At 46.5% G+C, this 62382-nt stretch overlaps 1 protein-coding gene across 6 annotated transcripts; it reads left to right on the forward strand.

The window, feature by feature from the left end:
* The first annotated feature begins 11428 nt into the window (after positions 1-11428).
* Positions 11429-56326, forward strand: LOC134346899 (uncharacterized). 6 transcript variants are annotated; one of them, XM_063048724.1, is made up of 11 exons: positions 11429-12284; positions 17357-17419; positions 23652-23781; positions 28763-28850; positions 34938-35022; positions 38158-40115; positions 40796-40931; positions 48558-48670; positions 49725-49784; positions 51127-51285; positions 55994-56326. In XM_063048724.1, the coding sequence occupies exons 1-11, from the start codon at positions 12218-12220 to the stop codon at positions 56030-56032; spliced, it is 2898 nt and encodes a 965-aa protein (XP_062904794.1). In that variant the 5' UTR covers positions 11429-12217; the 3' UTR covers positions 56033-56326. The 6 variants fall into 6 exon arrangements, with proteins under 6 accessions (XP_062904794.1, XP_062904796.1, XP_062904795.1 ...); XM_063048726.1 differs by having other exon boundaries at positions 34941-35022; XM_063048725.1 differs by lacking the exon at positions 55994-56326 and adding an exon at positions 52406-52997.
* Positions 56327-62382: the final 6056 nt, after the last annotated feature.

Below are 62382 nucleotides of genomic sequence, written 5' to 3' on the forward strand. Positions count from 1 at the left end.
GAGCCTCAGAAGGGTAGGGTGAAGTCAGGTGGAGCAATGGTCATCGGGGACTCCATAGCTGGCAGGATAGAAAGGAGAATCTGCGGCAGCAAAAGAAACGCCAGGATAATGTGTTGCCTCCCGGTGCTAGGGTCCAGGATTACTCTGAGCGGTTGCAGAATATTGTTGAATTGGAGGGTGAGCAGCCAGAGGTCGTGATACATGTTGGTACCAATGACGTAGGCAGGAGAGGGGTGGAGGTCCTGCTCAGTAAGTTTAGGGAGTTAGGAAGGAGGCTGTAGAGCAGGGTCTCCAAGGTGGTAATCTCTGGATTACACCCAGTGCCATGAGCTAGTGAAGGTCAGAACAGGAAGCTTGCACAGACAAATGATTGGCTGAGGATATGGTGCAGGGACAGGGTTTCAAGTTCTTGTATCATTGGAACTTTTTCTGGGGAAGGGGGTGACCTGTACAATTGGGATGGGTTGCTCTTGAACTGGAGAGGAACTGATATCCTGGGAGGGAGGTTTGTTAAAGCTATTGGGGCGGGTTTAAACTAGATTTGCAGGGAGTGGGAAGCGAAGTGAAGAGGCAGAGGATGGGGTGGAGACAGCTTGTAGGGAGTTGTGAGGAAGGATAGGCAGATGATAGCGCAGAGAAGCACTCAGCCAGATGGTTGAGATGTGTCTATTTTAATGCAAGGAGCATCATAAACACAGCGGGTGAAGTTAGAGCATGGATCAATATGTGGAAATGTGACGTTGTGGCCATTACAGAGACTTGGATGTCTCAGGAGCAGGAATGTCTGCTAAGTGTGCTGGGCTTCACATGTTTCAAAAAGGACAGGGAGAAAGGCAAGAGAGGTGGGGGCATGGCACTGCTAATCAGGGATAGTGTCACGGCTGCAGAAAAGGAGGAAGTCATGGAGGGTTTGTCTACTGAGTCAATGTGGGTGGAAGTCAGAAACAGGAAGGCGGCAATATCTCTACTGAGTGACTTTTATAGACCCCTCCTCCCCCAATAGTAACAGGGACATTGAGGAGCAGATGGGCAGATGGGGAGGCAGATTCTGGAATGGTGCAATAAAAATGGGGTTGTTGTAATGGGAGATTTTAACTTTCCTAATATTGACTGGCATCTCCCTAAGAGCAAGGGGCTTAGATGGGGTGGAGTTTGTTAGGTGTGTTCGGGAAGGTTTCCAGTGGTTCATTTTGGTAGGTCAGATTTGAAGACTGAATATAATATTAATGGTAAGACCCTTAGCAGTGTGGAGGATCTGAGAGATCTTGGATCTGTGTCCCTAGGACACTCAAAGCTGCTGCACAGGTTGGCAGTGATGTTAAGAAGGTGTATGGTGTGTTAGCATCCATCAACCATGGGATTAAGTTCAAGACTCGTGAGGTAATGTTACAGCTATACAAGACCTTAGTTAGACCCCATTTGGAGTATTGTGTTCAATTCTGGTCACCTCACTACAGGAAGGGGGAAGGGTATGGATACAATAGAGAGAGTGCAGAGAAGATTTACAAGGATGTTGCCTAGATAGGGGAGCATGCCTTATGAGAATAGTTTGAGTGAACCCAGCCTTTTCTCCTTGGAGTGATGGAGGATGAGAGGTGACTTGATAGAGGTGTATATAGATGATGAGAGGCATTGATTGTGTGGATAGTCAGAGGCTTTTTCCCAGAGCTGAAATGGCTAACACGAGGGGGCATGGTTTTAAGGTGCTTGGAAATAGATAACGTGAGGAGGTCAGAGGTAAGTTTTTCACACAGGGAGTGGTGGGTGTGTGGAATGCACTGCCAATGACAGTGGTAGAGGCGGATTAAATTGGGTCTTTTGAATTAAGACTCTTAGATAGGTACATGGAGCCTAGAAAAATAAGACAAGAGGAGTAGATTTGACTTTCCAATCTGAAACAGGCACAATGCCATTGTTTCTGTCAGGGTTAATTGTATTGTGTCTCCATCTTCCCCTTGAGCCACTGGGTTAACCCTTTCTGTACTTGTTCCAGGAGGAGAATCACAGTGCCTTTGGATCGCATTGGAGGCTTCTACATATCCCAAAGGACAGGCTGGTTGGTGAGTCACAGGGAGACTAGCTGCTCCATTACCTGCCTGTCTGACCTAGCAATATCAGTCACTGGCTTCTCATGTACTGAGGGGGGTCACATTGTGGGAGGGGTGGTACTCAGGGAGGGTCGCACTGTGGGAGGGTCACACTGTGGGAGGGTCACACTGTGGGAGGGGTGGTACTGAGGGAGAGTCACAGTGTGGAGGGATAGTACTGAGAGAGGGTCACACTGTGGGAGGGGTGGTCACACTGTGGGAGGGGTGGTACTGATGGAGGGTCACTGTGGGAGGGGTGGTACTGATGGAGGGTCACTGTGGGAGGGGTGGTACTGAGGGAGAGTCACAGTGTGGAGGGATGGTACTGAGGGAGAGTCACTGTGGGAGGGGTGGTACTGAGGGAGGGTCACACTGTGGGGGCGGTGGTACTGAGGGAGGGTCACACTGTGGGAGGGGTGGTACTGAGGGAGGGTCCCACTGTGGGAGGGGTGGTACTGAGGGAGAGTCATACTGTGGGAGGGGTGATACTGAGGGAGGGTCACACTGTGGGAGGGGTGGTACTGAGGGAGGGTCCCCTGTGGGAGGGGTGGTACTGAGAGAGGGGTGATACTGAGGGAGGGTCACACTGTGGGAGGGGTGGTACTGAGGGAGGGTCCCACTGTGGGAGGGGTGGTACTGAGGGAGAGTCATACTGTGGGAGGAGTGATACTGAGGGAGGGTCACACTGTGGGAGGGGTGGTACTGAGGGAGGGTCCCACTGTGGGAGGGGTGGTGCTGAGGGAGGGTCCCACTGTGGGGGCGGTGGTACTGAGAGAGGGGTGATACTGAGGGAGAGTCACTGTGGGAGGGGTGGTACTGAGGGAGAGTCACACTGTGGGGGCGGTGGTACTGAGAGAGGGGTGATACTGAGGGAGGGTCACACTGTGGGAGGGGTGGTACTGAGGGAGGGTCCCACTGTGGGAGGGGTGGTACTGAGGGAGAGTCATACTGTGGGAGGGGTGATACTGAGGGAGGCTCACACTGTGGGAGGGGTGGTACTGAGGGAGGGTCCCACTGTGGGAGGGGTGGTGCTGAGGGAGGGTCACACTGTGGGAGGGGTGGTACCGAGGGAGGGTCACACTGTGGGAGGGGTGATACTGAGAGAGGGTCACACTGTGGGAGGGGTGGTACTGAGAGAGGGTCCCACTGTGGGAGGGGTGGTACTGAGGGAGGGTCACACTGGGAGGGGTGGGACTGAGGGAGGGTCACTGTGGGAGGGTCACACTGTGAAGGGGCGGTACTGAGGGAGGGTCACACTGTGGGAGGGGTGGTACTGATGGAGGGTCACTGTGGGAGGGGTGGTACTGAGGGAGGGTCACACTGTGGGGGCGGTGGTACTGAGGGAGGGGTGATACTGAGGGAGGGTCACACTGGGAGGGGTGTTACTGAGGGAGGGTCTCATTGTGGGAGGAGTGGTACTGAGGGAGGGTCACACTGTGGGAGGTGTGGTACTGAGGGAGGGTCACACTGTGGGAGGGGTGATACTGAGGGAGGGACACACTGTGGGAGGGGTGGTACTGAGGGAGGGTCCCACTGTGGGAGGGGTGGCGCTGAGGGAGGGTCACACTGTGGGAGGGGTGGTACCGAGGGAGGGTCACACTGTGGGAGGGGTGATACTGAGAGAGGGTCACACTGTGGGAGGGGTGGTACTGAGAGAGGGTCCCACTGTGGGAGGGGTGGTACTGAGGGAGGGTCACACTGGGAGGGGTGGGACTGAGGGAGGGTCGCACTGTGGGAGGGATGGTACTGTGGGAGGGTCACACTGTGAAGGGGCGGTACTGAGGGAGGGTCACACTGTGGGAGGGGTGGTACTGATGGAGGGTCACAGTGGGAGGGGTGGTACTGAGGGAGGGTCACACTGTGGGGGCGGTGGTACTGAGGGAGGGGTGATACTGAGGGAGGGTCACACTGTGGGAGGGGTGGTACTGAGGGAGGGTCACACTGGGAGGGGTGTTACTGAGGGAGGGTCTCATTGTGGGAGGAGTGGTACTGAGGGAGGGTCACACTGTGGGAGGTGTGGTACTGAGGGAGGGTCACACTGTGGGAGGGGTGATACTGAGGGCGGGACACACTGTGGGAGGGGTGGTACTGAGGGAGGGTCCCACTGTGGGAGGGGTGGTGCTCTGGGAGGGTCCCACTGTGGGAGGGATGGTGCTGAGGGATGGTCGCACTGTGGGTGGGGTGGTGCTGAGGGAGGGTCACATTGTGGGAGGGGTGGTACGGAGGGAGGGTCACACTGTGGGAGGGGTGGTTCTGAGAGAGGGTCCCACTGTGGGAGGGGTGGTACTGAGGGAGGGTCACAGTGGGAGGGGTGGTACTGAGGGAGGGTCGCACTGTGGGAGGGGCGGTACTGAGGGAGGGTCACACTGGGAGGGGTGGTACTGAGGGAGGGTCACACTGTGGGAGGGGTGGTACTGAGGGAGAGTCACACTGTGGGAGGGGTGGTACTGAGGGAGGGTCGCACTGTGGGAGGGGTGGTACTGAGGGAGGGTCACACTGTGGGAGGGGTGGTACTGGGGGAGGGTCCCACTGTGGGAGGGGCGGTACTGAGGGAGGGTCACACTGTGGGAGGGGTGGTACTGAGGGAGGGTCACACTGTGGGAGGGGTGGTACTGAGGGATGAGGTGTCTGGAGCTTGTGTTGGCATTTCTGTAGCACTAGGATTTCACAGGATGGATTTACTAGGCGAAAGCCCAACCTTCCTCCTTTCACTTTGAGCTGGGCTTGGTGGGGGGTTTACTATGCTACTGCACCACTCAGTGACTCTGAATCTCTCCCTCTCTTAATCAGGATTATCCCAAGGCAGACAGGGATTTTTATGAAGATGATTTGACTTATTCACGGATGGAAGCTACGCAGCAACTGATTGGAGATCAGTAATCCAGAGGCAGCAGGCTTGGATTCATAGTGCCCTCAGTAACACACACTTTTTAAGAGAAACGCTACTGGTGATTATTCCGTATAATGATGAAAGCTGCGATTCACTGATGTGAGCTGGAGTTGTGGGGGGTGGGGTGCGGGGAAGAGTGACGTGATGGTGAGTGGCCAGCCTCTCTCTGTATCTCAACACGAAGCTCTCCAGAAAGCCAAGTGTTAACTTAATCACACCTAACCAGTCACTGGTAATTTTTAGTCACACATATAAAGGCTGAAGCACTGGATTTATTTTCTGATTCCTGTTCAGTTTCCCACTAATAAAAAAATCATTGATTTAAAATGGGTGATTATGTGTTTGTTGCCTGAATATTATCATTCTCTGCCAGTATCAGAGTCACCCAGCCCAGACACAGGCCCTCCATCCCTAGTCGTCCATGCTGAATGCGTTGTCCAGCGGGTTCATCCCATCTGCCCTCACTTGACCCATAAACCTCTCCTATCCACGCACCACAGCTGAGGGGTCTGTCTCACTCTGCGTTTTTAATCCACCTGCAACCATTTGAAAATATTCATCGCTTTACAAATCAAAATCAAGTTTTAAAAATAGAAACTAATACCTATTGCAGACTGGAAGTGCAAAGTGGTACATAGCTCCCTTACACTGGTCCAGCACCTTCATTCCGTCGCCACAACAGGCGAGATTTCCTGGTGGCCACCCACTTTACTTCCACTTCCCATTCCTATTCCAACAAGTCAGTCCATGGCTTCCTCTACTGCCGCACTCATGTTGGAGGAGCAACACCTTATATTCCATTGGGGTAGCCTCCAACCTGATGGCATGAACATCGATTTCTCAAACTTCTGGTAATTTCTTCCTCCCTCCTTCTTCTCTCTTCTTCATTTCCCTCTTTTCACTCCCCTCTTACCCCTTCTCTTCCCTCTCATCTTCCATCTCCTTCCCTTTCTTCCACAGCCCACTGTCCTCTCCTATCAGATTCCTTCTTCTTCAGCCCTTTACCTCTTCCACCTATCACCACCCAGCTTCTTACTTCATCCCTCCTCCATTCACCCACCTTCCCCCTCACCTGGTCTCACCCATCACCTGCCTGCTTGTTCTCCTCCCCCTCCTTCCACCTTCTCAATGTGTCTTCTGCCCCCTTCCTTTCCAGTCCTAATGAAGGATCCCAGCCCAACACATCAACTGTCTGTTCCTCTCCACAGATGTTGTTCCTCCAGCATTTTTTGTGTGTTATTATGTTCACGTACTATAGTAACACAAGATAGGAGTATTGTGTGCTACAAGGGGACTACAATGGGGTTTCCATACAGAAGACAGAAGCAATGGGAAGGCTATTTGGCCCCTCACACCTGTTTGACCATTCAATAAGCTCCTATCTGTTCTTTGACCTTTCCTCATCTCTTGATTTATCAGCCTTATTTGTCACATGTACATCAAAACGTTGTAACATACGGTGAGGTGTGTCATTTGCATCAACAACCAACACGTCCGAGGGTGTGCTGGCTGCAGCCTGCAGGTGTTGCCATGCTTCCAGTGCCAACAGCTTACTAGCACTAACCCCTTTGTCTCTGGAATGTGGGAGGAAACTGGAGCACCTGGAAGAAACTCGCGAGGTCATGGGGAGAATGTAAAACTCCTTACAGACAGCCAAGGTTCAAAGTAACTTTCTTATCAAAGTACCTATTCTACCCTGAGATTCATTCACAGTAGAACAAATATACACAACCACAAATGGACAGATGCACAACCGAAGAGAGACAGTGCAATTGTAAAGCAAACACAAATAATAATAAAAACATAAATACATAGTAAATAATATTGAGAACAAAAGTTGTAGAGTCCTTGAAAATGAGTCCATGGGTTGTGGAATACAGTGGATTCCAGTTAACTGGGACACATCAGGACCAGCGCATTTTGGCCCAATTATGTGGCTGCTCCAATTAACTGAAGTTCCATGGCAATAGTTAAAAAGTATATTAATAAAAGACAAAGTTTCATTTAACTGAGTAACAAATTATGTATTTAAATGAAATACAAATGAGAACACTATCAATCCTACTATCGTAGGATAAAACTGTACATTAGTTCCTCATAGTTATCGACAGAGGAATTCATCCACTGTATGCTGCTGCATTCATTTGATTGACTGTAAATCACAGCAGACACCTAGTGCAGATAATGAACAGTCTTCAGACAATATTTTCAACAATTGCATCCTTCAAATCTTCATTTCCATTGTAACTTTGAAGATGATTGTCGATACCTTCAAATTCTTCGTGGTGCCTAACTTGTTGAGGTAGTGAAATTGCTTCATTTTCTACATAACCCTCCATATTTTTTTATCATCCATGTGCCTATCCAGGAGTTTTGTAGATGTCCCTAATGTACCTGCATCTACCACCATTCCTGGCAGTGTGTTCAATGCTCCCACCTCTCTCTGGGTAAAAAATAAACCTACCTCTATCATTCCCCCTACACTTTCAAAACACATTAAAATGATGCCCTTTCTATTAGCCATTTCCACCCTGGGGGAAAGTCTCTGGATGTCCACTCTATCAATGCCTCTTAACATCTTGTACACCTCTATCAAGGCGTCTCTCATCCTCCTTCTCTCCAGGGAGAAAAGTCCTAGCTCACTCAGTCTATGCTCATCAGACATGCTCTCTAATCCAGGCAGCATCCTGGAAAATCTCCTTTACACCCTCCCTCAAGCTTCCATATCCCTCCTATAATGAGACAACCAGAACTGAACACCATAAACTTGAACCTGAAGACACAGTAGCATAGAGGGTAGTGCGAGCCATTACAGCTGGGAGAGTCGAAGTTCAATTCTGGCACCGGCTGTATGGAGTTTGCGCGTTCTCTCGGTGAGCACCTGGGTCCCCCCACGTTCCAGAGACGTATGATTAGTCGGTTTATCGGTCATTCTGAATTGTCCTGTGATTAGGCTCGGGTTGCTGGACTCGTTGGACTGGAAAAGCCTGTTCTACACTGTTTCTCTAAACACCTCTGGAGGCAGAGTGATAAAAACGTAGAGTGTAGTAATGTTTCCTGACCATCTCAAACTCCCAGTCCAGATGCCAGCATCTCCCCTATCCGTCCCTCCCAGTATCTCGCATGTCCCAATGGGAGCAGGCCAACCATAATCTCTCTGCACAGGGCAGATTCCTCTTCCTGGAAATCCCTAACTTCAAGGTCAGACATGGACACAGACTAAGAGAGGTCAAATACAAAAGTATACACAGACATTAGCATGAGAAGATTTCAATAGGTCAGAAGTCGATTTTAGTGTCACATGCACAAGTGTACCTCCTCCAAGAGGAGCACAACCTTGCCGAGGTTTGGAGGCCTGCCTCAATGACCCGGAGAGCTATGTTGACTGCAGTCAGGTCTTTGTGCTTTTACTCTTGGTAGGGTCTCTCATGCCAAACAGGTCAAAGGGTTGAGGCCAGACTAAGAGTGGTCCACCAGTCTTCCAGGTTCGAGAGTTCAGCTCAAGGCTAACAACCCCGAGTGGTCAAAAAGATTTCTACGGAGGCAGAAATAAAGATTCCTCTTACATCCAAGTGTGACGGTATTCCTGAGTGCCCATGCAAGAGTTGCATGGCTGACAGTAGTGAAAAATGAGGAGCTACTGACATGATGAAGGAAGTCCTGACCACCAGCAGGGGTGGAGGAGCTTCATTGCTGCCCTGAACGCCAGCGGTGTAACGGGCAGTAAGTACGCACAGACATGTACGTACAGGATGTACAGGTGCAAGGAAACCCCAACCTGCAGCAGCATCACAGTTTAATGATGCCATGTGCTTTGTGCCTTCGATAGAGCATTAAACACAGAACAGTACTGTGCTGGACGGGCTGTTCCATCACGGGCATGTACAGTAGCATCAGTGAAGGGTCTAAGCATTCTTCAAGAGAGTGAATCCACAGAAGGTGTCTGATCCGGACAGTAAGCCAGGCCGAGTACTAAAGGACCAACTAACTGGCTGAGGTATTTACAGATACAGCGGATCCTGCTAACTGGGACACACCGAGACCAGTACATTTTGGCTCTGTTAAGTGGCTGCCCCAATTAGCCAAAGTTTCACAGAGATAGTTAAAAAGTTTTATTTTTTTAAAAAAACTTTAACTGAGTAACAAATTATGTACTTAAATGAAATACTGATTAGAACGCGAGCAATACTACCACAGTATTATAAACCTGAGTATTAGTTCCTAATAGTTGTCGACTGAGGATTTCATCCAGTGAATACCGCTGTGTTCTTTCGACTAACTGTAAATGAACAAAATCAGGGACTGCCTTCAGCTCTTCTTTGCAATAGGCTTATCTTCCGAAATGAAGACACCAAGGGGACATATTTTCAGACCTGAAATGATAACGAGTTTCATGTTCCTGACCCTCTGCCTCCGCTGCGGAGGGAGTTGAGTCTCGAAGGGTAATCATTGGCGCTGTAAAGCGATTGCAGTAACTGCCACGCTACCGTGCCTACTGGATGTACTCACCTGTTGCCTGATACTCTCAGTAAATCATCCCCTCTCAACAAACCGTTCATTCCCGTCAAATGCCCTCCCCATTCTACCCCTCACTCGGCCCGTTATCCCACTGATTGCGCACATGGTTTGGAATGTGGGAAGTGGGAGTTAACTCCAGACACAGACACACAGTGTCGGACGTCGGGATTGAACCCATAACTCTGGGGCTGTGGGACAACGGCTTTACCCACTCCTTACCACCCCTCCCCCCCAAGCGCCTCCTGGCTCTTCCACCATCCATCAGGGAATTCGGATGCGAATGTTGAGCGTGGAGTGAGTGTGTGTGTGTGGGGGGGGGGCGCTAATTCTGCTCCTGTGGCCTCTGGAAATTGCCCTGCCCTGCTCTGGGCCGAGACACTATGCAGAGAGCGATAGATACTGCCCAGTCACTTCTTTCCGCGAAGCACATCTTCACGGGGCGGTGCATCAGGAAGGAGCATAGTGTTGTCACCACCTTGGCCATTCTCTCCTCTCTCTTCTGAGAGAAGGCATGGGAGTTTGAAAGCCCAGGTGACCAGATTAAAGAACAGCTTCTTCCCCACAGCTGTCAGAATCCTGAAGCAGTCACCTCTTTCACATCCCCTTCCCGGCCAAGTCCGTTCCTGTCACATTGGCATTTCTTCATGTCCTACGTCAGATTGCTGCACTGTTCTGTTGCTGTGTGCTCATCGCTGTGTACTACCACCGCGCCTGCTTCTTTCTCGGAAAGCTTCACGGGGAAAAATGACCTAACGGATTTGACAATGAACTCATTTGAATCTATCATTCCCTCGAATACAGCCCAGTCCATCACAGGCAAAGCCTTCCTTGTCATTCAGCACATTTACGAGGAGAACTGCCACAAGAAAGCAACATCCATCATCAGGAACCCCCACCATCTCGGCCAGGCCCTCATCGAGCAGGAGGTACAGAGCCTTAGGTCCGTAAGGTTCCTGAACCAGTGTGGATAACTCTGGTAAACCATATATATATGTTGTAACTGGGTTACCTGTCTGGACGCGCCCCTCTGCTGACTGCTCCTGTGGCTCCTCCCACAGACCCTGAATAAAGGCGATTGGGCCACTCTCAGTCCAGGGGCAGATACTCAGCATGGTCGAGGTCACATTTTACTGCTAATAAAAGCCTTTCAGTATTTACTCTACTTCCAGACTTTTGGAGTAATTGATAGTGCATCAATAACTTCACGCCGTAAATCCGAACTAACTCTACGACTTACAAACTCACTTTCAAGGACTCTTTACAACTCTTCTCAACATTATATCATTTTGTAATTTGCCCAATTTGCCTTATTTTGCCCATGTTAGGATATGGTGACACGTATGTACTTTGAAAATAAATTTTACTTTGACCTTGAATCGGAGTGTTGGGATCCAGATTGCAATTATAATGTTTGTTTGTTTGTTTATTTATTTATTTAGACATGATACAGTGGCAGAATAGGCCTTTTCAAGTCGCGCCGCCCAGCAATACAACCTAAGTGAATTAACCTACCAACACACATCAAAGTTGCTGGCGAACGCAGCAGGCCAAGCAGCATCTATAGGATGCTGCTTGGCCTGCTGTGTTCGCCAGCAACTTTGATGTGTGTTGCTTGAATTTCCAGCATCTGCAGAATTCCTGTTGTTTGAATTAACCTACCAACCGGTTTTGCACAGAATTGAAGTTTTATTTAAAAAAAACACTAGGTAGCAATTATAGTAATATTTAGGCATTAAATATTAATTGAGGATTGCAGATACAGTATTGTTTGACTGTATTAACCAAGATCGCGTTTTCAGATGTTCCCGCTGGTTATCAGCAGGGGCGATGACAGGTGTCAATCAGAAGGATATCCCGCCCCCTACCTCCTATTGGCCCGTCTCGCCCATTTGTTTGGGCTGTACTGCGCACCGTAGGACAGGTAGGCCGCGGCACCAGGTGAGGCGGCGGTTCTGGGAGCGGAGCCAGGGCCTGGGGATAGGTTTAGCTCGCCCCGGGGATAGACCCGAACAGGCCGGAGACCCGAATCCGCGGGCGAAGCCCCGGAACCATTTCCTGAACTTTCAACTAGTAAATCTGACCTTTTAACTCATTGTCATTGATCATTGAAAGGTATTTCACTAATTAAACAACCCTAACTAATCAGTAACCCAAGGGAACCGAATTCAGTCAAATAACTAATCATTTAAACTATTGAAATGGATTATAGTAGCTGATAACTGGGGTATCTGGCCGATGAAAGTGCGACAACTAAATTATTGGGGCGGATTAATTGTTAGGGTTAATTTAAAACTAAACTAGTTAAACAACCGAGACTAGTTACTAAATGTTGGTTGTGAGGTGATGATCATTTCTGACAGCTACAAGAACAAGGCTTAAATGTGCGGCTAACCTGTACCTGAGGTAAATCATTGACTAACCAAACTATCGTAACTATTAAAATCCTGCCTCTTGGTCAGGAAGTTGCAGATCAACTCAACCGATTAACCCATTAAGTGAGGAAGTGGCAGAGAGACAGAGCTTTATTTAACTTGGCATGAAGCAATGAAAGTGTTTCTGGTTGGTGGAAAGAGTTGCCTGGTGGCCCTAGGATACAATTGACAAGTAGACTAGCTACCAGAATCTAGGAGGAGAAGACTAAATTACTGAGGACCACCTCATGAAGCTGCAAGAGTGCATTGAGCACTAGAAGACATGCCAACTTGGTGGAGGCTACCAGGAGATGACTGAGGTCAGATATCAGAGGGAAGTGGCGGATGGAGAGGCGGGACCAAATCAAGTAAAGCAAGGTAAGATGACATTGAGGTCATAGGTTAAGGGTGACAGGTGAAATACTTAGGGGAACCTGAGTGGGAACTCCTTTGGTCAGAGGGTGGTACGAGTGTGGAACGAGCTGCCAGTGGAAGTAGTGGATTGCAACCTTAAAAAGAAGTTTGGATAGGTACAGCACATGGATGGGAGGGGTATCGAGGGCTTCTCACACACAGCCGTGGGAATTGAAGCCCTGTCACTGAGCGCGACGCTACGGTGCCACCTTCTGTGCTATTGTTTCCAATTCCAGCTCTATTCTGAGAGAGAACTGTCGACGACTAAACCTCAGGGTAAACTTTAGTTACGCTCATACACAGGCTGTGGTCAATGTCAGTGTTAGATATGTGGGTTATGACCGAAGAGAAAAAAAAAGTGGCTGGAATTGCTTAGCAGTTTTGTACAAGGGAGTGTATTAGGTGTGTCAAAAATCAACTTACAAAAATTGGCGAAAATAGCAAAAAGAAAGCTACAAAAAATTATCTATCAGAAAACACAACAATAACTCCAAACTATACTTGGCCAATGTAAACTCCTGGCAGCCTCCACTGCTCTCTCAGGGTGATGAGCCCTATGTTATGAGGCACCAAGACATACCCACAAAGTTAACTTAAGACTTTACCCTGATTCTACAGTACACGTGTTTAGTCGCCTCGTATTTTCATCAGGTCATATATGTCACCATATACAACCCTTAAGATTCATTTTCTTGTGGGCATACTCAATAAGTCCATAATAGAATAATAGCCATAATAGAATGAATGAAAGACCGCGTTCAATCAATGCGTAAACAACAACAAACTCTGCAACCACAAAACAAAAGGAAAATAATAAATAAATATCAAGAACATGAGATCAAGTCCTAGAAAGTGAGTCCTTTGGTTGCGTGAACAGTTCAATGACAGGGCAAGCAAAGTTGAGTGAAGTTATCCTCTTTGGTTCAAGATCTTGATGTTTGAGGGGTAGTAACTGTTCCTGAACCTGGTGGTGTGAGTCCTGAGGCTCCTGTACATTCTACCTGATGGCAGCAGTGAGAAGAGAGCCTGGCCTGGGTGGTGGGGGTCCCTGATTATGGATGCTGCTTTCCTATGACAGTGCTCCACGGAGCTGTGCTCGGGAGTGGGGGAGGTTTTACCGTGATGGACTGGGCTGTATCCAATACTTTCTGTAGGATTTTCCATTCAAGGGCTTTGGTGTTTCCACACCAGACTGTGATGCAGTCAGTTAATGTTCTCTCCACTGCACAAATGTAGAAGTTTTTCAGAGTTTCAGGTGTAATGCTGAGTCTCTGCAAACTGCTAAGGGAGTAGAGGCACTGGTGAGTTCTCTTTGTAATTGCACGTGTGCTGGGCCCAGGACAGTTGCTGACTTGAATGGGCTCTTGTTCACTGAGTATGAACTTTCGATCTCCCAATCACCTTGTTGTGAGCCTTGCACATAATTTATCTGACTACACTGTACTTTGTAACTGCAACACTATAGTTCTGTATTCTGATTTTCTTTTTGCTGTTACATCAGTGGTGGGCAAACGATTGGAGAGGATTCCTACAGACACGATTTATGAGCATTTGGGCAAAGTTCAAAGTAAATTTTATTATCAAAGTCACCATGTACAAAATATTCATTTTCCTGCAAACATACTCAGCAAACTATAGCAACTCAGTGACTATAACAAGATCTACCAGAAGACAACAAACTGTGCAAATGCAAATATAAATAATTAGCAATAAATAACGAGAGCATGAGATAATGAGATAAAGTCGTTAAGGTGCGATCATTGGTTGTGGGGGCATCCCAACAGATGAATGCAGTTATACTCTTTTGTTCAAGACCCTAATGGTGGAGGGATAGTAACTGTTCTTGAACCTGAGGCCCTTGTACCTTCTACCTGATGGCAGCAACGAGAAGAGAGCCTGTCCTGGGTGGTGGGGATCTCTGTTGGTGGATACTGCTTTCCTATGACAGCGTTTCATGTAGATGTGCTCAGTGGTTGGGAGGGTTTTCCCTTTGGTGTTTCCATACCAGGCCAAGCATAGTCTGATTATGGATAGTCAGCAAGGCTTTGTGATGGGCAAGCCGTGCCTCCATGAGCCTGATGAATTCTTTGAGGATGTGACAAAGCACGTTGATGATGACAGAGCAGAGTCAGAATCAGGTTTAATATCTCTGGCATATGTTGTGAAATGTGTTGTTATGCAGCAGCAGTACAATGCAATACATAATAAAAAAACTAATTTACAATAATATATTTTTTAACTTAAGGCATCCGTTAGCCTTGCGAGACCATGGATCTGCGCCTGGAAAGTCTTCACTCTCCAGGGCGCAGGCCTGGGCAAGGTTGTATGGAAGACCAGCTGTTGCCCACGCTGCAAGTCTGCCCTCTCCACGTCACCAATGTTGTCCAAGGGAAGGGCATTAGGACCCATACAGCTTGGGACCAGTGTCGTCGCAGAGCAATGTGTGATTAAGTGTCTTGCTCAAGGACACAATACTCTACCTCGGCTGGGGCTCGAACTCACGACCTTCAGGTAGCTAGTCCAATGCCTTAACCACTTAGCCACATACCCACACACAATAATATATATAAAATAAGTATCTATAATGTGGGCACGTGGCCAAGTGGTTAAGGCATTCAACTAGCGACCTGAAGGTCGTGAGATCAAGCCCCAGCCAAGGCAGCATGTTGTGTCCTTGAGCAAGACACTTAACCACACAGCGCTCTGCGACGACACTGGTGCCAAGCTGTATCGGCCCTTGCCCTTCCCTTGGACATCATCGGTGTCGTGGAGAAGGGAGACTTGCAGCATGGGCAACTGCTGGTCTTCCATACAACCTTTCCCAGGCCTGCGCCCTGGAGAGTGAAGACTTTCTTGTGAGATGCAAGACTAACGGATGCCTTTAATATAAAATAAGTTAAATTAGATAAGTACTGCAAAATGGGAAAAGAAGTAGTGAGGCAAACACGAGGAAATCTGCAGATGCTGGAAATCGAAGCAACACACACAAAATGCTGGTGAACGCAGCAGGCCAGGCAGCATCTATGGGAAGAACTACAGACGACGTTTCAGGAACAGTCTCGGCCCGAAACGTCGACTGTACTTCTTCCTGTAGATGCTGCCTGGCCTGCTGCGTTCCACCAGCAAAGAAGTAGTGAGGTAGTGTTCATAGGTTCAATGTCCATTCACAAATCTGCTGGTGGGGGGAAGAAGCTGCTGCTGAATCATTGAGTGTTTGTCTTCAGGTTCTGGTATCTCCTCCCATATGGTTGCAAGGCATCACCTGGGTGATGGGGGTCGTTAATGATGGACGCTGCCTTTTTGAGGTATTGCTCCTTGAAGATGTCCTGGATGTTATGGAGGCCAGTGCCCATGATTGTGACGACTGAGTTCACAACTTTCTGCAGCTTATTTCGATTCTGTGCAGAGGCCAAACCCACCTCCCCCACCCCCCCCCCCCAATACCAGACAGCGATGCAGCAGTGGAAGTGATGTATATGGATCTTAGTATAGCATTTGACAAGATTCCCCGTGGTGGGCTCATTCTGAAAGTCAGAAGGCATAGGATCCAGGGAAACTTGGCTGCATGGATTCAGAATTGTCTTGCCCACACTTAAAGACAGAGGTTGTAGATGGAGAGTATTCTGCCTGGAGGTCAGTGACCAGAGGCATTCCGCAGGGATTTGTTCTGGGACTCCTGCTCTTTGTGATTTTATGACTTGGATGAGGAACTGGAAGGGTTAGTTAGTAAGTTTGCAGATGACACGAAGGTTGGTGGAGTTGTGGATAGTGTAGAAGGTTGTCATAGGTTACAATGGGACATTGCTAGGATACAGAACAGGGCTGAGAAGTGGCAGATGGAGCTTAATCCAGAAAAGTGTGAAGTGATTCACTTTGGAAGGTCAAACTGACAGCAGAGCACAGGGTTAACGGCAGAATTCTCAGTAGTGTGGAGGAACAGAGGGAGCTTGGGATTCAAGTCCATAGACCTCTCAAAGTTGCTGTGCCAGTTGATAGGGTGGTTAAGAAGTATGTGGCCTTCATTAGTTGAGTTTAAGAGCCATGAGGTAATATTGCAGCTCTATAAAACCCCGGTTAGACTATGCTTGGAATATTGTATTCGATTCTGGTCGCCTCTTAATAAGAATCATTGGAGAGGATGCAGAGGAAATGTACCAGTATTCTGTCTAGATTAGAGAGCATGTTTTATGAGGATAGGTTGAGAAAGCTAGGGCTTTTTTCTTTGGAGTACAGGAGGATGAGAAGCGACTTAAGATGATAAAATAGGTCGAGTGGACAGCCAGAGACTCTTAACCAGGGTGCAAATGGCTAATACGAGGGGGCATCATTTTAAGGTGATTGGAGGAAAGTATTTGGGGGGGGGGATGTTAGTGGTAGGAGTGGTAGGTTGTTTATGCGGAGAGTGGCAGGTGCCTAGAACACACTGCTGGAGGTGGTTGTAGAGGCAGATACATTAGGGACATTTAGATATGCACATGGACAAACGAAAAATGTAGGATTTTATTGGAAAGAAGGGTTCGATGGATCTGGAGTATCTTAAAACAGCAGAACAACATTGTGGAGCAAAGGGCCTGTACTGTGCTGTAATATGGTCTATCTGACTCGATGGCACATGAACAAAAGCTATTCACAGTATCTCAGTACGTGTTCTATCAAGTTATGGCTGTCCCAGTAGTGGATAATACTGGGCTGTGAAGCCAGAATTGAGGGAAAGCCGAGACCTCGGAGGGTTGGAGGAGGTCACAGAGGAAGAGCGGGAAAGAGCTGGAGAGAATCTATGATAAAATATCTCTCACTCATTACAAGGACGGATGCCATCCAGAACTGTATTTGGATATCAGGTACTCACTCTCTATGAGTTAGCAGAATAGCGGGTTGTGTGGTGATCCGGGGAGAGAGCATGTGTATTGACTGAGAGATGTTGCCTGGGGCTGGAATGGTTGTTTCCAGTGCAACCCTTCTTAGAGATATTTCCTGACTCTCTCTCTCTCAGTCTCTCTCTCTCACACTCTCTCTCCCCCATATCTTCTCTGCAGTTTGTCAGAAGTTCCAGATTCTGGAAGACCAGACGGTTGCGCACGTTTTACAGGAGCAGGAAGGTGAGTATTGTGAGTGTGTGTGTGTTTCTGCGCGCATGCACCCATGTGTTCTCGCATTCTCATGAGGCTGCACATATAATGCTGAGGTCAGAGGTTTGGGAGGTACTGTCAAAGTTGAGTGAGGCTAGAACTCAAGGTCATAGGTTAAGGATGAAAGTTGAAGTATTTGTGGGGAATCTGAAGGGGAGCTTCTTCACTCACAGCGTGGTGTGAATGTGGCATGAAGTGGTGGATGAAGGTTTGTTTGTGAGATTGAAGAGAAGTTTGCGTAGGTAACTGTGTGGGGAGGGTGTGGAGGGATATGGTCTGGGTGCAGGTCGTTGGGACTAGGCGGAGTAACAGCTCAGCACAGGCTAGGTGGGACGAAGGGCTTTTTCCTGTTCTGTGTTGTTCAATGACTCTAAACTGTAGTGATTAGTGTTGTGCCAATTGATTCAAGGACTGATTGGTGTAAGGAAAATAGCTGTTCTTGAACCTGGTGGTGTAGAACTTCAGGCTTTGGCACTTCCTGCCTGATGGTAGCTGTGAGAAGATGGCACAACTGCATGGTGGGAATCTTTAGATATTGCTTTCTTGATGCAACACCTCCTGCAGATACCACCGTTGGTGGGGAGGGTTGTGCCCGTGATGGTATTGTTAGTTAGTTACTGCCTGTAATGCTGCTGTGGTTTAGAGCAGCCATGAAGGTCCTCCATCTCTATCTGTCCTTGGCCATCTTCTCTATTGTGCCCCAGGTGTGGTTCAGGGTCCTCATTTCTGCCTCTGTGTTAGGGTGCCAATTTGTCTTTCATCTCCCATGTTTCCTTTGCCCTTCAGGGGTCCAATGAAGTGCTGTCTTGTTGATAGAGTGGGCCTCTCTTTTCATTATGTGCCCAATCCATCTCCAAGGTTTCCTCATGATGATTGTGGCCATGTCCTCTTGGTGACACAGAAATAGTAGGGAATGGTTGGAGATCTTTATTGTTCCAGAGGCTCATGGTGTGGAACGACAACAGCTTGGCAAGGTGGCTCTCTGTCATGTGCCAGCATTCTGACCCGTAGAAGAGTGTGGACAGAACACAGCTCTGCTACAGCTTCACCTTGGTGTGGACACCGTACTTGGTTGATCCTCATAGTTGCTCATTGATCTGAAGATGTTTCTAGTTGTGATGTTATTGGGCTGAATCCATAAGACCATGAGACAATAAGCTATAGGAGCAGAATTAGGTCATTTGGCCCATCAAGTCTGCTTCACCATTGCATCATGGCTGATCCAATTTTCCTCTCAGCCCCAATCTCCTGCCTTCTCTCCATATCCCTGCATGCCCTGACCGATCGAGAATCTATCAACCTCTTCCTTAAATATACATAAAGACTTGGACTCCACGGCTGCCTGTATGCAAGGATATCACGGATTCACCACTCTCTGGCTAATGAAATTCCACCTCATTTCTGTTCTAAAAGGACTCCACTCTATTCTGAGGCTGTGTCCAATCAATTCTGGCCATCTTCTCTCTCATGTCTCTGTAATGCCCTTTACTCCACTGTGACACTGATAACATCTGACTTTAGCTGCTTCTTCTCAAATTTCAGAGTAAATTGCTCTCATCAATTCTGGTTCATTGCACAATGCCCAATGCAGAATAGGTGAACCCCTAGTGAACACAGCCACGAGCTGCTCTAAAAAGCCATCTCGTAGGCACTCTAGAAATTTCACCTCCAGGAATCCAGCATCAATCTGATTTCCTCAATCTACCTGTATATCAAAGTTCTCCGTGACTATTGTAACATTGCCTGTTTGACATGCATTTTCTATGCCCTGTTGTAATTTGTAGGCCATATCCTTACTATTGTTTGGGGGTCTGTATAAAACTCCCATCAGGGTCTTTTTACCCTTGCAGTTGCTTAGTTTTATCCACAAAGATTCAACACCTTCCTAATGATTTGATTTCAGTTTTTTTGCCAACAGAGCAATGCCAAACCCTTCTGCCTTCCTGCCTCTCCTTCTGATACATTGTGTACCCTTGGACATCGAGCTCCCAGTTCTGTTCTTCTTTCAGTCATGACTCAATGATGCCTACAACATCATACCCGCCAATCTGCAACTGTGCTGCAAGTTCATCTACCTTATTCCGTATACATCAGTATATGGAATAAGGTAGATGAATATATTTGAAGGCGCATTCAAATATAACACCTCCAGTTCTGTATTCACCCTTTTCAGTTTTGTCAGTCTTTTACATTGCAGCTCATGTTGTTGACTGCAATTGAGTCCAAAGCTCCTGCAGCTTCTTGTGTTCCTGCACATTCAAATTGATGGGAGGCGTATGGAGGGCTATGGTCCAGGTTCAGGTCGATGGGACTAAGCAAAATAACAGTTTGGTGTGGTCTAGATGGGCCAAAGGGCCTGTTTCTATACTGTAGTGCTCTATAAGCACACGTTTGTGCCTTAGACTGTGAAAGCTAGAGATTGAATGTACAGGGAATTCCACTTAATTGGGCCTTTGGTTAAAAGGAGCAGCTGCTTATTTGGGACAACTCTTAAACATCAAAAGCTAATGGAGAAAATAGCTGGGCTTCCCTTAGTTTATTTGTGACACAACGTTGCTTAATTGGGACAGGAGACTTGCTGACAGTTACTAACTAGCGTCAGTCACATCCACATGCATGGCTGTTTGACACTACACTGAGCTTAGAGCAAGCAGTCTTAAAATAACGTCATTTGTGCATTTTGTTTTCAGAAAGCAGTGATTTTTGTTGCTGATCGTTGGTGAGTAATAAGCAGTAAGACAATTTAGAGCTGTTTTGCTCACTGTGGCTTCAAGCATTCAGGCTTGGAGATGCCAGACATAGCCAGGAGTGAAAATGAAAGAATTTCACTATTTCAAGTTAGGAGCTATGAAGAATTTGAAGGAGTTGACAATCATCTTTGAATGTTACAATGAAAATGAAGATTTGGAGGATGCAGTAGTTGAATGCATTGTATGAAGGCAGTCCGTTATCTGCACTAGGTGTCTGTGCTGACTTTGTTCATCTACAATCAATCAAAATAACATGGCAGCATACACTGGATAAATTCCTCCGTCGATAACTATTAGGAATTCATATAATTTTATAGTATGGTAGTAGTATTGGTAGTGTTCTAATTGTTTTTCATTTAAATACATGATTTGTTACTCAGTTAAAGTTTTTTTAAAAAATAAAACTTTTTAACTATCTCTGTGAAACTTTGGCTAATTGGGGCAGCCACTTAACAGAGCCAAAATGTACTGGTCTCGGTGTGTCCCAGTTAGCAGGATCCGCTGTATCTGTAAATACCTCAGCCAGTTAGTTGGTCCTTTAGTACTCGGCCTGGCTTACTGTCCGGATCAGACACCTTCTGTGGATTCACTCTCTTGAAGAATGCTTAGACCCTTCACTGATGCTACTGTACATGCCCGTGATGGAACAGCCCGTCCAGCACAGTACTGTTCTGTGTTTAATGCTCTATCGAAGGCACAAAGCACATGGCATCATTAAACTGTGATGCTGCTGCAGGTTGGGGTTTCCTTGCACCTGTACATCCTGTACGTACATGTCTGTGCGTACTTACTGCCCGTTACACCGCTGGCGTTCAGGGCAGCAATGAAGCTCCTCCACCCCTGCTGGTGGTCAGGACTTCCTTCATCATGTCAGTAGCTCCTCATTTTTCACTACTGTCAGCCATGCAACTCTTGCATGGGCACTCAGGAATACCGTCACACTTGGATGTAAGAGGAATCTTTATTTCTGCCTCCGTAGAAATCTTTTTGACCACTCGGGGTTGTTAGCCTTGAGCTGAACTCTCGAACCTGGAAGACTGGTGGACCACTCTTAGTCTGGCCTCAACCCTTTGACCTGTTTGGCATGAGAGACCCTACCAAGAGTAAAAGCACAAAGACCTGACTGCAGTCAACATAGCTCTCCGGGTCATTGAGGCAGGCCTCCAAACCTCGGCAAGGTTGTGCTCCTCTTGGAGGAGGTACACTTGTGCATGTGACACTAAAATCGACTTCTGACCTATTGAAATCTTCTCATGCTAATGTCTGTGTATACTTTTGTATTTGACCTCTCTTAGTCTGTGTCCATGTCTGACCTTGAAATTAGGGATTTCCAGGAAGAGGAATCTGCCCTGTGCAGAGAGATTATGGTTGGCCTGCTCCCATTGGGACATGCGAGATACTGGGAGGGACGGATAGGGGAGATGCTGGCATCTGGACTGGGAGTTTGAGATGGTCAGGAAACATTACTACACTCTACGTTTTTATCACTCTGCCTCCAGAGGTGTTTAGAGAAACAGTGTAGAACAGGCTTTTCCAGTCCAACGAGTCCAGCAACCCGAGCCTAATCACAGGACAATTCAGAATGACCGATAAACCGACTAATCATACGTCTCTGGAACGTGGGGGGACCCAGGTGCTCACCGAGAGAACGTGCAAACTCCATACAGCCGGTGCCAGAATTGAACTCCGACTCTCCCAGCTGTAATGGCTCGCACTACCCTCTATGCTACCGTGTCTTCAGGTTCAAGTTTATGGTGTTTAGTTCTGGTTGTCTCATTATAGGAGGGATGTGGAAGCTTGAGGGAGGGTGTAAAGGAGATTTTCCAGGATGCTGCCTGGATTAGAGAGCATGTCTGATGAGCATAGACTGAGCGAGCTCTGGAGAGGAGGATGACAGGTGGTTTGAAAGAGGTGTACAAGATGATAAGAGGCATAGATCAAGTGGATATTTACAGACTTTTTCCCAGGGCAGAAATGGCTAATACATCATCATCATCCTTATGTGTGGAATGAGGTGGGTGATCATGGTCTATGACCACGATTGTTCTTTCCGTTGCCGCCTTCTGGCAGTGTCTTTACAAGACAGGTGAACCCAGCCATTATTGATACTCTTCAGAGACTGTCTCCCTGGTGTCAGTGGTCGCATAACCAGGACTTGTGATCTGCATCGGCTGCTCGTACCACCATCCATCTCCTACTCCCATGGCTTCACCTGACCCTGATCAGGGGTAAATCAGGTGCTACATTTTGCCTAGTGGTGACCTGCAGGCTAGTGGAGGAAAGGAGTGCCTTACACCTCCTTTAGTAGTGACGTATCTCCACCCTGCCACTTAAGGGTAATACAAGAGGATACCTTTTAAGGTGTTTGGAGGTAAATAGAGGGGGATTGTCAGAGGTAAGTTTTTTTTACACAGAGTGGTGGGAGCATAGAATGCCCTTCCAGGGCTGGGGGAGGCAAATATGTTAGGGACATTTAAGAAACTCTTAGGTAGGCATATGGGTGTTAGAAAAATGGGGGTCTATGTAGAAAGGTTTGGTCCTGGAGTAGGTTAGAATGTCGGCACAAGCCTGTGCTGTGTCATGTTCTGTATTTATTATCACAAGCACACATACCCATGGTACGAGGTGGTTGTCCATCGTGTCCGACGATGACGGAACCTGCCATTGCGCTGCGGCAGTTCCACTCTCTCAACCTTGGAAGTCTGGATCCAGTGGTACGAAGAAGCGTCATAAACTGGGGTCTTCCTTGGTTGCAGGGCATCTTCTGTGCCTTGTCATGCCCTTCGCTCTCCATGGGACGCTGCAGAACCACCTTCCTGGCTGTTGGATCTCACCGCAGATCTCATCCGCCCAGTCCGCTGGAGCTGGCGCTGAGTGCTGGGACAGGCATGTCCCTATCTCAGCGGGGTACGAGGGTGTTGGCTACCCTCACCTGATCGAGGCTGCCACATGCAGTCAGCAACTTGGAGCCACAGGTGAGAGCTGAGTGTTCATTAGAGACCAAAGGTGAGTGAGCTGCCCCAGATTGGACATGACAAGCCCCTTCACCAAAGGTGCTACCCCTCCCTGGACATCCCATACAACCTGCCACCCCTCCACATGGTATATTTGCCATGAAAATGTAGAACTTTCAATATTTGAGGTGCTCCTCTCCCCATTCTTCTAAACTCAGAGTACAGACTCGTATGTTCCTCGTATTAACCCTTTCATTCCCAGGATCATTCTTGTGAACCACCTCTGAACCCTCTCCAATGCCAGCACATCCTCTCTTACAGAAGGTGCCCAAAACTGCTCGCAATACTCCAAGTGCGGTCTCACCAGTGCCTTATAAAGTCTGAACACTACCTTCTTGGTTTTATGTTGTAGTCCTGTAGAATATAAATGCAAGGATGTAATGCTGAGGCTTGATAAATCCATGTTCATTTAATCAGCTCCTGTGCTTATTGTTGCAGTTGAGGAGCACCTTGCAGCCAACAGGCTGAAGGCCCAGCAAGTGCGGGTGAACCTTACGGTGGCGAGGCGGCTGCAGGAGGAGGAAGATGAGCAGAGCCAGAGGCTCGACCGGAAACTCTGCCGACAAAGGTGAGATCCAGCCTTCGTCCTGCAGCTAACATATTTAAAAATTTGCCCATTGTTCTTATCTGATCCAGCAGCAACTATCCGCAAACAAAGCAGGCACTACATATGTGTTAGAGGTTACAAGGAATTACTGTTTTACAGTTATCATCATCATCATTATGTACCACATACTATGTCGTATGATGCAGGTCTCCATGACTGTGATTGTGTCTGGTGAATTTTTACTGAGGTAGCCGGCTATTGCATTTTTCTGGGCATTGTCTTTGTAAGACAGGTGATCAGAATCAGATTTAATATCACTAGTGTATGTCATGAATTTGTTGTCTTTGTGGCAGCAGTACATCGCAATACATAATAGAAAAAAATTATGAATTACAGTAAATTACATATATTGTGTACATGAAATATTTAAATAAGTAGTTCAGAAATAGAAATTAAAAAGTAGCGTGGTTGTGTTCATGGGTTTAATGTCCATTCAGAAATCTGATGGCAGAGGGGAAGAAGCTGTTCTTGAATCATTGAGTGCGTGTCTTCAGGCTGCTGTGCCTCCTTCCTGATGGTAACAACGAAAAGAGGGCATGTCCTGGATGATGGGAGTCCTTAATGATTGACGCCGCCTTTTTGAGACACTGCTCCTTGAAGATGTCCTGGTTACTATGGAGGCTAGTGCCCATGATGGAACTGACTAAGTTTATGACTCTCTGCAGCTTATTTTGATCCTGCGCAGTAGCCCCCACCCCGCCACCGATACCAGACAAATGACACAGCCAGCTAGAATGCTCTCCACTGTACACCTGTAGAAATTTGAGAGTGTTTTAGGTAACAAACCAAATCTCAAACTCCTAATGAAACATAGCCGCTGTCTTGCCTTCTTTGTTGCTGCATCGATAGGTTGGGTCCAGGTAAGATCCTCAGAGAAACTGACACCCAGGGACTTGAAATTGCTCACTGTTTCCACTTCTGATCCCTCTGAGGACTGGTGTGTACTCTCTGATCTTACCTTTTCTGAAGTCCACAATCAGCTTTTTGGTCTTACTGATGTTGAGTGCAAGATTGTTGCTGCAATACCACTCAACTAGCTGATCTATCTCACTCACGTACAACTTCTTGTCACCATCAGAAATTCTACCAACAATAGTGAATCGTCAGCAAATTTATAGGTGGCATTTAAGTTGTGCATAGCCACACAGTCATAGGTATAGAGAGAGGAGAGCAGTGGGCTAAGCACACACCCCTGAGGTGTGTCAGTGTTGATTGTCAGCGAGGTGGAGATGTTATTTCCGATCTGCACAGGTTATGGTCTTCTGGTTAGGAAGCGAGGATCCATTTGCAGAGGGAGCTACAGAGGCCCAAGTTCTGGATCTTTTCGATCAGACCTATAGGAATGAATATGTTAAACACTGAGCTATAGTCAGCATCCCAGCCATTGTCAATCCATCAGAGACTGTCTGCCTGTCATCAGTGGTCACATAACCAGGACCTGTGATCTGCAACAGCTGTTCGTACGGCCATCCACCACCTGCTCCCATGGCTTCACATGACCCTGATCAGGGGGCTAAGCAGGTGCTATACCTTGCCCGAGGGTGACCTGCAGGCTAGCGGAGGGGAGGAGTGCATTAGACCTTTTTTGGTAGAGATGTATCTCCACCACCCTAATTACAGTTATATAAAATATAAAAAACAGTAGAAACATGATTACTAATGTAGTAAAAGAGTTAAATACTTATCAACCAATCACTAAGCCACACCAGACAATAAACTGCTGGAGGGAAGCACAGCAGCCTTCCCTTCTCTCTCTGTCTCGTTGCGGCCCAGCCTAAGTGAAGCTTCCAACTTACACAAAGAAATTGCCCCTTTTTATACCCTTCGGGGCTATTTACCTTAGGACTGTAAGCAGCAGGTAGTATTTGCACCTGCAGAATCATCTTCAGACAAACATGTTTTTCACCATTACCTACTCTCCAGACTGTTGTCCGGTACTCACACTAAGTTTTCAAAACGTTGCTTTGGACTGCAACACACACACAACACTGGAGGAGCTCAGCAGGTCAGGCAGCATCTATGGAAATGAATAAACAGTCGACGTTTCAGGCTGAGACCCTTCTTCAGGACTGAGAAGGAAGGGGGAAGATGCCAGAATAAAAAGGAGGGAGAGGGGAAGGAGGCTAGCTGGAAGGTGATGGGTGAAGCCAGATGGGTGGGGAAGGTCAAGGGCTGACGATTAAGGAATCTGATAGGAGAGGAGAGTGGATCATTGGAGAAAGGGAAGGAGGAGGGGACCCAGGGGGAAGTAATAGGCAGGTGAAAAGAGGTAAAGGGTCAGAGTGGGGAATAGAGGAAGAGGTGTTGAAATTTGTTTCCCAGAAGGAGAAAATTATATTCATGCTATCAGGTTGGAGGCTATGCAGACGTGTTGCTCCTCCACCTTGGAAAGCATTCTTTATCGGTATCTAATCTCAGGGGTCATGCACATCTCTAGATGTGTCACCACATCTCACGATGACACCATCTTGTTCTACAGGTTTCCATTTTGGGTTACATATTTTAGGTATTTTTAGCTTGCAATAATAAAATATATAAGCTTGTAAACACGCCAGGATAGCGCAGTAATGTAGGGTTAATGTAATTCTTTATAGTGCCAGCAACTTTCTCTTCACCATTTACACCTCGGACTTCAACTACTGCACAGAGTCTTGTCACCTTCAGAAGTTTTCGGATGACTCTGCCATAGTTGGATGCATCAGCAAGGGAGATGAGGCTGAGTACAGGGCTACGGTAGGAAACTTTGTCACATGGTGTGAGCAGAATTATCTGCAGCTTATTGTGAAAAAGGCTAAGGAGCTGCTGGAAGACCTGAGGAGAGCTAAGGTACCGGTGACCCCAGAGTGTGGACGTGGTGGAGGATTACAAATACCTGGGGATACGAATTGACAATAAACTGGACTGGTCAAGGAATACTGAGACTGAGTACAAGAAGGGTCAGAGCCGTCTCTATTTCCTGAGGAGACTGAGGTCCTTTAACATCTGCCAGACGATGCTGAGGATGTTCTACGAGTCTATGGTGGCCAGTGCTGTAAGTTTGCTGTTGTGTGCTGGGGCAGCAGGCTGAGGGTAGCAGACACCAACAGAATCAACAAACTCATCCGTAAGGCCAGTGATGTAGTGGGGATGGAACTGGACTCTCTGACGGTGGTGTCTGAAAAGAGGATGCTGTCCAAGTTGCATGCCATCTTGGACAATGTCTCCCATCCACTACATAATGGACTGGTTGGGCACAGAAGTACATTCAGCCAGAGACTCATTCCTCCAAGATGCAGCACTGAGCGTCATAGGAAGTCATTCCTGCCTGTGGCCATCAAACTTTACAACTCCTCCCTTGGAGGGTCAGACACCCTGAGCCGATAGGCTGGTCCTGGACTTATTTCATAATTTACTGGCATAATTTACATACTACCATTTAACTATTTATGGTTCTATTACTATTTATTATTTATGGTGCAACTGTAACGAAAACCAATTTCCCCCAGGATCAATAAAGTATGACTATGACTATTTCTTGCCACTGTCTGTAAGGAGTTTGTACGTTCTCCCTGTGATTGCATGGATTTCCGTTGCGTGCTCAGGTTTCCCCCTACAATCCAAAAAGACGTATGGGTTAGGGTTAGTGAGTCGTGGGCACGCCATGTCAACACTAGAAGCGTGACAACACTTGCGGACTGCCCCCTGCACATCCTCGGACTGTGTTGGACATTACCACATTTCACCGTATGTTTTGATGTACGTGTGACGAATAAAACTAATCTTTAATCTTTTGAAACTCCTGCAGAAAAATAGCTTTGGTGTTACAGGTCTGAAACTCTCTAGCCCTGGGGTTCCCAAGCTGAGGTCCATGGATCCTTCAGTTTATAGTAGGGTTCCATGGCATAAAAAAAGTTGGGAACCCCTGCTCTAGCCTCAAATTCCCTTTTTCCTCATTGACAGTGTTGTTTTTATGACGTGATTCTTTCTAACAGGAGGCACACACAAAATGCTGGAGGAGCTCAGCAGGTCAGGCAGCATCTGTGGAAACGAACGAACAGTCAGTGTTTCAGGCCAAGACTTTTCTTCAGGACTGGAAAGAAAGTTTCTTAGGACCATAACAGTTGGATTAAAGTAGGACCACCTGTATGAAGAGGTGGATGCCCTGTGAAGGGGGAGGAAGGGGCAACTCAGGTGGGAGACGGAGAGGGGGTGGTGTGTGAGCTGGACTGCCACTCTGAACGCTTGACATTTCTGTCTCTGCCAGTCGGGTCCTTCCTGTGTGCCCAGACCATCATCCCTGCAGCAGGATGACTGTAATGGGGACAAGACAACTGCTTACCTTTTTGTCAACTGTGGGTTGGCGAAGAGAGTGAGGAGAAAGATGCAAGGGCCTGTGTCACAGTTCATCTTGAGCAGCAGCATGTCTGACGACCTTATGATGGACAGGCTGTTGCCATGGACGGGCGCACGCACACACACACACAAGACACAAAACACACAGAGACAGACGGACATCAAGTGCTGGTGGCAGAGCATCAATTCAGTGAAGGACGCCCTCTGGTCTGCTGGCACATCAAAGATGTCCACAGAGGAATGCTGCCAGCTGGCCCATTCCATGCCACAGGAGTATGTGCTGAGGGACGCACTGAAGCTTGGTGCAAGGTGGAGAAGGACCACAGTGTGGGCTTCTGCATTTGTACTGGGAGAGACTGGGTTGGGTGAGGAAGCCCCTCCATAGTTATAGTAGTGAACCTCCCCAGGGAGGCACAGGAGTGGCAACAGTCCTCCTTTGTTTCAAGGAAGGTAGTAGAACACTCCCGAAAGCATTGACTATAGATGTAAGAATGAAAGAGATTTATTCTTATAAATTATTTTGTATTATGAATAAAGTTTATTTTAATATAGAGAAAAATTCGACTTCTGCATTTTCTAACTGGTTCCTTCCTTCTCTCCCCCGCCCAAGCAAAATGGACTTGGAAAACCATTGTAAACAGACATCAGAGGAAGAGTTTCCCCAGTGGGATGAGACTAGACAGCGATCACACACAGAGGTGAGAGACTTTAGAACTAATTTGTCATTGATGGTAGGCAGCTATCAATCCCAGGGGCAGGAAGATGTGAAGAACCGGCTGCTGCCCAGCCAGCGGGTTCCCCCTCTCCACATCACTGATGTAGTCCAAGGGAAGGGCAAGTGCTGATACAGCTTGGCACCAGTGTCGTCGCAGAGATTGCCAGAGTGAAGTTGCCCAGCTCCGGATTTCTTCCTTGGGGTTTACTCCCGAAGCCTTTCCCATGGGTGGGTATGGCCACAAGGCAGTGGAAGTTTAAAATCAGAGTTTTCCTTCTCCGAGGCGGGCTGCCGTCCAAAGCTGACGAGCCCCTCCTGCCTGAATGAACTGGATTTGAGGTGCCAATGGTCTACCTTGGCCCCTTCTCTTGTCTGTAGAAGCAGTTCCACCATTCCTAGTAGTTAAGCCACACGTGAAGGCCAGGAGTTGGACTTAGTTGTCAGAGGCTGTGAGAGATGCACACCATTTGGAGCACTTTATAGGTAAATTTTACCACTGCTCCATTTCCCTTCTCTGAGATTTAAAAAAAAATCCAGTATTTAAATTTAATTACAGATGTTGAAAGTTGCTGAAATCAGTGGAATGGGAATCCAGTGGCTTCTGGTTAACTGGGACACATTGGGACCAGTACATTTTTGCCCAATTAAGCAGGTCCCCAATGAGCAGGTTTCATTGAAATAGTTAAAAAGATAGAAAAAAGACAAACTGTTATTTAACTGAGTAACAAATTATGTATTTAAAGGAAATACACAACAAATTAGAACACTACTAATACTACTACAGTACTGTAAAACTGTGTCCTAGTTCTTAATAGTTATCGACAGAGGAATTCATCCAGTGATCTCTGCCGCATTGTAAATGAACAAAATCAGCACAGACACCAAGTGCAGATAATGGACTGGCTTCAAAGAGTGGTTTTCATGATGGCATTGAAATCTTCATTTGCATTGTAACATTCAAGAGGATTATTGATGCCTTCAATTTCTTCATAGTACCTAACTTTTGTTGAAGTAGCAAAATCATTTCATTTTCACTCCCAGCCATTCCTGGCATCTCCAAGCCAGGATGCTTGAAACCGCAGTACGCAAAACGGCTCTGAATTATCTTGGTGCTTATTTCTCGCCAACTATCAGTGACAAAAATCACTGTTTTTTGAACACCAACACATGCACTGATGCTATTTCAAAACTGCTTCATGCATGGTGTAGTGTCTAACAGTCACACAGTGCATGCGGCTGACCCTAGTTGAAACTTTTCAGCCAAGATCTGCTGTCCCAATTAAGTGGCATAGTGTCCCAAATCAGCGAAAGGAATCCCAGGTATTTTCTCAATTAGTTTTAGTTCTTTAAAAGTTGCCCAAATAAGTAGGTGTCCTGATTAACGGATGGCCCAATTAACCAGAATCTACTGTACTTGCTAGTCCATTGAATTAACTCTTACATAACCACGGTATTCTGTAGTTAACCTCAAGGTACAGGTAGAGTTGTCCAAATTAAACATAGCTACCTAACTAAGTACCTTTACTTTCCTTGCAGATTTTCCAAAAATGAAAAGATTCAGGTTTATTATCATGTATGTTGTGAAATTTGTTGTTTGGTGGCAGCGGTATAGAAAAAAATTCACTATAAGATGCAATAACTTGGGCGCCAGTTAGCAGTTGGGGCAACACTGTTGCAGCTTGGGTGTTCTGGAGTTCAAAGTTCAATTCCGATGCTGTCTTTAAGAAGTTTGCATGTTCTCCCTGTGAACTGTGTAGGTTTCCTCCGGGTGCTCTGGTTTCCTCTCACAGTCCAAATATGTACCAGCTAGCAGTTAATCAGTCATTGTGAATTGTCCTGTGATTAGGCTAGGGTTAAAAGGTGAGTTTGGGCGGTGCAGTTCATTGGAACAGAAGGTGCTTTATCTCTTAAGTAAAGCAATAAAATATGTAATGAAAATATTTTTAAAAAATTGGTGCAAAGAAAGAGAGCAAAATAGTGAGGTAGTGTTCGTGGACTGCTCAAAAATCTGGTGGTGGAGGGGAAGAGGCTGTTCTTAAGACATTGAGTGTGTGTCTTTGGGCTCCTGTAGCTCCTCCCTGATGGTAATAATGAGAAGAGGCATGTCTTGGATGGTGAGGGTCCTTAGTGATGGATGAGGTGTCCTCGATGGTGGGGGGGGGGCGCTAGTGCCCACGATGGAACTGTCTGAGTCTATGACCCTCTGCAGCTTTTCCCGATCCTGTGCAGTGGCCTACCCCACCCATACCAGATGGTGAGGCCACCAGTTAGAGTGCTCCTCTGTAGAAATTTGCAAGTGTCTTTGCTGACAAACCAGACCTCCTCACACTCCTAATGAAATATAGCCGCTGTCGTGCCTTCTTTGTAACTCTTCAGCATAACTTTATTATTGAGAGTCTGAGACTCAAGATTAGATTAGCTTTAATTGTCACATGTACATCAAAATAATGGAGTGAACTGCATCACTCGCATCAAATCAAATCAGTGAGGGCAGCCCGCAAGTGTTGCCGCACCTCCAGTGCCAACATACCAGGCCCACAATCTCACTAATGTGACGAAAAACCAAGTTATCAGAAGATAGATGCTGATGAGAGAGATAAGAGAGACAAATGGAGAAACATTCAAAATGTTAATGAGAGAGGAGAGAGATTAACGAAAAGAGACACCAGTCCGAGTATTGACAGACTGGTTGCTTTGAACCTGAACTGTTTGAAGTTTGATGGACAGGCGATATCCCAGCAGGGGGATAAAAGGAACAGGTTCGCTAAGGCACGAGACACCACGAGATCACGAGATAACGAGACCCTGGAAAAGCGGTGTGCCCCCACAAGTTGGTGTGAGTTTGGAGGTCTGGTCACGGGAACCAACCATAGATGCACAGGGTGAAAAGGTACGATCGGCGGGAACCGCCCTTGCCTGGGTGCCGGGTTCACTGCGGAAGAACGGTCGTATCCGGAACGGAGGGGTCACAGTCGGTGACCACAGAAGACATTAAAAGGGTTCACCCAAAAGCTAACTGCGGAGAACATCAAGGTCTGTCTGAATCCAATTTGCATATCATCCTTCTCTCTCTCTCTCTCTCCAACGGCACAACAGCGATTACTGCGAACTGTGCTAAGCTGAACTGAATTCTGCGTCACTTGAGACTGATCATTTTACCCCTAGTCTGCGATAGTGCTTGTTTGATTCCTATTATCCTAGTTCTGTGTACAGGTGTGTTTTATCACTGCTAACCTGTTGCATTTATATCCTTACGATTAGAGTACTGTGTTACTTATTTCTTTAATAAAACTTTCTTAGTTCCAGTAATGCAGACTCCAACTAAGTGGTCCATTTCTGCTGGTTTGGCAACCCAGTTACGGGGTACGTAACACTAACCTTAACTTGTATGTTTCTGTGATGTGTGAGGAAACCGGAGCACCCGGAGGAAACCCACGCAGCCATGGGGAGAACGTACAAACTCCTCACAGCCAGAGGCAGGAATTGAACCTGGGTCACTGGCACTGCGTTAGTGTTACGCTCACCATGATGTGACCATGCCGCCCCAAAGTTTATTTATATTTAGAGATCACCATGGTAACAGACCCTTCTGGCCAATGAGCCCATGGTGCCCCATTACACCCATGTGACTAATTAATCTACTAACCAATACATTGTTTGAACGTGGGAGGAAAATGGAGCACACAGAGGAAGCCACAGAGGAACATGCAGAGAACATATGAACTCTGCATGTAGAACAGAGGGATCTAGGAATAACGGTGCATAGTTTCCTGAAGGTGGAATCTCATGTGGATAGGGTGGTGAAGAAAGCTTTTGGTATGCTGCCCTTTATTAATCAGAGCATTGAGTATAGGAGTTGAGATGTAATGTTGAAATTGTATGAGGCATTGGTGAGGCCAAATTTGGAGTATTGTGTACAGATCTGGTCACCGAATTATAGGAAAGATGTCAATAAAGTTGAGAGAGTACAGAGAAGATTTACTAAAATGTTGCCTGGGTTTCATCTCCTAAGTACAGAGAAAGGTTGAACAAGTTAGGTCTTTAATCTTTGGAGCGTAGAAGGTTGAGGCGGGACTTGATAGAGGTGTTTAAAATTATGAGGGGAATAGATAGAGTTGACGTGGATAGGCTTTTTCCATTGGGAGTAGGGGAGATTCGAACGAGAGGACATGAGTTGAGAGTTAAAGGGAAAAAGTTTAGGGGTAACATGAGGGGGAACTTCTTTACTCAGAGAGTCGTGGCTGTGTGGAACGAGCTTCCAGCAGAAATGGTTGAGGCAGGTTCGATGTTGTCATTTAAAGTTAAATTGGACAGCTATATGGACAGGAAAGGAATGGAGGGTTATGGGCTGAGTGCAGGTCGGTGGGACTAGGTGGGAGTAAGAGTTCGGCACAGACTAGAAGGGCCGAGATGGTCTGTTTCTGCTGTAATTGTTATATGATTATATGGAACTCCTTACAGACAGCAACAGACAACACTTTAGTGCCGCCCCAAAGACTCCCAGGTTCTGGAGGGTTAAGTGTTGAAGGGGTCCCCTCTAACTGTGGCAGCCCTGTCTTGGTGCTAATCCCCAGTCAATGCACTGGGAACGTAAGGCTTGCATTCTGTGCACAGAGGGTGACAGTGAGGCGATAGACCTCCTGTTGGAGCTGAGGGGCCTGCTCTTCAGATAGCAAAGAATGGAAGCACCAGATATTGCAGCTGCTGGAATCTGAAACAACAGGTAAAGGAACTGGAGGAGCTCAGGGGAACAGGCATCATCCGTGGGGGTGAGTGGGGAGATGGATGGTCGACGTTTCAGGTCAAGGCTCTTCATCAGGACTGAAAGATAGAGTAATGATATTGAAAAGGCTGTTCAATCCCTTGACAAGAATAGCACTGACCTCCTGATAAACTGTATCAACAGAAGTTTTGTCTTTTTTCCAAAAGCTCCTTTCTGAAACATACTACAGGGCTATTAAAACAAAAACATTATGCATCCCAGGCAGTTAATCTGATCAACCATTCTAGCAGCCCCCAACCATCCCTCTCTATTACCCCCCCCCCACTGCACTGTACACACTTTAAACCACTTTTTATAAAGCAATTTACTTTGTAAATACTGGCTAATATTTATGCACATTTTATTTATGTATGCAATTTAATCTCGGACTTTATATTTTATATAATTCTTCTTTCTTTATAATTGTTGAATGTTGCTTGTCGTGCCCAGTCCAACACACCACAGTAAATTCCTAATGCATGTGGCGAATAATGTTGATCATAAGACATAGAAGCAGAATTAGTCCATTTGGCCCATTGAATCTGCTCTGCCATTCCATCATGCCTGATTTATTATCCCTGTCAACTGCCTTCCTTTGACAGCCTTACTAATCAAGAACCCATCAACCTCTGCTTTAAATACACCCAATGACTTGACCTCCACAGCTGTCTTGTTGCAATGAATTTCACAGATTCACTACTCTCTGGCTGAAGTAATTTCTGTTCTAAGTGGACATCTTCTATTTTGAGACTGCCCTCTGGTCCTAGGCTCCCTCTCTACAGGAAACATCCTCTCCATGCCCACTCTATCTCGGCATTTCAATGTTTGATAGGTTTCAATCAGACCCCTCCCCCACCACAATGATCCTTTTTAGACAATAGCAGTATAGTATTACTATAATTGTATGAAAAGGTGTTTGCAGCTAAGGGGTGGAGTCTGTTAAAGCAATAAAACTAGTTAAAGCAATGGAACCAAGAATATAGGGGGAGATAGCTAGTATACAGTGGTGAAGAGGAAGGGTTGGCAGCTGATGGGTGGATCCAGGTGAGATGGGAGAGTGGGAATAGCGACTGGGAAGGGATAGGTGGGGGGTGATGGAATCTGATGGGAGAGACTGCTGGAATGTGAGGAGCCAGTGGGTAGTGGGAGAGGTGGGATGGTAACACCAGGCTGGCTCCAGTGGTCTCTGTGACACAGTTTCCACCCTGCACCAGCCTCAGCATGGTAGGTATCATCGCTGTCTCTCGGGCTTGCCCCTCACTCTGTGAGTGTGTGCTAAAAACCTGCCGTCTGTTTGCATTTCTCCAGCAGAGGAAGAACCGGGTGCGCAGGTTTTCAGGGGAGACGGGCCGGCGGTCCAAGGAGGGGGCTGTGAAGGAAAAGAGAGCTGAAGGTAACTTGTACTTCGGAACAATGCTCCCCCCGTCCCCTCTCCAACCGTGAGAGAAACAAGACTCACACACACACAGAGACACAGACTCACACACGGACAGACAGACAGAGACACACACAGACAAACACAGACAAACACAGACACGTCCTTAAGTCAACAATAAACACAAGAGATTCTGCAGATGCTGGAAATCCAGAACAAAATGCTGGAGGAACTCAGTAGGTCAAGCAACATCCAGAGAAAAGAGTACAGTAAACAGTCGACATTTTGGGCCAACGTCCACCTTTAAGTTGAGTTTATTATCGTGTGCAGAAGTACGGTGCTGCAGGTACAATGGAAGCCTTGCAGCAACACTGCAGGTACATTGGTACATAGATTACAGAATGGATTGCACAAAACAGTGAGGAAAAAGTGCAAAACTATAATCCGAGACCTGTCTCTGGTAGTGCAAGGTACCAGCCTACCTTCCATCAACAACATGCAGTATATTCAGAAAGGTGCTGGAAAGGGCCAGTAACATCTTGAATGTTTCCACCCACCCTGCTCATAGACTGTTTGCCCTGCTCCCATCAGAGAGGGGGCTAGGTAACATCCATGCCAGGACCACCAGACTCAAAAACAGTTAGTAAAGCTAATCAACACCTCCACCCACTAACCCATCATATCACACTCCCAACCACCACTACTTTATAGTTTCCTGTCAGTCATCTCATGTACAGACACTCCTGTGTCTAGTGAAGCTTTATGGACGTACAATCAATCTGTGTAAAAGCTATCTTATGTATTTATCTTTATTGTGGTCTTTATCTTACTGTAGATTTTTTGCACTGCATCAGATCCGGAGTAACAATAATTTCATTCGCTGTTACTCTTGAACACTAGAAATGACATTAAACAATTTTGCATGTTGAGAATGTGGTCAGTGGTATTCCATTGCTGAGGTAGGGTAAGGGTTCCTCTCTGATGTTGAGAATGTGGTCCATGGTGATCCATTGCTGAGGTAGGGTAAGGGTTCCTCTCTGATGTTGAGAATGTGGTCCGTGGTGATCCATTGCTGAGGTAGGGTAAGGGTTCCTCTCTGAGGTTGAGAATGTGGTCCGTGGTGATCCATTGCTGAGGTAGGGTAAGGGTTCCTCTCTGATGCTGAGAATGTGGTCCGTGGTGATTCATTGCTGAGGTAGGGTAAGGGTTCCTCTCTGACGTTGAGAATGTGGTCTGTGGTGATCCATTGCTGAGGTAGGGTAAGGGTTCCTCTCTGATGCTGAGAATGTGGTCCGTGGTGATCCATTGCTGAGGTAGGGTAAGGGTTCCTCTCTGAATCTGAGAATGTGGTCCGTGGTGATCCATTGCTGAGGTAGGGTAAGGGTTCCTCTCTGATGTTGAGAATGTGGTCTGTGGTGATCCATTGCTGAGGTAGGGTAAGGGTTCCTCTCTGATGCTGAGAATGTGGTCCGTGGTGATCCATTGCTGAGGTAGGGTAAGGGTTCCTCTCTGATGCTGAGAATGTGGTCCATGGTGATCCATTGCTGAGGTAGGGTAAGGGTTCCTCTCTGATGCTGAGAATGTGGTCCGTGGTGATCCATTGCTGAGGTAGGGTAAGGGTTCCTCTCTGATGCTGAGAATGTGGTCCATGGTGATCCATTGCTGAGGTAGGGTAAGGGTTCCTGTCTGATGTTGAGAATGTGGTCCATGGTGATCCATTGCTGAGGTAGGGTAAGGGTTCCTGTCTGATGCTGAGAATGTGGTCCGTGGTGATCCATTGCTGAGGTAGGGTAAGGGTTCCTCTCTGATGTGCTTCTTCATGCACCTTATTCATCTTCTTCCAGGGGTTCGACGTCAATGCCACCTTGATTGTCACGGCACAAGTACGGCACAACAAAAAGCTTGCTTGGCAGCAGCACTACAGGCATATTGCAACAAGAAAAACATTATGTAGGCATACACCATTTTGAGGAGAGAGCACAATTAAAATAAAACAGAAGTCCATTTTTGGTGCAAAGTGGTCATAGTGTTGCTAAACTGTGATGATTAGGGTTGTGCTACTTGGTTCAAGAACTGAATGGTTGAAGGGAAGTAGTTGTTTCTGAACCTGGTGGTGTGGGACTTCAAGTTTCTGTACCGATGGGAGCAGCAGGAAGATGACATGGCCCGGATGGTGGGAGATCCTTGGTGATGGACTTTGCCTGCTTGAGGTGGTGCCGCCTGCAGGTACTAGCGATGGTGAGGAGGGATGTATGTATTGGGCAGAGTCCACCACTCTCAGCAGCTGCTTGCATTCCTGTGCATTCGAGTTGCCCCACCAGATGCTCGAAATCTTGAGGAACACGTGCTGAGGGAATGTCTCGGTCCAAAATGTCATCTGTTTATTCTCCTCCATAGATACTGCCCCACCTGCCGAGCTCGTTCAGCACTATGTGTGTGTTACTCGGTACTTTCAACTGTGGGAGACCGCTGTAGCCTCTCTGGTAATGAACCCCATGCATATTAGAATATAGAACATTACAGCACAGTACAGGCCCTTCGGCCCATGATGTTATGCCGACCTCTTAACCTACCAAGATCAATCTAACCTTTCCCTCCAACATAGCACTCCATTTTTCTGTCATCCACGTGCATTTCTAAAAGTTTCTTAAATTCCCCTAATATATCTGATAGAAAAATGGAGGGTGTATATTTCCTTTACCACCACGTCGGGCAGGGTGTTCCACACACCCACCACTCTGTGTGTGCTTTTGAAAAAAAAACTTGCCTCTGACATTGTACCCCCCCGCCCCCCCCATACTTTCCTCCAATTATGCCTCCTGGTGTGAGCCATTTCCACCCTGGGAAAAGTACCTGGCTATCTACTAGATCAATACTTCTTATCACCTTGTACACCCCTGTCAGGACACCTCTCATCCTCCTTCACTTCAAAGAGAAAAGCTCAAGCTCATTCAAACTATCCTCGTAAGACGTGGTCTCTAATCCAGGTGACATCCAGTAGGTCTGCTCTTCATGCACTCTAAAGCTTCCCATTATTCTTCATCATTTTGATGACTGGGACTTTTTGCAAACTCATTTACCTTGTCAAATTGCAGAACTGGGGTAATGGTTTCTCCTGCTGATGCTCGTATTCCTTTTCCTTCCTGCCTCCAGCTTCCCCATGGCATGGAATCCGTTACAGCCAGCCCAGGTCTCGCCAACCCTTCATTGCAAGCAAGAGAGGGGAGAACGCTGAATGGTGCAGGCGGGAGGGAGAACCTGACCGGCCACACCGCAGGTTGGATGTGGAGGGAGAACATGAGGCAAACGGCTTTGGGACGCCTCAAGAAATGGACGTGGGGCAGCAGAGGCAATGGTCCCCAGCCAGTTGTTGGGATTACATTAAACAGGCAGAGGAGGGGGGTGATTCTCCCGAGGGTGGAGACCCACTTGCAAGGACACATGGCCAACTGAAGGGACAGAGAACCCGCCGTGGCCCTGAAGGAAGAGCGGATTCCCGGGTTGCTTCTACTCCTGGCCACCTTGCAGTTCTTCCTCCTGCAGGGTCCACCGATGAGGACGAGTACAATGCCTTTCAGGGTAGCGTGTCCGATTCAGAGTCCCGCCAGAGGTGCCGTCGGTCCAGGGGAGAGCTGCGGGCTATGCGAGCAAGAACCATGTCTGAGGATGGCCACCGGACCACCCGGGACAGACGTGGCCACAAGCGCAGTAGCCCAGGCCCCCATCTACCTGTGGCTGAGACTCCACCAAGGCCTCAAGAGCAGCTAGCTATGGAGAGGAGAGCCGTGGACTTCCACCCTCCTCTGGGGCCAACCGGTGAACTGATGCAGAGTGGTAGGTGGAAGGTTGGGGGTGGCCGAACTCCATTGACTACTAAGGGACTTGGGATGGAAAACCATTGGCCATTGAGCAGAAAAGAGAGAGAGGCCAACTACCCATTGGCTGGTGATCAGAAGCACATCCATCGCCCATTGGCTGTCAGTCAGAAGCACGTCCATCGCCTACTGGCTGGCGATCAGAAGGACGACCGTCGCCCATTGGCTGGCGATCAGAAGCACGACCGTCGCCCATTGGCTGGCGATCAGAAGCACGACCGCCGCCCATTGGCTGGCGATCAGAAGCACGTCCATTGCCCATTGGCTGGCGATCAGAAGCACGTCCATCGCCCACTGGCTGGCGATCAGAAGCACGACCATTGCCCACTGGCTGGCGATCAGAAGCATGACCATCGCCCACTGGCTGGCGATCAGAAGCACGTCCATCGCCCACTGGCTGGTGATCAGAAGCACGACCGTCGCCCATTGGCTGGTGATCAGAAGCACGTCCATCGCCCATTGGCTGGCGATCAGAAGCATGTTCATTGGCCACTACCTGTTGGTGAAGACCAAGTCCACCGTCCATTGCCTCCCAATCAAAGGCAAGCCCAGTATCCTCTGGTTACCAACCATACTCTTTATCCATATATTCACCACCCACCACAGACTAAAGCAAAAGGGAAGCAAGTCCATTTCCTATTGGCTGCTTCGGACAGAGCAAGTCCTAGCCAAATGCAATTGGCTCAGAGGGATAGGCAAATCCAATTTCTGTTGGATTCCACAGGAAAGGATATTCAATCCTCATCGGTTGGCAAGCAAAAGCGCGTCCATTTCCCACTAGCCATTGGAGAGAAGGGAATAGCAGTCCATAGTCCATTGGTCAAGGATAACGATGCTCAACACTCATTGGCTACCAAAAGGAAGGAACTTCGATCTCCATTGGCTGTGAAGCCAAAGCCCATTCAGTACCGATTGGACAGTAAGGATGCAGAGACGATTATTGATTATGTTTTGGAGAATCAGCAAGGAAAGGATGACTGGTGTCCAAATCGCATGGTCAAATCACCAGCTGTTCGGGAGGATGGCTCAGGGCAGAGCAGAGACAGTCCCAGAGAGGTGGTGCCAGCTAAAGCACGGCCATTGGTGTCCAAAACCCCTGGGCTTGATCGTGAGAAGCCCCACCGTGCAGAGAAGGATTCCTCCAGCTACCCGTGCAGTGGATGTCCTGATGTGAGGGGTGGCTCTGCGGACAGCTTTGGGTGCAGTGACGGGGCCACGCATCAGCCAAAGCTGAAGGTTCGGGAGGGGTCTGACCCAAGGTTGCTGCTATAGTGGGTGCATGGATGGGGAGGCCTCATGGTAGTGCAGTTGCTCCCAGGATGGTTCCCCGGGAGAGGTGGCTTTTCCCCGGTGTTCCCTGGAATGAGGGTGACCCTGTCCCCCGTGGTGCCTGGGGTGGAGTGTCACTCTCTTACCCCTTGCTGTCCCTGGGGTGGAGTGTCACTCTCTTACCCCTTGCTATCCCTGGGTGGAGTGATCCTTCAGAGTGCCTACATGTGGGGGGGGGTCTCCCTTGGAGTCAGGGTGGTATCCCCAAGGAGTGGGTGGATTGGTCATTGGTTGGGTGAATGGAGAAGGTGATTCTCCATCTCCTGGGGAAAGTGTTTGTGGTCAAGGGCAAAGAGGGACTTTCTCCCAGGGGTCCATGATGGGGAGGTGGGGCGGGAGACTCTCTTCCTGGGATAGGACTGGAGGGTTCTCTCCACTGGGTGGGGTCCATGGTCAGAGGTTAAGCGATAGACTCTGTCCTGTGGGTAGATGTTTGTGGGAGAGGAGACAGACTATCTGCGTGTCCTGAGGAGGGGTAGGGATGGTGGGGGTTTCTCTGGGCAGGGGATAGTGGTTGGAATGGAAGATTTTCTACTGACTGTCTCCCCCTCCCCCCCTCCTTCCCCTCCACCCTTCTCCCTGGAAAGGTAGTGGATCGCGTGGAGGCTCCACGGGGAAGACACCGCCAGCCGAGATCCTGGGATGTGCAGGGCAGAAGACCAGAGGAGAGGAGGAAACCGGACCGCAGTCGTCCTCATTCTCCATCGGACGGTCTCCCTGCAGGTAGGGTAGGGGCTGGTTGTGGGAACACAGGGTAGGGGTTTCAGTGTAGGGATCCTTCGAACTCACCCTCCCACAGCACAGCCACAATGGGAGTGTGTGGGAGCAGAGGGCTCTGCCTCGGAATAGAAGGATGGTCCCTTTAGAACAGAAATGAAGGGGAATTTCTTTAGCCAGAGGATGGAATTCATGCCACAGACGGCTGTGGAGATAAATCACTGGGTATATTTAAAGAGGTGGTTGATGGGGTGTTAAAGGTTACGAGAAGGCAGGAGAATGGGGTTGAGGGGGGAAATAACAGCCATGATGGAATGGCAGAGCAGACTCGATGGGCTGAATGGCCTAATTCTGCTCCTGTGTTTTATGGTTTTATAGTGTTCCCTGTACCACAGTGTTGTGCTCTGTGCTTTTCTAATGAAGCAGCCCTATCTGCACTGGGGCAAGTTGGTCCCAGTTATACAGCATGGAATCAGGCCATTCAGCCAACTGGTTTGTGCTGACCACAGCATCCTCCCTGCTAGTCCCAGTTGCCTGCGTTTAGCCCTTAACCCTCCAGGCCAGGTGTTCCCAATTTTTTTTTATGCCATATACCCCTACCATTAACTGAGAGGTCCATGGGCCACAGGTTGGGAACTCCTGCTGAAAGCCCTTCTCCTCCATGTACCCAGCTCAGCCCCATCCTCTGGCAGCTTTTTCCTGGTCCTCATCACCCTCTGTGTAAAGAAGTTACTTTTCAGATTTTTTAAATCCTTCCCCTGTTGTACCTGCGCCCTCTAGTTTTGTACTCCCCACCCCGGGGAAATGAATGTGACCATCAGCTATATTTATATCTTCATGATTTTACAAACTTCTGAAGTTCAAAGTACATTTATTATCAAGGTATGTAAACATTATACAATCTCGGGATTTGTCTTCTTACAGGCAGCTATAAAACAAAGAAACCCAATAGAACCCATTAAAAACAAAAGAAAACACCGTAAATCAGCAAGTTGTTTGGTTTATGTCTCCCCTCTCGTTGTGAAAGGGTGACAGCTCTCTGTCCCTTTGTTGAGGAGCGGAGGAGAGAGCCTGGGGTATGTCGAATTGCTGGGTGATTGATTAGTTTTTGTTTTACTGCAGATCATGGTTTTTCTTAGAGACTTTTAGTAGGTGGGGGGTGCTGATGGTTTTTTGCTGAAGTAAGTGGGGGAGGGGGAGGGTCATTGCTTTGCTGCTGCTTGTGCATGGGAGGGGGATGGGGGGCTTGGGGTTCTAACGTTTTTACTGTCACTTCCTTTGGGGCACTGTTCTGCTTTTGTGGATGTTTGCGCAGAGTAAGAATTTCAGTTTGTATATTGTATACATTCTCTGATAGTAAATGGAACTATTGAAACACCCAGTGTGCAGAGAGAAACAAAATGGTGCAAAGAATGAAAGCAAGCAAAGAGCAGTTCACAAAGCCAGGCATCAGTGCAGCTGATCCAGAAAGCCAGAGGTCATCCCTCATTCTCCTGCAGTGCAGTGAATAAAGATCCAGCATGGCACACCTCATCCTGTAATGCAGGCGCTGGTCCAGGCTCTCTGCATTTCTCCAGTTTGACAATGTCTTCTTTAGGACAGAGTGATCAAAACTGTACACGATACTCAAGTGTGGGCTCACCAATGAATAGTGACGTCATGTCCCTGCTCCTAAACTCGATGCCCTAACTGATGAAGGCCAGTATTATAAACAACTTCCTCACCACGCTGTCTACTTTTATAGCCATTTTCAGTGAACTGTACACTTGTACTCCCATGTCCTCTGTTCCACAACACTTGTTCCTCCCACGCCTCATTTTGGCAACTTTTCCGATTCTTTAGCACTTGTTTGTTTTATCAGGCCAAGTGGCTAGCCGAATACTCAACCCTGCAGAGGTGGAACGTGTGCAAGGAGCTGGCTGGATTCGAACCCAGGACCTCTGGCTTCTGAAGTCCGATGCAGATGCCACTGCATCACCGGTACGGTTGTACTCAGAGAAGGTCCTCACAGTCAGTCAGATTTATTTATCGCGTACATCGAAACACAGAGAGAAATGTGTTGTTTGCACTGGGGGGCAGCTGACCAGTGCCGCCACACGTTCCAGTGCCAACAAAGCAGACCCATCGTGGTCAGCAGAACAACACAGAACACAACAAGTGACAAGGCAACAAAATAGAAAAACAAACCCTCTTCCTCCCTCCCTCCCTCCCTCCCACACACACACACACACACAATCCTCCAACCTTGGGAGAGGCTGTCTCCTTCAGCTCCCGGCCTTCAGTGGGCTTGTGGGTTCACAGACATTTGGCTTTTGACTTCGCTGGCAGACATGCAGAGATTTGCGGACTCGGGGCTCCAGTCATAAGACCAATGAGCCGAGTTAGGCCATTTGGCTCATTGAGTCTGCTCCACCATTCCATCGTGACTGATGTATTATCCCTCTCAACCCCTCTCTTCTGCCTTCACCCTGTAACCTGTAATAATCAAGAACCTATCAACCTCCACTTTAAGCATGACTTGGCTTTCTCAGTCACCTGTGACAATAAATTCTACAGATTTATTACCCTCTGGCTAAAGAAATTCCTCTTCATCTCTGTTCTAAATGAATGTCTCTCTATTCTGAGGCTGTGCTCTCTGGTCCTAGACTCTCCCACCATTGACTTCTGGACATCCAATAGGCTTTTGGGCTTTGATCTTCGTTATTGACCCCAGCACTCACTGATGAGGATCCTGAACACTACACTGGGTCCTGTCCTGGTTTGAATGTACAAAATACATCACCTCACAGTTATCTCAAGTTTAAAACCCATTTGCCGGTGGACATTAGTCCATCTCCCTATTTGATCAAATCAAATCAAGTTTAATTATCATCCAAGCCATACATAGATACAGCTGAACAAAACTGCTTTCAGCTGGGGCCGAGGTGCAAAACGTGCAAAATAGCGAGCAAACATTCAAAAATAGTGAGTAACATAATTCAAAATATTGAGCAAAGAAACATATCACTCAAGAAAACACATACAGTCCAAGTACCTGAGCGACAATATCCGGTAGTCGATGGTACGGTGTATCAGTAGTGTACGGGAGCATGCAGTCCAGCCTGTCATTTCACCGCTCGAACACAGGAGGGCAGCACCGACCAACCACACTGTAGCACTTCTGCATCTCTCACCCGGTCTGCAGCAGCAGGCAAGCCTGAGGCTTGAGGCCTAGTTCTCACTACAACGGAGGCAACACAGCTCCCATGTCTCTCCACCAGACAAGGGTAACAGGCCTGCAGCACTTACATTATCACTATCCAACTGAGACTTGCGATGGCAAGTGAAATGTCCAAGACAATCTCCCACAGTTTTACTGCACCAACCCCAATGCTTCGGAGTAGCAGGCAGTAATACGGTCTGTAGCCAGGTCAGCTCTTCTGTATCCAAACCAACACAGCAGCAGGCTCCTCCGATATCCTGGCAAGGTGTAGCTCCCCGCCGATCAGGGTCACAAGAAGCCATGGGGGCAGGTGGTGGATGGTCGTATGAGCAGCCGGTGCAGATCACAAATCCTGGATATGTGACCACTGACTCCAGGCAGACAATCTCTGAAGAGTATTGCAAATGGCTGGGGTGACCTGTCTTCTAAAGACACTGCCCAGAAGAAGGCAATGGCAAGCCACTTCTGTAGAGAATTGTGGTCAAAAGACCATGATCACCCACATCATATGACACGACACATAATGATGATGATGATGATATTCATATCCAATAACAGAGGTCCCAACACTGCCCACTGGGATACACCATTAGACACAGGCCTCCTGCTGGAGAATCGACTAGAGGCCTGTGACTAGTGGGTGCCCAGGGTGTAGATGAGTGTTAGAATCTTTGGGCGGGGGCAGCATGGTAGTGTAGTGGTTAGCGATTGGGGTTCAATTCCCTCCACTGTCTGTAAGGAGTTTGTACATCCTCCTGATAACCCTGTGGGATTTCTCTGGGTGCTCCAGTTTCCAAAGACGTATAGGGTAGGGTTGGTAAGTTGTGGATGTGCTATATTGGCACTGAAGGCATGGCAACACTGGTGGGCTGTCCCCCTCCTCCCCAACGCACCCTCGGACTGTGTTAGTTGTTGACGCACAACCACACATGTCACTATCAGAATCAGGTTTAATATCATGGGCACACATTGTGAAATTTGTTGTGCAAGAATAAAAATTAAAAAAGTAGCGAGGTAGTGTTCATGGGTTCAATGTCCATTCAGAAATCGGATGGCAGAGGGGATGAAGCTGTTCCTGAATCGCTGAGTGTGTATCTTCAGGCTCCTGTACCTCCTTCCTGGTGGAAGCAATGAGAAGAGGGCATGTCCTGAGTGATGGGGTCCTTAATGAGGCATTACTTCTTCAAGATGTCCTGGATACTATGGAGCCTAGTGCCCATGATGGAGCTCAGTTTACAATTCTTTGCAGCTTACTTCAATCCTGTACAGTATCTCCCGCCACCCCCCCCCCCGCCGATAATAGACAGTGATGCAGCCAGTTATAATGCTCTTTCTGTAGAAATTTGCTAGTTTTGGTGGCATACCAAATCACATCAAACTCCGAATGAAATATAGCTGCTGTCTGGTCTTCTTTGTGGCTGCATCGATACGTTGGGCCCAGGACAGATCCTCAGAGATATTGACACCCAGGAAGCTGAAGCTGCTCACCCTTTCCACTGCTGATCCCTCCCCTTTATGTATATTTCCCCCGGGATCAATAAAATATGACAATGACTATATTTCGATGTACATGTGATAAATATCACTTGTTTCATCTTGATGGGACTGCAGGTAGAATAACATGAGTTGGATTCACAAGGATGTTACCCGTACTGGAGGGCTTGAGTTTGCATAGGTTGAGACTGCTAACCCTGGAACCTGGGGAATTGAAGATGACCTTATAGAGGGGTATACAGTGGATGGGCCACGTTTTTTTCACAGGTAACAGTAGTCTAAAACTAGGGGATACAGGTTTCAGCAGTCTTGATCTTCATCATCATTGTTATGTGCCGTGTCATATGACGTGGGTGATCATAATCTTTGACCATGACTGTTCTTGGCAAATTTTTCAACAGAAGTGGTTTGCCATTGCCTTCTTCTGGGCAGCATCTTTACAAGATGGGTGACCCAGGCCATTATCAATACTCTTCAGAGATTATCTGCCTGGTGTCAGTGGTTGCATAACCAGGACTTATGATATACACCAGCTGCTCATACGACCATCCAGCACCTGCTCCCAAGGCTTCATGTGACTCTGATCAGGGGGCTAAACAGGTGCTACACCTTGCCCAAGGGTGATCTGCAGGCTAGCAGAGGGAAGGAGTGTCTTACAGCTCCTTTAGTAGAGATGTATCTCCACTCTGCCACCCATTTCGGGGGTAAGGGGTAAGATTTACAGAGGGCTTGAGAGAAAGATTTTTAATACAGAGGGTGGTGGGCGTGTGGAATGAGCTGCCAGAGGAACTGGTATAGGTGGGTACAATTACAATGTATAAGCAACACTTGAACAGGTACATGGATGTGAAAGGTCTCCCAACCCTTTTTATGCCTTGGACCTATTCCAAGGAGCAAGGGGCCTATGGAGACCAGGTTGGGAATCCCTGGTTCAGAAGGATATGGGCTAAATGCAGGCAAATAGGATTAGCTGGGGTAGGCATTTTAGTCATTGTGGACAAGCTCAGAGAGCTTTGACACGTTGGCTTTTATAAATCAGGGCACTGCGTACAGGAGTTGAGATAGAACATAGAGCACTACAGCACAGCACAGGCCCATGATGTTGTGCCATCATTTAAACCTACTCTAAGATCAATCTAACCCTTCCCTCCCCCACAGCCCTTCATTTTGCTTTCATCCGGAAGCAGGATCAGAATCACTTTATTGCCAGTATGTGAAAGGTACCAGAATTTTTGTGGTTCAGTGCCAAGTATAAAACACAGGACAACACCATAACAGACAACACAACAGCAACTAACAATTTACAAGACAATAATGCAAACAGCCATGAGCAAATGAGCAATCAACAATTAGCAGAACAGTCCCTGCAAACGTCAATCATCAAACTTAAATAAATGTGGACAAGTGAACAGACTCAGTAACTATGAACAGAACAAGGAGAGCGGGAAAGACTATTTAACAGATGTTGTGCAGGGACAGTTCGGGTCTTAACCCTGAGTGAGTTTTGTTGAGAAGCTGGAGAGCTACAGGAAAGAAGCTTTGGAGATGACCTGGTGGTGATGGACTTGTAGCATCTCCCTGATAGCAGTTTGGTAATTAGGTGACTGCGAGAGTGGGTGGAGTCGGTAGTAACTGTTTTCAGCTCTTTTCTTCGGTCTGGCAATGGACAAATCTTTTAACGTCCCAGCTGACGGCCAATGATCTTCTCTGTTGAGTGGACCACGCTGCAACCAGGACTTGGAGAGGGAGGAGGTGACGGGAAACCTAACGGTGACAGAGATGATCACAACGATGGCTGAGTAAACATTCATCAGGATATGCCCAGAGATTTATCGTAAGCTGGCGTAGGATGAACAGTCTCTGCTGGACTTCTTTAGTGATGGTTGTCCTGCTTCAATATATCTATGAGTCGCTTTAATGTCCCGAATGTATCTGCCTGTACCATTGCCACTGGCAGTGCATTCCACACACCCACCACTCTGTGTGTAAAATACCTACCTCTGACATACCCCCGTACTTTTGAACAATAACCTTAAAATTTTGCCCCTTCATATTAGCCATTTCCACCCTGGGAAAAAGGCACTGGCTGTCCACTTGATCTATGCCTCTTATAGACCTCTACCAAGTTACCTCTCGTCTTCCTTCACTCCAAATGTTACGTTGAAGTTATACAAGACTTTGGTGAGTCTGAATTTGGTGTATCGTGTGCAGTTCTGGTCCCCTACCTCCTGGAGAGATCTCAACAAGCTTGAAAGAACTGACTTGTCAGGAAAGGTTGAACCGGTTAGGGGTTTGTGCCCTACAGTGTAAGAGAATGGGGGAGATTTGATAGAGGTGCACCAAAGTATCAGGGGTATAGGAAGGGGAAATACAAGCAGGCTTTTTCCATTGATTGTGGGTGAGATGAGAACTAGAGATCATAGGTTTAGGGTGAAAGATGAAATATTTAAAGGGAATCTGAGGGGAACTTCTTCATTTGGAGGGTGGTGAGAGCATGGAACGAGCTGCCAGCGGAAGCAGATGTGGGTTCAATGATAAGATTTAAGAGAAATTTAGATAGATAAATGGATGTGAGGGTATGGAGGTATATGGCCTAGGTTTTGGTCTGGGACTAGGTTGGCATGGACTAGATTCAGAGTTATTATCAAATACTACCCTGAGATCCATTTTCTTGTGGGCATTCACAGTAGAAACAAAGAAGTACAATAGAATCAATGAGAAACTACAAACAAAGACGGACAAACATTCAATGTGCAAGAAAAAAACAACGTGAAAAATACAAAAGAAAATATTAAATAATGAGAACATGAGTTGTAGAGCCCTTGAAAGTGAGTCCATAGGGTTGTGAAATCTGGTCATTTTTGAGGTGAGTAAAGTTATTTGAAGACAGGCTAAAAGGCCTGTGACCTCCTACTTTCTATGTGTTACACACACAGAAGCTGGCAAACACCCAGCAAGAAGCAAAGGAAGTGCTCCGAGGAATGGACTCCCCACCTCCCTGTGCTGCAGCGATGAGACCCTCAAGGCTCTACAGGCCCTGGAACTACGGGTGAGTGAGCTGGTTGGGTGCAGGGTGATGGAGGGTCTTCTCTACTCCTGGGCCCCTCTAGATTTTATACTACCCTCCTTCAGCCCACAACTGTCACCTGCCCACTTCCCCCATCTAACCATCTTCTGTCATTTCCTGATCTGTATCAGGCTCCATCTTTCCCTGCATTTTGTGCTGCACTGGTGCCAGTGTTTCTGTAGGTCACTCTGCCCAGGTGCAGGAGCTGCAGCTCAGCAGTACCTCTGAATCAGAGTCACTGACATATGGTGTGAAATTTTAAACATACCAGATTATACAGATGTTGGAAATCCAGAGCAACACACACACACACACACAACCACCACCACCACGACAGGGAGCATCTACGGAAGGGAATAAACAGTCAATATTTTGGGCCCAGATCCTTCACCAGGACTGAAATGTCGACTGACTATTCCCCTCCATAGATGCTGCTTGACTTGCTGAGTTCCTTCAGCATTTTGTGTGTGTTGTTATGAACTTTGGTGTTTTGTGGCAGCAGTACAGTGCAATACATAAAAATTACTATAAAATACAGTAAGTATATTTAAAAATATAAACATAGTGCAAAAGGAAAGCAAGATAATCAGTTGGTGTTCATGAGTTCATTCAGAAGTCTGATGGTGGAGGGGAAGAAGCTGCTCCTAAACCACTGAGTGTGTGTCTTCAGGCTCCTGTACCTCCTCCTTGATGGTAGCAATAAGAAGAGGGAATGTCCCTGATGTGAGGGTCCTCAATGATAGATTTTTGAGGCTTTGCCTTTTGAAGATGTCCTCGAAGTTGGGGAGGCCAGTGCTCATAATGGAGCTGGCTGAGTCTACAAACTTCTGCAGTTTTTGTCCACTCCTGTGCATCTGTGTCTCCATACCAGACGGTGATGAGTGCTCTCCATGGCACTTCTGTGGAAGTTTGCCAGGTCTCCCCATTCTAATCTTTTACCCAGGGCTTCACTGGACACAGAGCATAGAATCGGGGCGGGCAGATTTCAGTCTAATTATCTTTCGATGTATCAACTAAAGTCCGTTCTTCTTGGCAGAGAGTTCAATTACAAAAGGCAGCAGCAGACAAGAAACAGCTTCAACTGGCCAGGGATGAGGTGAGTGAATTGACTGAAGAGATTTGTCTCCTGACTATACCCCTAATAATGAGGAAAGGGGCCTGTGGGAATGGGATTGGAGTGAGTTGGAGGACAGGAACAGAGCTGGATCATGTAGACATTTATTATGGATTGAAATTTGGAGAGTTTTGGGGATACAGGAAAGATACTAGCATGGACAGAAGATTAGTTGACTGTCAGAAGACAAAGACTGAGAATAAAAGGGGCTTGTTGCTAGAGTGGAGGTGTAGGAGATGCTAGGACAGTGTTTCCTAACCTTTTTTAGCCCACTTTTAGCACTTCCATACTTGCCAATGCCCCTCTTAGGCACAATATACTTTCCTGTGCATCCATCCATAGTTGATACTCAATGTCTTCACTCATTTCATCAATATGACGAGTTAGTTATTATTCAGAAGAATTGATTTTAAAATACTGGTTCATGCCATGAGTCAAGGGGAACTGTTGGGCACCCTGGTTGCTAATTTATGCATCCCCAATAATGTCTGTCGGTTGGTAAGGTTGGATGAGATTGCCGAGTTTCAGACACATTGTGACGATGAGTGCTCACCAACTGCAGAGCTATGATTCTTCCTGTGTTCCAGTGCCTCAGCCTTTGTTTTTGGAAGTGCCTGTTCTACTAATGGTTGGTCAGGTCTTCTGTCTCAAGTTAGGATGCCGCTTACCGCCCCCCCCCCCCAAGTATCTTGAACACCTCCTGACGACTTCTGTTTTGCCTATTTTACGTGCATCTTAGGACACATAATTGCCCTTGTTGAGAATCACTGGTCTAAGACAAGGGGGCAGAAGGACATCCCTGTAGAACAGAGATAAGGAGGAATTTCTTTAGCCAGAGGGTGGGATGTCTGTGAGTTGTGGAAGCCAAGTTGTAGGGTACGTTTAAGTGGCGGTTGATAGGTTCTGGATTACAGGGAGAAGGCAGGAGAATGGGGTTGAAGTGAAAAATAAAACTGCTCTGATTGATTGGTAGAGTAGATCCAAATGGCCTGTTCCCGTGCTGCACTGTTGTACGTTCAATGGGACCCACGTCCCCTGGGGCTTGGCGGGATGCATACTTAGTCATGTTTGTAGCGTCAGAGGGACCCCCAACTCTGATAAAACCTGCTGCATTTCAAATAAAAGAAGTGTAGGGCAGTAGAGCTTCAGAGCTTGGTATAACGCCCAGTGGATGAGAGCACCCGTTAAAGCTGGCGTTCTGTGCACAACAAGATCTCAAAAGCACAGCCTCTGCTTTCACCTGCAGTCTCCCATGCTTGGTGGCGTGTAGGTCGGGGATAGCTGTAGTGAGGACTCACATCCAGCCTTCACCCTGTGTTTGTAGGAGTTTGCACTGGACCTGCTGAGACGGGAGATAACAGCCATGAGTCTGAGTGGTAAGGAGAAGTGTTGCCATCTAATGCAGGGAGACGAGGATGTCCCAGGCAGGAGGAGAAAGGAGTCTCCCAGGAGCGATAGCCCCTCCTCAGTGAATGTCGATTGGGTGAGTCTTTCTGCTCCACTCTCAGCCTACCCTCAATGGCCACTTTATTATGTACCTCCTGTCCCCAATAAAGTGACTACTGAGTGTGTGCTCAAGGTCTTCTGCTGCTGTAGCCCATCCACTTCAAGGTTTGATATGTGTGTTCACAGATGTTCTTCTGCACACCACTGTTGTAACATGTGGTTATTTGAGTTACTGTCACCTTCTTGTCAGCTTGAACCAGTCTGACCATTCTCTTCTGACTTCTCTCATTAACAAGGTGTTTTTGCCCACAGAACTATCGCTCGATGTTTATTTTTCATGTTTTTGCATCATTCTCTTGTTACGTACCCCGTAACTGGATTGCCAAACCAGCAGAAATGGAACGCTCGTTGGAGTCTGGATCACTAGGAACTAATAAAGTTTTATTAAAGAAATAAGTAATACAGTACACTAATTGTAAGGATATAAATGTAACAGGTTAGCAATGATAATACACACATATACACAGAACTAGGGTAATAGGAATCAACCAAGCTCTATCGCAGTCTAGGGGTAAAATGATCAGTCTTAAGTGAAGCAGAGTTCAGTTCAGTTTAGTGCAGTTCGCAGTAATCGCTGTTGTTGTACCGTTGGGGGGGGGAGAGAGAGAGAGAGAGATGCAATTTGGTTTCAGGCAGACCTTTTGGATGTCTTCGCAGTTGGTTTCAGGCAGACCCTTTGATGTCTTCTATCCTGCTGTGGTCACCAACTGTGACCACTCTGTTCCGGATACGATCGTTGTTCCGCGGTGAACTCGGCACCCAGGCAAGGGTGGACACACACCCCAGGTTCCCACCTATCGTACCTTTACACCCTGTGAGCCTCTGGTCGGTTCCCGCGAACGGGCCCTGCAAACTCCCACTAACTCGTGGGGGGCACACTGCTCTTTCCAGGGTCTCGTGGTGTCCCGTGCCTTAGCAAACCTGCTCCTTTTATCCCCCTGCTGGGGTATCACCTGTCCATCAAACTTCAAACAGTTCAGGTTCAAAGCAACCGGTCTGTCAATAGCTGAATTGTGTTTCTTTCCCATTAATCCCTCTCTTCTCCCTTATTAGCATTTTGAATGTTTCTCCATTGTCTTTCTTATCTCTCTCATTAGCATCATCAGTCCGGAACCTCTGCTGGGCGTCACACATGACATTCTGTGAACTCTATAGACTGCTGTGCACCAAAGTTGCAGGAGATCAGCGGTTTCTGAGATGCTCAAATCACCCTGTCTGGCACCAACAGTTATTCCACGATCAAAGTCACTTAGATCACATTTCTCCCCCCATTCTGACGTTTAGTCTGAACAACAACTGAACCTCTTGACCTTGCCTGTATACTTTTATGCATTGAGTTGCTGCCTTGTGATTGGCTGATTAGATATTTGTGTTACCAAGCAGGTGTACCTAATAAAATGGCCACTGATTGTAGTTTGTTGATTTAATTTGGAACTACAGAATAACATTCAAAGTAAATTTCTTATCAAAATGCGTTATAGAGTAGACATTGAGAGGACCTTTACAATAGTGGGACAATCTAGGACCAGAGGGCACAGCCTCAGAATACAAGGACACCCCTTTAGAACAGAGATGAGGAGGAATTTCTGTAGCTTGAGGTTGGTGAATCTGTGGAATCATTGCCACAGATGGCTGTGGAGGTCAATTCATTGGGCATATTTAAAGCAGTTGTTGATAGTTATTTAATTAGTAAGGGCATTAAAGTTATGGGGAAAGAGCCAGAGAATGGGGTTGAGTGGGAAATCAAACATGGCTGAATGGCCTGATTCTGCTCCTATATCTTGTGGTCTAAAATGCCACTGTAATTGGTACCTTTTCAAAAGATTAGTGCCAGAGGGCATGCAGTGAAGGTGAGGTGGTGGGAGGGAAATGTTCAAAGGAATATGTAGGTAGAAGGGATTTGATTAATTCAGTGGTCCCCAACCATCAAGCCGCGGACCGGTACCAGGCCACAAAACGTGCTACCGGGCTGCGAGGAAACAATATGATTTGACGATACGAGTCAGCTGCACCTTTCCTCATTCCCTGTCACGCCCACTGTTAAACTTGAACGCACGCGTCATCCGTGTCAGCGCGGGAAGAAGATCAACTCGAGCTTGCAAATGACAGCGGGCTGAAAATTATGTTTGACATGACATCTCTGCCGGCATTCTGGATCAAAGTCAAGGCTAAATATCCTGAGGTAACCATGAAAGCACTGAAAACGTTGCTTCCAACATATCTCTGCGAAGCGGGCTTTTCTGCAATGAATGCAATGAAAACTAAATAGCGGAATAGATTGGACATAAGGAACCCCCTATGAGTATCGCTGTCTCCCATCACCCCTCGATAGCACCGTCGTGTTGCAGGAAAACAAGCCCAGGGCTCCCACTGATTCAGCGATATTGGTGTGTTGCAATGATTTTATATGTTCATATGAGAAAAATATGCGCTGTGTTTAATATCCAAACGTTACTTAAAATGTTATGCTGTCATTGACTAATAAGTGACTTATAATTGACATCACTATATTCATGCGAGGAAAATATGCGCTGTGTGTTTAATATTAAATTCGTTAGATAAACCCTTTTAGAAACGAAATTGAGTGTATTAGCCACTTATAGGTGACTTATAGTTGACTTATCACCTATATTCCGGTCGTGATTAACACGCTCCTCCCTCCCCCCCCCCCCACTAGGGTTGCCAGCTGTCCCGTATTAGCCAGGACATCCCGTATATTGGGCTAAATTGGTTTGTCCCATACGGGACCGTCCTTGTCCTGTATTTCCCCCGCTAAGGTAGAGCGTTTCTATGAAACTTTTCATGCCGAAATAGCGTAAAGCGAAGAAGCAATTACCATTAATTTATATGGGAAAAATTTTTGAGCATTCCCAGACCCAAAAAATAACCTACCAAATCATACCAAATAACACATAAAACCTAAAATAACACTAACATATAGTAAAAGCAGGAATAATATGATAAATACACAGCCTATATAAAGTAGAAATAATGTATGTACAGTATAGTTTCACTGAACAGAATTGCCAAAACCGATTTGTAGAAAGGTGCGCAAGGCTTCGTGGTCATGGTAGTCTTTCTCGGGGTAAACACAGTGAGAAAGTTGGCAACCCTACCCCCGGTCAGCCGGTCCGCAAGAATATTATCACTATTAAACCGGTCCGCGGTGCAAAAAAGGTTGGGGACCCCTGGATTAATTAGTTCTTTTCTTTTTAAATCTTTTTATTAATTATTATTGAAAATCAACAACAGAGAAAAATACATCAAAATAATCAAGACAACATATCCATATGTAGAATAAAAGCTAAACTATCAACCAAGCTGAACAATAATAATAATAAAAAAACAAAATGTTAAAGCTTTTGTTTTATGCAAAAAAGAAAGAAAGAAAAAAGAACCAGTATTAACTAAAACAGAAAAAAACTCTAATAACAAAACAAAAGGGAAAAAAACCCACTTGGAGCGCAAACCCGGAGCTATACGCCATACAAGCTTCAATAAAACAAAAATCAATCCGCCAACCAAATCCATACATCCAAGCATCAGAAAAGGACCATCTTTATTAACTCAAATCAAATGATAATAACGGGCAAAAGAACCCCACCTTTTCTCGAAGTCAAATCTAGGATCAAAAGTCTAATTTTTTCCAAACTAAGACATAACACCAACTGAGAGAACCATTGTATCAAAGTGGGAGCAGAGGTATCTTTCCATTTTAATAAAATAGCCCTTCTAGCTAGTAATGTGACAAATGCAATTATGTATTGGTCTGATATAGAAATACCGTGAATATGTTGAGGAATTATACCAAACAATACTGTCAAAACTGTCGTAAGTTTTTTAACCTTAAAAAATTTAACCTTTTTAGTTTAATTTATCAAAATTATTTATTTAAACCTTCACTTAGTGATCCTACATTTTCTCTTTGGAGGAATAAAGGAATTTTTTCCTTTATGGACTTGTTTCAAGAAGGCCGATTGATATCCTTTGAGAAATTAGTAATTAAATACTCTCTCCCATATTCACATTTTTTGCAATATCTTCAGGTCAGGCATTTCTTACAAGAATACTTAAGTAATTTTCCATATATACAAGACTCTGACCTATTAGACATTATTTTAAAAATGAACCCTTTAGTGAAAGATTTTATTGGGAAAATTTATAATTTACTATTACAACAGGATAACTATCCTTTACTTAAGATTAAGCAAGATTGGGAAAGAGAGCTTAACATGACCTTGATAACGGAGGATTGGTTGCGAATTTTGAAGCTGGTTAACTCTTCTTCGATTTGTGCCAGTCATTCTCTAATTCAATTTAAAATTGTACATCGTTATTATTTGACAAAGGAGAGATTGTCTAAAATATTTCCTAATGTAAATAGTCAGTGTAATAGATGCAAAACTGAGATAGCTACATTGACACATATGTTTTGGTTGTGTTCTGTATTGAAACAATTTTGGAAATCTATTTTTTCTACAATTTCTAAAGCTTTAAAAATCAATTTACAACCTAATAAATTAACAGTTTTGTTTGGATTAATTAGTTCTGTAAAACTCTGTGGGCTGAAGGTCCTGTTCTGTGCTGTCTTGTTCTGTTTTATATCCGACCTTGAGATTTGTTGTCCTGGGAAAAATGAATGCTGCAGCTCTGTTTTAATGGCTGTCTGTCTCCTCTAACTACAGGTTGAGGAGCCACAGCTATCAAAGTCAGCCTTCTTCTGAAATGGTCATGGAGTAACCCCCCAGTGTTCTCTTTCCTGCTCTGGTGAGTGACTGCTTTTTCTCCTCGTCAGCATGATTGGAAGCTGTTCTGGGAAACCCAATGGATTTTCTAGTCTATCGGTTTAACCACTTGGTCACTACCTCTAGGGAGGCAGCAACAGAGAGGACCAGCCTTGCTCAGCCCAAGCTCACCTGTCTGTCTGGGTGCCTTGTTCAGTTACCTGCTGCTGTGTGAGACAAGGGTTGCAAATCATACAGTCTGAGAGCAAAGACAGGTGAGGAGTGAAAGCAAATGAGAGGGATGGTGGGCAGATAAAAACTGTGGAGGGAGAGGATACCAGACCGTGGCCAATGGGCAGATGGAGTATGTAGGGGAGGGAAATGTGGGTGATCGGGGACTGCAGAGGGTAGTGTGAGGGGATTGTGAGAAGACCTGAAGATCTCAGGAGAGAGAAAGTTATAAAGGGTGACCTGGTTACCTGGAAGTGGAGTATTCAATGTTCATGCCTTTGAGTTGTTAACTACCCAGGCTGAATACCAGGTATTGTTCTCTAGTTTGTGTGTGTGCCTCATCCTGGCATTGAAAGTGGCTGAGGATGAGCATGTCAGTGTGGGAATGTGGAGGGGAATTTAAATAGCTTGAAACCAGGAACTTCGGACAGCCAGTATGGGTGTTTGGCAGTCATCTAGCCTGCTCCTGGTCTCACCGATGTAGATCAATGGGTCTACGGTGGATAAAATCTGGCTGGCTCTCCACTTGGCTGTGGATCACCTGGACAATAGCAATACTTAAGTCAGGCTGCCGTTCATTGACTACAGCTCAGCGTTCAACACAATCATACCCTCAGTTCTAATCAAGAAGCTCCAGAACCTGGGCCTCTGTACCTCCTTCTGCAACTGGATCCTTGACTTCCTCACTGGGAGATCAGAGCCTGTGCAGATTGGAAATAACATCTCCTTCTTTCTGAGAAATACTGGCACACCTCAAGGATATGCGCTGAGCCTACTGCTCTTCTCCATCTATACCACAACTGTGTGGCTAGACACAGCCCTCATGGCAGTTATAAATTTTCTGATGCCATTACTATTGTTGGCAGAATTTCAAATGGCGACAAGAAGACATACAGGAGTGAGATATATCAGCTGGATGAGTGGTGTTACATCAACATCAGTAAGACTGAGGAATTGATAGTGGACTTCAGGAAAGGGAATATGTAGATAAGCCAGCTAGAGGAGAGGCTGTACTTGTCCTGGTATTGGAAAATGAAACTGGTCATGTGTCAGATCCCTTGGTGAGAGAACATTTTGGAGGTAGTGATCACAACTCTGTCTTCTTCACCATGGTGCAGGAGAGGGATAGGAGCAGACAATTTGGGCAAACAATTAATTGGGGTGGGGGAAATATGATGCTATTAGGCAGAAACTTGGGAGTATAAATTGGGAGCAGATGTTCTCAGGAAAATGCACAGCAGAAATGTGGCAAATGTTCAGGAAACATTTGCATAGCAAATCGCCTCTGATCTGGGTTGACATTTACGTGCCGGGCGGCACCTAATTAATTAGCTTGTTTATTTTGGCTTTTTTACTTAAAGGTGTGCTGGGTGCATCCCAGCTACCGCTGCACCACTGCATGCTTCGCGGCAATGTATTGGTCCGCGGCCCGGAGGTTGGCACCACTGGGGTGGTGGGACACTGAGGTGTCACCTCATCATTGTCTGTCTCCATCAGGGCAGGCAGGTCATCTTCTTCTATGTCTGCCTGCCTCGATGTCGAAGTTCGAGGTTTGTCGTCTGCTGTGGCTGATGTGGAAGGCTTGAAAAACAACAGTATACTTGACTGCTTAGCCTCGCGCATCTTTCTATCATACGCTCAAACAATCCTGCAAATATGCCCTAAACCTACGTACCGTTTCAAAATTAAAGTCGTACTTTTCTGCAATCATTGCAGCGAAAATCTCACGCAGTTGCTTCACGTTCAGTTCCTGGACGACTTCACTTTCGGTCCGTTTGCTACTGCGTTCGGTTTCCAATTGCATCAGCTCTTCATCTATCAGTTCTTGGTCATGGGATGCCAAAACCTCTTCAACATCATTTTCGTCAACTTCCACAAGCCAAACTCACTTTGTCCTTACTTTGTTCACCATGATCGAAACGCTTAATTATGTATAGTTTTGCGCTAAGTGTAACACCCTTACGAGATCATTTAGGCTTTTCTGATACCTTAGAACTCATCTTGCAAATGGATGCTCAAAATAAATTGACATAAAGCACAGCTGCTCACAGGCATGTATTTAAGCAATGCCGGCTAAATGCAGTTCCAGGGGAGGAGCTTGGCTGCTCGGGCATGCGCTGCCTTTTTTCGTAACAGTGAAAACACCTTCTGTTAGCGAAAACAGGTAACTAATGTAGGTCTTTCGTAACAGTGAGGTGTTGTAAAGCGGATGTTCAAAAAGCGGGGGACACCTGTACCGCAGGCTACTGTGGGAAGTGAGGGAGGAGATTGCTGAGCCTCTGGCGATGATCTTTGCGAAATCAATAGGGACGGGAGAAGTACTGGAGGATGGAGGGTTGCAAATGTTGTTCCCTTGTTCAAGAAAGGGAGTAGAGATAACTCAGGAAATTATAGACCGGTGAGTCTGACTTCAGTGGTGGGTAAGTTGTTGGAGAAGATCCTGAGAGGCAGGATTTATGAACATTTGGAGAGACATAATCTGATTAGGGATAGCCAGCATGGCTTTGTCAAGGGCAGGTCGTGCCTTACGAGCCTAATTGAATTCTTTAAGGATGTAACAAAACACATTGATGAAGGTAGAGCAGTGGATGTGGTGTATGTGGATTTCAATAAGGTATTTGATAAGGTTCCCCATGCAAGGCTCATTCAGAAGGTAAGGAGGCATGGGATCCAAGGAGACCTTGCTTTGTGGATCCAGAAATGGCTTGTCCACAGAAGGCAAAAGGTGGTTGTAGATGGTTCGTATTCTAAATGGGGATCGGTGACCAGTGGTGTTCTGCAGGAATCTGTTCTGAGACCCCTCCTCTTTGTGATTAATTACCTGGATGAGGAAGTAGAAGGCTGGGTAACTGTTGGAGGTGTTGTGGATAGTGTGGGGACTGTCAGAGGTTACAGCGGGACATCAATAGGATGCAAAACTAGGCTGAGAAGTGGCAGATGGAGTTCAACCCAGATAAGTGTGAAGTGATTCAGTTTGGTAGGTCAAATTTGAAGACCGAATATAATATTAATGGTAAGATGTTTGGAGGATCAGCAAAATCTTGGGGTCCTTGTCCATAGCTGCTGTGCAGGTTGACTGTTGTTAAGAAGGCGTATGCTGTATTGGCCTTCATCAACCGTGGGACTGAGTTCATGAGCCATGAGGTAATGTTACAGCTATACAAGACCTTGGTCAGACCCCACTTTTAGAGTACTGTGTTCACTTCTGGTCACCTCTCTGCAGGAAGGATGTGGATACAATAAAGAGTGTGCAAAGGAACCTTACAAGGATGTTGCCTGAATTGGAGGATGTGCCTTATGATGATGATGATGTCGACTCAGACCTAAGAGTCCAGCATCAGGCATTTTCATGCCTTACAAGGCACAGTTCAAAAAGCTGTGTGGGGTACCACTCCTCGCACAGACACTTCGCAGTATTATTTTACTAGGCCGAGTTGCGAGCTCAACATCAACCCGGCACGGATGCAAAGTACGCACGGGGGCGGTCTGTCACTGGATCGAACTTGGGAACCTCCGTTCTTGAGTCCGGCGCTGATCTCACTGCGCCACCAGCCGACACAAATCAGCCCTATGAGAATAGGTTGAATGAACTTGGCCTTTTCTCCTTGGAGCTACAGAGAATGAGAGAGGCATTGATTGTATGGATAGCCAGGGCTGAAATAGCTAACACGAGGAAGCATAGTTTTAAGGTACTTGGAAATAAGTACTGAGGGGATGTCAGGGGTGAGTGTGATGAGTATGTGGAATGCACTGCCGGTCTTTTAAGAGACTCTTAGGTAGGTACATGGAGCTTAGTAGAGGGCTATCTGGTAGGGAAATTCTAGTTAGTTTTCAGAGTAGGTTGCATGGTTGGCATAACATTGTGGCCAAAGGGCCTGTAATGTGCTGTCGATTTCTATGTTCTAATTGATTAACCTTGTTGTGATGGTCCTTTAGAGAAAACTGAGTGTAAAATGATAGAATTCTTCATTACGATAGAAAGTTCAATATGAACCTAGGATTGTCAATGTAAATGAGGGGTTCCCAACCATTTTTTATGCCATAGATCAATACAATTAAGCAAGAGGTCCATAGAGCCATGATGGGAACCCTGATTGAAATAAATTAAAGCTCGAATGGGAAGTGAGTTGTTTATGAAAGATTGGGGTGTTTCATGAAAAGGTATGATGGTGAGTGAAACATAGAAAATAAGTGCAGGAGTAGGCCATTCGGCCCTTCGAGCCTCCACCGCCATTCAGTATGATCATGGCTGATCATCCAACTCAGAACCCTGTACCTGCCTTCTCTCCATACCCCCTGATCCCTTTAGCCGCAAGGGCCATATCTAACTCCCTCTTAAATATAGCCAATGAACTGGCCTCAACTGTTTCCTGTGGCAGAGAATTCCACAGATTCACCACTCTCTGTGTGAAGAAGTTTTTCCTCACCTTGGTCCTAAAAGGCTTCCCCTTTATCCTCAGACTGTGACCCCTCGTTCTGGACTTCCCCAACATCGGGAGCAATCTTCCTGCATCTAGCTTGTCCAATCCCTTTAGGATTATATACGTTTCAATAAGATCCCCCCTCAATCTTCTAAATTCCAGAGAGTATAAGCCTAGTCGATCCAGTCTTTCATCATATGAAAGTCCTGCCATCCCAGGAATCAATCTGGTGAACCTTCTCTGGTGAACCTTCTTTATACTCCCTCTATGGCAAGAAAGTCTTTCCTCAGATTAGGGGACCAAAACTGCACACAATACTCCAGGTGTGGTCTCACCAAGGCCTTGTACAACTGCTGTAGTACCTCCCTGCTCCTGTACTCGAATCCTCTTGCTACAAATGCCAGTATGGAGTCAATAGTATTTCAGGAACAAGCACAGGAACTGTAACTGTTATATTAGACTAATGCTTTCTCAGAATTCCTTTTTTTTTTGTTTATAATAGACTGCTTGAAGCTGAACACAAATTTCAGACTACTTGTGTCACGTAGGAATTTGGAGAAAAAAGAAATTAACTTTTATTGAATATAATGCATTTAATTGCATAATGGTGCTGACATTCAACTAAGCTGAAAATGTTTTGTTGGTGATTTTTGTTTGTACTCAGAGTCTGAGGCTTCTTGCTTAATTGTCCAACAATAGTCAGCCAGCATTGATGGATTCCAGTTGCCTTGATACAATTTCTCCATGACCTCAATGTCCTGGTGAAACCTTTCACCATGCAATCACAGACAGCGATAAGATTTGTAGGGAAGAGGTCACAGTCATAGAGAAGTACAGCATAGGAACATGCCCTTCGGTTCATCTAGTCTGTGCCGAGTCATTTAAACTGCCTGCTCCCATTGAGCTGCACCGGGACCATAGCCCTACCATCCATTTATCTGTCCAAACTTCTCTTAAACATTGAAGTTGAGCTCACATGCACCACTTGTGCTGGCATCTCGTTCCACAATCTCACGATTCTCTGAGCAGAGAAGTTTCTTTCATGTTCCACTTTAACTTTTCACCTTTCACACTTAACCGATGACCTCTGGTTGTAGTCTCATCCAACCTCAGTGGAAAAAGCCTGCTTGCATTTACCTGATCTATACTCCTCATAATTTTGTACAGCTCTATCAAATCTCTCAATCTTCTAAATGGGAAGTCAGAAAATGAATCTTTAGTGACATTTTGCACTTCATGGTTTTGTATGCTTGGAGCATGTTGTCAACTAGCTGGTGCTCTGTAGTTGCCAAGAAAATTTTCAACATTCTTGAAAGCCTTCCATGCGATTTTCTCCAGCCCCACTAGTGTTTCTTCAAATTGCCTGTCATTGATCTGTTTGACTTGTGGACCAACAAAAATATGTTTCTTACTCTTGGCATCAGTTCTTCTGACTTGAATTAGGAATTGAAATAACAACTAAAAGTGATTTTTAAATAGTGTGTAATATAGAAATTTAATGGTGAGTTTTGTGATCAGCAGCCCAAAATCCATAAGATGTACCCAAAGGTATTCAGGAAGCCAAATCATTGTTATCCTCCCTGACACAAAAACAGTAGGAAAAGTGACATAACCATGATTAACAAAAGAATTGCTAGGTCCAAGGACAAATTATAGTGTTCCAGAAAATATTCCAGTGTGGCTTTATTCCAGATGCCG

This window comes from Mobula hypostoma, chromosome 5 (assembly GCF_963921235.1).
Source record: "Mobula hypostoma chromosome 5, sMobHyp1.1, whole genome shotgun sequence".
Classification (NCBI taxonomy): Eukaryota; Metazoa; Chordata; class Chondrichthyes; order Myliobatiformes; family Myliobatidae; genus Mobula; species Mobula hypostoma.

Excerpts from the sequence above, each read along its gene's own strand:
- LOC134346899 (XM_063048724.1), top strand. The coding sequence starts at position 12,218 with ATGACTGAGGTCAGATATCAGAGGGAAGTGGCGGATGGAGAGGCGGGA. Across the intron at positions 12,285-17,356 it reads ACCAAATCAAGTAAAGCAAG|TTTGTCAGAAGTTCCAGATT; the intron begins GTAAGATGACAT and ends TCTTCTCTGCAG. Across the intron at positions 49,785-51,126 it reads TTCAACTGGCCAGGGATGAG|GAGTTTGCACTGGACCTGCT; the intron begins GTGAGTGAATTG and ends CTGTGTTTGTAG.